The sequence below is a fragment of the Mustela erminea genome, chromosome 16, assembly GCF_009829155.1.
Source record: "Mustela erminea isolate mMusErm1 chromosome 16, mMusErm1.Pri, whole genome shotgun sequence".
Taxonomy (NCBI): domain Eukaryota; kingdom Metazoa; phylum Chordata; class Mammalia; order Carnivora; family Mustelidae; genus Mustela; species Mustela erminea.
Genome location: NC_045629.1, coordinates 22,000,445 through 22,072,533, shown reverse-complemented (window position 1 = coordinate 22,072,533; position 72,089 = coordinate 22,000,445). Strand labels below are relative to the sequence as shown.

Sequence of the window (72,089 nt, the reverse complement as noted above, 5' to 3'; positions counted from 1 at the left end):
ATAGTTGGCTCTGCCTGCCATCCTCAGCTTCTTGCCTGACTTCCTCCACTGTCCCCATAGTAGTTGCCTCACAATCGCATCATTGCTCTCCAAGCTCCAGCCATCAGCCCATGCTTGAGCCAGGAAAAAAGGCAGAGGAGCTGGTGACAGCAAGGTCTTTTTTCATAGTCATTGCCTTTATCAGGAATTTAAAAATCTTTCCAGAGGCATTCACCTATCTCTGAGCCCCATGGACATTTTCAATGGCAAAAAGAATGGAACAGTAAGCATCTGGAAAGTAGAATAGAATCATTTAAGCCCATAACTGGCTAAGAATAGAGTCTAAACTAGGGGGTAGGCAAACATTTTCTGTAGAAGACCAGGTAGGTAGGCTTCCATGGTCGTACAGTCAGACTCTGTTGCAACAAGTCAACTATGCCACTGTAGTATGAAAGAAAATATAGATGTGTAAATAAATGAGCATAGCATGTTTCAGTAAATGTTTCTTTACAAAATTAGGAAGCGGGACAGATCTGGCCTGTGGGCCATAGTTTCATGGACCCCTGCATAGAACTTTATTTTGCTTTGGTTACTAAATGGTGGGCCATGGGGTGATGATAGGAAGCAGTTGCCATTTATGGAATGCCTACTGTGTGTTCAACATCAGAGGCTGGTTGCCATCTCTAAAAATATTAGTATTTTATTATTAAGGAAGAAAAGAAGGAGTTTGTTGGGAAGGCAAGTAACAGAATCTCGCACAATATAAACAAAGTCTTGATTAAAAAACAAGAGATGTAAATGCATACGAGAAATGACTTTTTATTGTGAAGACATTACTTTTCTCTAGATTTACACATAAATTTCATGCAATTTCATTTCATGTTCAATAAAAATTCCTGTAGATTTTTCATGGAATATGAGCAGCTGACCTTAAAAGTCATGTGGAAAAACTAAGGATTAAGAATAACCTAGACAGTTTTGAAAGTGGATAATAGTAGAGGAATAGTAGTTAGAAATAGTAGGGGAATTTGTCCTACTAAATATTGATAATTGTTATAAAGCTGAACTAATTAAGACAGTGATTTCTTTTTCTGGACCAGAAAAATTAACTAATTAACAGGAGAAGATTCAGGAACACTGGACAGAGGAGGTATTTCAAATGAGGTAAGGATGAATGATTCAACACATAATTCCGGGAAAAAAAAATAGTTATTTCATTGGAAAAAATTAGATTCCTATCTCCTCCAAATTACAAAAATAAACCCCAGTGAGTTAAAGGCATGCTTATAAAAAGCAAAATGTTAATACTTCCCATAGAATTTAAACTTGAAATAGGAAAAGATTTTTTAAAAGGCACAAAAAGCATAAGCTATATATATGTGTGTATACACACACCCACACACACCCACACCCACACACACATATATCTTGATGAGTTTGTTTTCATTACAATGAAAAACTTCCATAGACTAAAAGACATCAAAGTCAAAGTGAAAAGACATTCAGGGAGTGGTGGACATTAGCAAAGCATATAATGAAAAAATGGTTAGGTCTGGAATATATAAAAACAATTGCAGAAAAGTGGGTGAATGATGTGAACCAGAAATTCTTAGAAGAACTCAGGCCCACAACCATGTGAAACTGATTCTCAGCCTCACTAGTATCAGGAAATGGAAATTAAACAACAATCATATTTTATGTCATACCCATTAGATAGACATTTTTAAGAAGTGACAATTCAGGAGTGGGCACGTATGTGGAACAATTAAAGTTCTCAACCACAGCTGGTGGGATTACAAACTAGAAGGAAACTTGGTAAAATACAGTAAATTTAAGGATGTACGTGGTAGTCACTGTAAGGAACATTCGCTATGGTAGCAGCTCTTTGCCTATCAGATCCAATGGTCCCTTTTTATAACAAGTATTTTGTGGCATTCCCAACATAGCCTCCCTTTCGATATCAAGCAGAAATCAGTAAAATGTCATTACATAAATATAAAGGAGAAATAAAGCAACATCATGAATCATGTTTTTCAATAGGTACATGTTTGTGTATGATGAATTAGAAGAAATAACGAGCAACGTGCCTGCTTATATCAGGCGAATGGGACTTGACAAACTTCAGGAAGATAATACGAAGGGTATGCAAGATTTCTGTGAAAGTCACCATTTGTGATGAGCACTGGGTGTTATACACAACTAATGGATCATTGAACATGACACCAAAAACTAATGATGTACTATATGTCAGTTAATTGAATTTAAATAAAATTAAAAAAAAAAAGAAGAAAAATGCAGACAATTGTTTTGGCATTTCAAAGGTGAAGTTACTATTGAAGATGGGATTTTTCAAAATGGCAGGCAACTATTAATGAAGTTGTAAATAAAATACAATCTTCAATTTTCATAGAAGGTATATTCCTTGGACATCAGTGTACGTTAATTTACATGAACATCTTACTGTAGGTTAAAGGAAAGTTCTTTGTGTTCCCTCGGCTTCGGTGGAGGAAATGTTAGAAGTGTTATTTAATCATTATGACGGACAAAATCTCCCCCCCACAAAATGCCAGACTGTTTCCTAGGGGGTTATCCTGCCCTCTTGGGAGCCACAGCTGAAGAATAACTCTTAAGTGGGTATAGAGAGAAATGGGAAAGTGTTTTCATTGCTACATTCCTTGAAATAGCAAATAATTGGAAACGATCTAAATATCTATTAGCAGAACAACAGTTTTTTTTCTACATCTGTCTATCCTCTATCTATGATTTTTCATGTGTGTGTGTATGTGTAGTTTTGAAATTTTAGATTCTGAAATAATAAATTAGAGTTACATTATCAAAATGGATATAACTGAAAATTATGTGGTAAGAAAAAAACAAGTTGCAGAGTTCTACAAATAGTATGACACCATTTAAATAGAATTTTAAAACATTCATAACAGTAGGATATTTTAATGCATAATCCATATTTAGCAAAAAACATAAAAAATGTGCATGGGAATGGAAAGCATCCAATTCTGGATAGTGGCGACATCTGGGAAGGGAGAAAAAAATGTGATGGGTTAGGAGAGGGTCAACAGCTGAATTTAGTTGCATTCTGTAATGTTTTACTTCTTGGTTTTTTTTTTTTTTTTTAAGATCTTATTTATTTGAGAGAGAGAGAGAGAGAGATAGCACATGAGAGAACACAAGCAGGGGGACCAGCAGAGTTAGAGAGAGGTAGAAGTAGAAGCAGGCTCCTGGCTGAGCAGGGAATCCGATATGGGGCTCGATCCCAACACCCTGGGATCATGACCTGAGCCACAGGCAGATACTTAACAGGCTGAACCACCCAGGTGCCCCTGTGATGTTTTACTCCTTAAAAACAAAATATGTGAAGCAAATATTGCCAAGTATATCTTAATATATTCAGCAAAACTGATTGACAAGTAAACGGGTGTTATTTTTCCTCCATTCTCTTTTGTTTAAAAATATTTCATAATGCCAATTTTGACCGCCCTCTGACAATAGCCTTTGATGTATTTTATTTACATATTATTTATTTATTTATTTAAAAAATGATTTTATTTATTTATTTGACAAAGAGAGACACAGTGAGAGAGGGAATACAAGCAGGGGGAGTGGGAGAGGGAGAAACAGGCTTCCTGCTGAGCAGGAAGCCCAGTGCGGGGGCTTGATTCTTGGAGTCTAGGATCATGACCTGAACTAAAGGCAGATGCTAAACAACTGGGCCACCTAGGTGCCCCCTTTGATGCGTTTTATAATATGTAGCCTATATCTTGGTTTTTTTTTTTCCTATTTGTTTAAAATGATGTAGATTGTGTCTTTCAGGCATTATTCCTTTTTGAGCCCCCCACTTTCTCAAGGCTCATTTAGCTATGGCACTTAGAGCGCAAAGAATCTCAGCAGCCCGGCCCCCGCCCCGCCTCATAACTAGGTGAGGATTGGGACAACTGAACTGTTTTAGGATGCATGACAGCTCTTTGTGGGACTGTGACATTTAGGTCACATACACTGGTTGGGACTGTACACACTCTGGTGCTCTAATGCTGGGATGACAGCCTTGTTACGAGCTTAGCTTTCTTAACCAGATTCTGATATCCCAATTTCTGATTCCTGTACTCCACACTGTACTGAACCAAACCAGATGGCTCTCCTACATTCCATCTTCAAAATCGCCTCTGCCTAGAAACTCTTGACACACCCCACCATTAAGGTAGACCAGCTCCTAATGCAAAATGGCCAAGGTCAAGGCTGGTGTGTCACACATCTCAGCTCTATGCAACAGATCAGCCTTTTGGAACCTATATATCACCCTGTTAGTTCCTGTGCCTATCCTTATCATATCCTTTAGTCAAACATCCTTTTTTGTGTTCATTTTACAGCATAATTATTATTACTCCCTTTCACACTTAAACATATCTCCATTGGATGATGAATTATTTGATTAGTCTGTTTATAAGCCATTATCTGATTAATGCCTCTTTACAAAGAAATACTCAGTGTTCTCCAAAGTAGTTTCCAGTTCAGACAGTAGCCTAAAATAAGCTTCTAAATGGGAAACATGGAGCGCTCATTTATTCTTTAGGTCTCCAAATAAAGGACGTGTAGAAACATCTAAGCATACACGGGGATTACAACTACCAATTTTGAGGTGTGCTACATGTAATTTATTATTTAACAGTCAAGAAAACCCAAATTTAAAAATGTTATTTTATTTTCTAAATTAGAATAAATTATAGGTTGTCCATTATCATCATATCAAATGCTTGCATTGCAATGTACTCCTCTGAGAAAGGAAGAAAAAGTGTGAAATTACAGTTGGTGATTCTGTTCTGCAGCTCTTTGAGCTAAAAACTTGGATAGTTTTCTTCCACTCATACCTCACATCTAATTCATTAGAAAAGCTATCAGATTCTTCCCAAATCTGAGCACCCCTCCCTGTCACCACTGCTGCTGCTCTGGTGCGAGCGGCAGCCATCTTTCTCCTGCACTATAACTTTTCCCTTCCAGGGGCCTCCTTGCCTCATCCTTTGGCCTCATACATCTCTTTCTCCTGAGTAGACAGAGCACACTGCTCCTTGTTGCAAACATGCCAATGGATTCTCATCTTACAATGAAAAGAAATCTCAAATATCTTCTCCTCCTACTGTCTTCCAGGGACACTAGCTTCCTTGATCAAACAAATGATGAACTTGCCTCAAGGTCTTTGCTCTTGCTCCTTCTGAACTCCTTCCCCCAGATATCTGTGTGGCTGCTCTTTCTGGTCTCTTCTCAAATGTCACCTTGTCAGAAAGGATGTTTATAGTGACTCCACCTAAAATAGCACCCCACCCATGCTGTCTTCCTGTAACCCCCAAAGATGTTTAGTTTTTTTTAAGTAAGTTCTCTGCCCATCGTGGAGCTTGAACTCATGATCCTGATATCAAAAGTTCCATGCTCTACCAACTAAGCCAGCCAGGCACAAAAACCTTTAAAAATTTTTTTTTGAAAGATTTTATTTATTTGACACAGAGAGAGAGAGAGAGAAAGAGAGAGAATACAAGCAGGGAGAGTGGTAGGGAGAGGGAGAAGCAGGCTCCCACTGAGCAAGGAGCCAGACGTGGGGCTTGATCTCAGGACCCTGGGATCATTACCTGAGAGGAAGGCAGGTGCTTAACCAATGGAGCCACCCAGACGCCCCCACCTTGTTTAACTTCCAACTCTTGACATGTTACATTTTTATTCTTTTCTGTCTTGTCCCACAAGAACAGGGATTCTAGGTCCTACAACAGAATTCACTACACAGTAGTGGCGGGTGAGTGAGGGTGGTGAACTGAATATAATCCTGGTTGTATTCTTGAGCAAGTGTCTCCCACATGAGTATCATCTACTGTGTGTGTGTGTGTCTGTGTGTGTGTGTGTGTGTTCCAAACCAATATTATCAGGTGGTATACAGCTTGTGCTTTATTTGATCCCAGAAAACCCAAGGCTCTTTGTTTTTAAGTGACAATATAGCAGGTGGATTTATTGGCTCTGAAGACAAACAGCTGATTGACCCTTCCTGCCGCTCCCATTGAATAATCTTGGAAGCACAGAAAGAGATGCCAGGTTCCAACAACACTAGAAACCAGGAATATCACATAATAGATTGCCAGACCCTGGGAAGAATTTCAGTAACCACAACACAGATGGGGCTGGATCGACGAATCATTAGTGGCTGACACATACTTTAAAATTGCTGAAACGGAACAGCAGGGTCAGACAGGAAAAGGTTAGGGCACCCAGGTGTCCAGTTTAGAAGCTGACAGTCTGTATGCACTTTCTGCTGATGAAATAAAGACGAGATGTGGAAATACCCATTTAAAAAATTAAGAGCACTTTATTATAACATGATGTACGTTCAGCACCATCAGCATATTGTTTTATTTTAGTTAGTATTTATAAGCATATAAGATATTTGTATAATATGTAATATATAATATTTAGTGTTTTATGCAGAAACTCTAATGTGGGCTGCTAGGAACATAGTTTGTAGACTGTGAATTCTTGATCTGTACATTTTATGGCTACATTTCAGTCTACACATTTTTATCAGGTGTGTCTGGCATTTTCGCTGAAACCACATGGCAACCCTAAGAAAGATGAGAAAAGGTTTCTAAGCATACCTTGTCTTGAGCCAATTCAGGGGTGAGGCTAAGCAGAGGAGCCTTCACTGTACCACATGCCCACACTTTCCTTTGGTGTCCACATCTGTTTTCAAGGCCAGCTTCATGGGCATGGAACCTGTGCAATTATTTGGGACTTCATGCTTAGAAGCACTTGGCTTGGCGCTCTGTGGTTGCCATCTTGAAATTCTCCATGATTTGTATTTTTTTTAATTCCTTTTTTAATTTTTATTTTTTATAAACATATAATATATTTTTATCCCAAGAGGTACAGGTCTGTGAATCGCCAGGTTTACATACTTCACAGCACTCACCATAGCACATACCCTCCCAATGTCCACAACCCCAACCCCTCCTCCCAACCCCCCTCCCCCCAGCAACCCTCAGTTTGTTTTGTGAGATCAAGAGTCACTTATGGTTTGTCTCCCTCCCAATCCCATCCTGTTTCATTTATTCTTCCCCTACCCCCTTAAGCCCCCATGTTGCATCACCACTTCCTCATATCAGGGAGATCATATGATAGTTGTCTTTCTCCGCTTGACTTATTTCGCTAAGCATGATATGCTCTAGTTCCATCCACGTTGTTGCAAACGGCAAGATTTCATTTCTTTTGACGGCTGCATAGTATTCCATTGTGTATATATACCACATCTTCTTTATACATTCGTCTGTTGATGGACATCTAGGTTCTTTCCATAGTTTGGCTATTGTGGACATTGCTGCTATAAACATTCAGGTGCACGTGCCCCTTCAGATCACTATGTTTGTATCTTTAGGGCAAATACCCAGTAGTGCAATTGCTGGGTCATAGGGCAGTTCTATTTTCAACATTTTGAGGAACCTCCATGCTGTTTTCCAGAGTGGTTGCACCAGCTTGCATTCCCACCAACAGTGTAGGAGGGTTCCCCTTTCTCCGCATCCTCGCCAGCATCTGTCATTTCCTGCCTTGTTCATTTTAGCCATTCTGACTGGTGTGAGATAATATCTCATTGTGGTTTTGATTTGTATTTCCCTGATGCCGAGTGATATGGAGCACTTTTTCATGTGTCTGTTGGCCATCTGGATGTCTTCTTTGCAGAAATGGCTGTTCATGTCCTCTGCCCATTTCTTGATTGAATTATTTGTTCTTTGGGTGTTGAGTTTAAGAAGCTCTTTATAGATTTTGGACACTAGTCCTTTATCTGATATGTAGTTTGCAAATATCTTCTCCCATTCTGTCAGTTGTCTTTTGGTTTTGTTAACTGTTTCCTTTGCTGTGCAAAAGCTTTTGATCTTGATGAAGTCCCAATAGTTCATTTTTGCCCTTGCTTCCCTTGCCTTTAGCGATGTTCCTAGGAAGATGTTGCTGCGGCTGAGGTCGAAGAGGTTGCTGCCTGTGTTCTCCTCAAGGATTTTGATGGATTCCTTTTTTACACTGAGGTCCTTCATCCATTTTGAGTCTATTTTCGTGTGTGGTGTAAGGAAATGGTCCAGTTTCATTTTTCTGCATGTGGCTGTCCAATTTTCCCAACACCACTTATTGAAGAGGCTGTCTTTTTTCCATTGGATGTTCTTTCCTGCTTTGTCGAAGATTAGTTGACCATAGAGTTGAGGGTCTATTTCTGGGCTTTCTATTCTGTTCCATTGATCTATGTGTCTGTTTTTGTGCCAGTACCATGCTGTCTTGATGATACCAGCTTTGAAATAGAGCTTGAAGTCCGGAATTGTGATGCCACCAACTTTGGCTTTCTTTTTCAATATCCCTTTGGCTATTCGAGGTCTTTTCTGGTTCCATATAAATTTCAGGATTATTTGTTCCATTTCTTTGAAAAAGATGGATGGTACTTTGATAGGAATTGCATTAAATGTGTAGATTACATTTTCACAATGTTTATTCTTCCAATCCAGGAGCATGGAACATTTTTCCATTTCTTTGTGTCTTCCTCAATTTCTTTCATGAGTACTCTATAGTTTTCCGAGTATAGATTCTGTGCCTCTTTGGTTAGGTTTATTCCTAGGTATCTTATGGTTTTGGGTGCAATTGTAAATGGGATTGACTCCTTAATTTCTCTTTCTTCTGTCTTGTTGTTGGCGTAGAGAAATGCAACTGATTTCTGTGCATTGATTTTATATCCTGACACTTTACTGAATTCCTGTACGAGTTCTAGCAGTTTTGGAGTGGAGTCTTTTGGGTTTTCCACATATAGTATCATATCATCTGCGAAGAGTGATAGCTTGACTTCTTTTTTGCCGATTTGGATGCCTTTAATTTCCTTTTGTTGTCTGATTGCTGAGGCTAGGACTTCTAGTATTATGTTCAATAGCAGTGGTGATAATGGACATCCCTGCCGTGTTCCTGAACTTAGCGGAAAAGCTTTCAGTTTTTCTCCATTGAGAATGATATTTGCGGTGGGTTTTTCATAAATGGCTTTGATAATATTGAGGTATGTGCCCTCTATCCCTACACTTTGAAGAGTTTTGATCAGGAAGGGATGCTGTACTTTGTCAAATGCTTTTTCAGCATCTATTGAGAGTATCATATGGTTCTTGTTCTTTCTTTTATTGATGTGTTGTATCACATTGACTGATTTGCGGATGTTGAACCAACCTTGCAGCCCTGGAATAAATCCCACTTGATCGTGGTGAATAATCCTTTTAATGTACTGTTGAATCCTATTGGCTAGTATTTTGGTGAGAATTTTCGCCTCTGTTTTCATCAAGGATATTGGTCTATAGCTCTCTTTTTTGATGGGATCCTTGACTGGTTTTAGGATCAAGGTGATGTTGGCCTCATAAAATGAGTTTGGAAGTTTTCCTTCCATTTCTATTTTTTGGAACAGTTTCAGGAGAATAGGAATTAGTTCTTCTTTAAATGTTTGGTAGAATTCCCCTGGGAAACCTCCATGATTTGTATTTTTAAAAGAAAAACAGAGCATGTATGAATGGAGGAGATGCATGCAATGTGTCTGCTATTCATGGCCACCCCATTCTCTATAGCCTTTTCAGTGCTCCAGAACTCCAGTGTGCCCACAGTGTGCAAGACAGAGACTCAATGCGACTCAGAGAGAAGACAAGTAAGTGTGCCCTGTTGCGTAAGTGGAGAGGATGACAGCTCCAAGAAGCCATGCTTCCTGATAGAACCAGAGCTTGCTTTGATGCAGAAAGAAACCAATGCCATTCTAAGAGGCAAGAACAACCAGAGAACACTATCATATCTTTTCTTAATACTGTGGACTGAGTTGGTATACTGCCACCCCCCACCCACCAAATTCATATGTTGAACTCTTGCCCCCTAGTACTGGAGATTGGCCATTAGTAAATTAAGTAAAATGAGGTTGTTAGTGTGGGCCCTAATTTAATAACCGTGTAAGAAGAGAAAATATGGACACACACACACACACACACATATGAAAGACCATCTGAAGACATATGGAGAAAACAGCCACCAAATAGCCAAGGAGAAAGGAGAAAGGACTGAGAAGACATCATTTTGGATGATGTCTTGGTCTTAGCATTCTGCCACCCCAGCTATCTGTAGCTGAAACCATCCAGACTATGGAACTTTGCAGCCCCAGCAAACTAAGACACCCCTTGTGTATTAGCTAGTCACTTATGCTGAAAATGACATAGAGAAAGGGAAAAGGTAGGGCAGCCCACAGTCTCTTTTCCTCTATGTTCTTTTTCCTCATGAAGAAGCTGAAGGTCGAGGGGATTGGTTGCATGTGGATGAATCAAACAGTGAAAGAGAAACATCTGAGTTAATTTTTTTTTTTTTTTTGGCAGTATTTCCATTGATCTGCTAAGAACAGAATACATATGCCTGTACTGTTCTGTTAATATTAAGCATTCAATGATGCAATATATGTAAAATATATTGTATCCAAATAAAATTGATGATGACTGAAACTACTTTCATTTAGGGTTGGGTCTAAATAATAAAAATGAGTGAAAATAGAAAAATTCTCCCTTAAAGACCAGCACATATATTGTTAAGTGATGCAATATTAGGTTTAAAGTCATATTTCATATTAAAAAAGATTTGGCAGTTAAAGAAAGTGGTAGCATAAGGAAAGGGTTTAACGTTTCTATTCCTGCATTAGGACAATCAAAGATACTTTTGCAGACTTGACTCAGATACAGAGAGAACTTGATTTCTTTTGCTCTGGATCCATACCCTCTTGACTTTCTAAATATGTTCCTTTCTTTCCCTCTCTCCTCTGTCATCTTCTGTGCTCTCTCTATGGAATCATTTCCATCAGCATGTGTGTGCATTCTAATGCCCCATCCTAAAAAACAGACAGAAATCCACAACAAACAAAGCAAGCCCTCTCTTGCCCCAAAATTCTTTTCAATTTCTTTTGATGGCTCCTGCACCTCTATCAACCTTTAAAGTTTGAGATACCTCGATGCCTGGTCCTAAGCCCCTTCTCTCCTTTGCCCCTTTTCTCCTCCTCTTTTCTTTCTTCTCCTTTCTGTGTCCTCTCTGTAGATGACTTCAGGTGGTAAGCACTCTAAATGGCATAAAAAAGTTGATGCTTTCCAAGCTCTGTATCTCACAGTATGGGCTTCTCCCCTGAGTTACAGGCCTGATACCTGACTAATGATGGGTAACTCCACTTGAACGTTCCAAAGGGATCATCAAGATATGTTCAATGCAGAGCTCTGCATTTCATCCCCACTTGTATCTCTTTCTCCCCCAGTGGTTCCTGTAATTATGACACCATCATTCATCCCATTATGCAGGCCACAAACTTATGTTTCATCTCTCTGCCTTTCCTCTCTCATCCATCATGTTAAAAATCCTTCCCACAGGGGGCCTGGGTGGCTCAGTCCATTAAATGGCTGACTCTTGGCTTTGGCTAAGGTCATGATCAGATCAGATCAGGGTGGTCAGATTGAGCCCTTCATGGGGTTCAGGCTGGGCATGGAGTCTGCTTAAGATTCTTTTTCTCCGTCTCCCTCTGCCCCTCCACTTGCCCCATTTGCACACACAGGCAGAGACTCTCCTTCTCTCTCTCTCTCCAAAAAACAAAAACAAAAACAAACAAACAAAAAGAAAATAAAGAAAATCCTTCCCTTTCTTTGCATTTCCACTGTGACCATTTCAATTAAAGCCAATATCATCACTCGACTGATAAAGTCCGTCTCAGATTGAGTTCTCCTTTCACTCTTGCTTCTCCTTATTCCAGACCAGCAAACAATAACCTTTTGAAATGTAAATTATGTCATGTCATTTTTATTTAAAGCACTTCGGTGTCTTTCTATTACACAGGATGGTCCAAACTACACACATGTGAGTAGGCTTACTGTGTATCCCAGTTGTCTAATTTAATCCTGGTTTATGATTGTCATCTCAGTGTCATTATCAATAGCTTCCCCTTTTACTCAAAAGCATTTATTTATTATTTTAGAGAGAGAGAGAGAGATGGAGAGCATGATTGGGAGCATGAGGAGAGGGGCAGAGGGAGACAGAGAGACAGAATTTCAAGCAGACTCCCCACTGAGCATGGAGCCTGAGGGGGGTTCCATCCCACAACTCTGAGATCATGATCTGAGCTGACATCAAGAGTTGGTCTGTTAACTGACTGAGTCACTCTGGAGCCCTCACTGCCTCTTCTTACTCTATCTTATTACTTTTCTTTGTAAAGAGATGATCTTGGATTATCTGGGTGAGCCCAATAAGCAGAAGATGGAGGGAAAAACGGAAACAGAGTCTGGAGAAGTGACAATAGAAGGTCTGACTGGTGCCATATCAGAACTGAACCTGTACTTGCTGGCTTTGAAGATGGAAGAAGGGGCAATAGAGCCTTTAGAATCTGGAAAAGGTAAGCAAAAGGATTCACCAATAGAGCCTTCAGAAAGGATCGCAGCCCAGCTAACACATGGATTTTAGCTCAGTGCAAGCGGTGCTTGACCTTTCACCTACAGAACTGATAAATAATAATTTATGTTGTTTCAAGCTACTAAGGGTGTAGTAATTTGTTACTGTAGTAACAGGAAACAGATACAACCTAGAATGAGACAATGAGAATGCCCTTTTCATTAGGAAACATTTCCAGACTCAATGCTTAACTTTTCGTAATAGAAAGGACTATTTCGTTTTCACAGGCGTTTAATAAATATGCAGTCATTTTCCAAGGGCCGATGGCTACCTTCCTGTAAGGAAACATGATTTTTTGGAATGCTTCCTTTTGCATCTTTTGATTTCTTATGCTCTGATAATATGTACAGCGGAAGTGTTAAGTGGAGGTAGTTATCTATAGGTTTCCATTTTCAGCTGGAGTCTCTTGAAAATTGACAAAAAGATTATTTCCGGGGGGCGGGGGTTCACAGTCAGCACAAACACTATCACTCTAATTCTTTATCTTATTCTTTCTCAGTAGCTAGTCTCCCGAAGGACAGAAAAAAAATGGAGGGAGCAGATATTATGCAAACTGTTTCAACAGAGCATATTATATGCATATTATTTTAGAAGCAGGAAAGGACACTGGAAAACCCACACCCCATGGGACTGCACCTGCCCCGTGGACCAGATGTAACCATATTTGAAGAACTCCACAGAAGCAGGTCGCCTAGATCCTCATGGTAACTGAGGGGATTCTATCCTAATGTGTCTTTCCTGTCTCAAGGTATGTGAATAATTATGTTCAACTTGCTCCTACGTACCATTAAGTGCCCACCAAGGGCCTTTTATTGATTAAAAACTCATGTTTAATTACAGTGGCAGACTTGTTATGAGTCATGGTCCGCTGGGAAAAAAAAAAAAAGAGATAAGATAATTCACCTGCATTTTTTTTTTTTAAAACAAGCAAAATGTTATGTATATAATGACACTGCCTCTAATTTCAGAATTGCAAATTAGCCATTAGAACCTATCTCTCTTTTGGTCATGGTCACACTCCCCAAGTTCACCCAGTACTCAGGTTCCTCTTTCCTCCCGTATACTTGTTCATGCTAGACAGTCAGCAGAGTGGACTGTGTGTAAAACAGCACGTGCCATAGCTCCAGGTCCCCATCACTCTGGTTGGAGCTTTGGCTCCCTCATGCAGGGTCCATGTCTCCCACGCCTGGCCCTACTCTCACTGCTTGGGCCTGCTGACTAATCCCTGTTTCCTGACCATTAGGGATAATGCTGTCTCCTTCCGACCTTCTGGAGAGATCCATGTGCCCTATCTTTTGCAGCCTTGACTGCTGCCTGGGCCTTGTGGTACTGATTCCTGCCTGGTTGCCCCCCTCCACAGCCACATATGTATTGGAACAACAAAGCCCCAACTGAAGAATGCCCTGGTACAGAATGTCTTACGTTCCTCTAGTTTATCATTAGTACCGGGGTGCTCAGAACTTGGCCACATCGTGAAAGATTTTGAAAAGCATCAGCTTCTTAAAACCAATAAAATTTATTTGGGTCCTGGAAATTTGGACTGGCTTTTAGCAAACCACAATTCGAGAGCAGTTATTTTTCACAAGCATGCAGCTTTAGCTACTAAATGCTATAGTGCTACAGTGACTCCCTTCTGTGTTCCCTTTCTAGGTTACATTCATGCAGAAGCATCTATCTGCTTTGACCTTGATATTGCATGAAGCAAATTCTGTAAATATGAGACAACATATGGTCCTCGTGTCCAGCCTGTACCAATGGGGCCATTGCCCTTGATCAGGGTCCCCTCCCAGTATGGTGCCATTGTAGCTTCCTATCAGCCAGCACTGTGAGCAGCCATTGTCGCACAGCTGGCATCGGCACTCCTTGGAACAGAAAGTATAATGGACTTTAAAAAGTAATAATTAACATCTTTTACTGGAATAGTACCTTACAGCTTAGCAACTGTTTTCATGTTTACTTTATGTGGATGTCACGAAAACTGTGAACTAGCAGAATAGTTATTACTATCTCTATTTTACTGGTGGAAAGAGAAGCTCAAAGAGTGACTATTTTCTTTTTTTAAAGATTTTATTTATTTGTCAGAGAGAGAAAGCACAAGCAGGGGGAGTGGCAAACAGAGGGAAAAGCAGGCTCCCCACTGAGCAAGGAACCCAATGTGGGGCTTGATCTTGGGACCCTGGGATCATGACCTGAGGCAAAGGTAGATGCTTTACCAACGGAGCCACCCAGGCCCAGAAAGAGTGACTTTTTCAAGTTGGTTGTTAGCCTACTTCACAATTTGGAGTAGAAACCAGTATTATAAACTCTGACTTGAGTATTCTGTTTAATACATCCCTTTACGTGTACAGATAAGGCAGGGGAGAAAACCCCAAGGGGACAGTGATGTCTACTTGGAAGGATGGGACGCCTGTCTTCCGTGATGTCCTTCATGACCTTTCTGTAAGAAAACCGGCCTCATCAGGCATAATGCCTTGGGCTTTTTATGGACTCCTCAAACTCATAGCACATTACTGCATACAATTGTGCATGTATCTTTCTCTTCTGATTAGACTATGCACTTCATACAAGATATGCCCGTATTTCATTAGGTTTTGGCCCAATAAATAAATCACAGCAGTAGTTAAATTTTACTGACAACTTCATGTGTGCTTATACTGTTTTAAGTTTTTTAAATTAATTCATTTATTCTTCACAAAATCTCCATGTGAATCTATATAATCTATTGAACTCCTCAATTTTACAAATAGGGATACAAAGTCAGAGAATAACAAATAACTGTCCCAGATGATAGAACTAAAGAACACAGAGACTTTGTTACTGCAGAGTCCCTGGAGGCCTCTTTCGGCTGAATGAAGTCCATTTGGTATCAAACAGCTGTGAGTGAGAATCTTCTAGGATTCTATTATAGTCCTTGTTGATGCATGCACCAAAGGACTAAATCTCCTGCCGGTGGATTGACTATAAGCAAATCAGACTGGTTGAGAAAGGTGGGTCTGGAGAACTGATGGACTCATGTTGGCAGAGGGAAGACAAGGGAGCATAAGAGAAATTGGCAAAAATAAAGTATTAGGTAAGGGCCAAATTTGGCTACCAGATGTAGACTAATGTTAAATCCTCCTACTGAATCTCACTGTGGCAGCAGCAGATCCTCCAAATAACCTGGAAGCTAACCATGAACGTGTCAAAATGCTTGTCACTCCACTCAGGGAGCAATGTACTGAGGGGAGCTCAGGGGTGGTTCTCCATTCTTCCCTACCGAGCTGTTATGTACTGACTTCATGCGGTAGCTTCTCAGTATCTGAACACCCAGGCTGGACTCAGTCTCCCCTGTTTGGGTAAGTCGCAGCCAGTATTCTCCCTGCTTACAGACTCAGGAGTGCTCTTCTGAAACCCAGATTTACTCTGCTTTATCTTTTACTTTCCCAAATTTTTTTTTTTTTTGTATTGGTTTCAGATTTCTTATTTGTAAAATAATAATAAAGAACAGTATGTACTTTAACCCACTTTTTTTTTTAAAAGATTTTATTTATTTATTTGACAGAGAGAGATCACAAGTAGATGGAGAGGCAGGCAGAGAGAGAGATAGAGGGAAGCAGGCTCCCTGCTGAGCAGAGAGCCCGATGCGGGACTTCATCTCAGGACCCTGAGATCATGACCTGAGCCGAAGGCAGCAGCTTAACCCACTGAGCCACCCAGGCGCCCAGAACAGTATGTACTTTAATTAGTGAGTCATGGGCTAAGCTGCTAAGACCTAGACATCCTAAAACACAGAGACTTTAAGATGATAATCTTTCCACCTTTCTCATTTAGCAGGTTAGAGGTAGCAAGCAGTCCAGGTTACATAGGAGCTGTGCTCCACAAGATCATTCCAGGGAAGCATGTTTCTGGAGGCTTGCTGCCTTACCATCATCATGAATGTTGTCCTCATTTGATCAACTATAACTATGTCATGAGTCAGCCCACTGGAGACTGGTAGGAGAAGAAATAGTGAGCATCCTTTATGAAGGACGTGACCAGAAATTTGCTCATAGTACTTCCTCATATAGCCCATTGGCCAAAATTTAGCCTCATGGCCAGACGTAGCAACAAGGGAGGCTGGAAAATCTGTTCTGAAGCTGGACATCCATGTGCTTAGATCATACTTGGGGTAGGGAGGTTCTTATTCAGTGAAAGAGGGGAAGAGTGGCTACTAGAAAACAATGAGCAGTATTTCTTATGTTAATTTAGAAGGTTGTTTTAAAGATTAACTGAGCAACTATATTTAAAGTACTTAATGTATTGGTAGTATAAAGTGAATGCTTTTGAATCTTGTGTTAATCTAATAGTTGTTATTATTATTGATGACTACTATGTGCCTAGCATTTATCTAAATGCTCAGAACAACCTTGTTGCTGTTATTATTATCCTGATTTTATAGAGGTTTCTCTCTTTCTCTGTCTCTCTGTCACACACACACACACACACACACACACACACACACATATTCAGATCCAGCTCTGTCAGGCTGTATATATCATATGCACTTTTTAGTAGGACACTTTGTCTTCATTCTGCCATTAATTTCACCCTCTCTGCTAATTCCCACCTAGAAGTCCGTCCTTTCTAATTATTTCTACCTGAGAGAGGTCAACATTAGAGATAAATGAGAGAAGCGATTGGAAAAGCAAGGAAGGAGCAGTTGTTAAGTTAGAAGCTTGAAAGTTTAGCTTTTATCTGATGGGCAAAATGTAGCTCAGGGAAGTTCTTGAATGAAGAAGTGATGAAATGAAAGAGATTTTAAGGATAAGTATCTCACCAGTTAGATATTGGTACAAAGGAGAGTTAGAATAGCTAACTTGTCATGAGCTAGGCATGAAAAGTCAAGGTTAATAACTGTGAGAATGGAAGAAGAAAGTCAACCTTTTGGTTGAACCCGAGAGACATTATGAAAGATATCTGGGAAGACTTTATTATGGAATCATTTTTGTGGGAAGCCATTTTTAATTTTATTGCAACACCATTATCTGTAACATAACTTTTTGAAGACTAAATTCTTGCTCCTCTTTGAAAACTTAACTCATGCTGTAATTCCCAAAAAAGCATCACTTAAAAAACAAAGACTTTATTTATTGAGAGAGAGAGGGGGTATGAGTTGGGGGAGAGGGGTGCAAGAAGACTGAGGGAGAGAATCTCAAGCTGACTCCACGCTGAGCATGGAACTCAGGAGGGAGGGGCAGAGGAAGAGGGACTCAATCTCATGACCCTTAGATAATGACCTGAGCCAAAATCAAGAGTTGAATGCTTAACTGACTGAGTCAACCAGGTTCCCCAAGAGCATCACTTTTTAAGATCTCCATGATATAAATTTAAGAGACTATGGAAATAATAGTAAAATTAGTAGTAAAAAGTAGTAGGAAGGAATGCTGATTTGGGAGAATAAAAGTAATATTTTGTGTTTTCCGCATGCTAGGTTTCATATATTGGTACATAGCACTCAGTTCAAGTGTGGTACTTGACTGGTACTTTTTGACTGGGGTACAAAAAGATATGCAGAGCATAGATTCAGAGTAAACACAGACACCCAAACCTATCTAATCATCTTTGAAGAAATGATTTGGAAACTGAATATCCAGGCCAGCCTCAGTTAGATGATACACAGATGAAGAGAAGCCAGTAATGGAAAAAGAGGCAGAGAAAAGACAGCCTACTGAAAGAAAATTGGATTTTGAGTCCATCCGGATTCTGCAATTTCCGAACTGACTAGCTCTCTTAGGCTATCAGTAGGAAATCTCCTCCCAAGTACCAAGGGCGTAGGACACTGAACTCTTAAGATGTTTCAGAGGGTAAAGATTTGATGTTCCCAGTTAGAAAGTACTGGTAAGTTTCAAGAGTAGAATGTTGGTTAAAACTGTCAAATGTGGTGACATTCTACCCATCCCTTGGCCCCATGTGCGCCTTTGCCACCCCATTTCAAAATTCTAGTACCACAAAAGAAACACTGATGAGCATGTCACTATAAGTAATTGCATAATAAATAATAAATCATAATCGTAATAAATTCTGATGTCTCATCAGAATTTAATGAAAGCATTGTTAAGTTTTATGGTCTGACAACTTTTACTTCTGTCATTTCCTCCCCAAGTTTAAAACACGCAAGTCACAGATTGCAGACACAATATTCCCAATGCAAAAATAAACAGGGAAACCATATGTCTTATGCACAGGAGACTGTCTCTGGGGGTTGTAGCAGAAGGTCATAGGTGTGAAACACTTTGATAAAATAGTACTTTGAGGTCTTAAAATAATATCTTTTGATTATAGAGGATTTTGTTTTCATATGAGCGGATTTGATTTTGCTGGGCTATCTCTATTTGCAGAGTTTGCTAGATCTTGACACCTTGGATCCACCCTGTCAGCCCCTACCTTTTCAAAATGATATTGAAGAGCTCAGTGTGTAAACATGATATTGAATCTACCTACTGCCAAACCCTGGGGCACAAACACATTAATTCAATTCCTTCACCAAAGGAAAGAAACTCAAACCTAGCTAGCATTAGTGTTTGATGGAAAAATACAGTTTTTCTGGGATGCCTGGGTGGCTCAGTTGGTTAAGCCACTGCCTTCGGCTCAGGTCATGATCCCAGGGTCCTGGAATCAAGTCCCGCATTGGGCTCCTTGCTCAGTGGGGAGCCTGCTTCTCTCTCTGCCTCTGCCTGCTGCTCTGCCTGCTTGTGTTTTTTTCTCTCTCTCTCTCTGACAAATAAATAAATAAATAAAATCTTAAAAAAAAACAGTTTTTCTCAGCTGAATGAAAAAAAAAATCTTGTTAACAACCAGTTTAACAATGTATTAATATAGTTTTCACAAGTTATTTTTTCTTAATATTTTATGGAAGGATAACTTTTTCAATTTAATTGCTTTTTAATTGGCAAAGAAAAAGTTTGACTTCGGGTTCTCTGTTTAGTAAAAGGGTCTTGCTGATCAAAACAAACATTTCCGGGGTGCCTAGGTGGCTCAGTGGGTTAAGCCTCTGCCTCCGGCTCGGGTCATGATCTCAGGGTCCTGGGATCGAGCCCCGCATCGGGCTCTCTGCTCAGCGGGGACCCTGCTTCCCCCTCTCTCTCTGCCTGCCTCTCTGCCTACTTGTGATCTCTCTCTCTCTGTCAAATAAATAAATCTTAAAAAAAACAAAATGCAAAACAAAACAAAACAAACATTTCTTTCAAATTTATAGATATTAAATGGTTTTATTTATTTTTTTTTTAAGAGACAAGAATTTTTTTTTTTTTTTAAGAATTTTTTTTTTGAGATAGTTTAAAAATTAAACCCAACAGCTCCTTCTTTAATATGTTATTTTAAAAGTATAAGTATAGGTACTGGACTCTACATGAAAATATTACTTGCTAGGGTGATTATGAATATATGCCTTGGGGTCAGAGAATCAAATCCCCTCGCCTTATAACTTTCAAGTCAGGTAACATTGGGAAAGTCACTTAAATTCTCCTGGCTTCATTTTCCTTGTATATAAAATAAAGACAATAACAGCATCTATCTCATCATGTTGTTTGGAGAATTAAGTGAAAGGGTACAACTATGAAACTGACACATAAAAAGCACCACAAGTCTAATGCTATTCTCATGACTATTGTTATATATATTTTTTAAAGATTTCATTAATTTATTTGACGGAGAGAGATCACAAGTAGACAGAGAGGCAGGCAGAGAGAGAGGGGGAAGCAGACTCCCTGCAGAGCAGAGAGCCTGATGCAGGGCTCGATCCCAGAACCCTGGGATCATGACCTGAGCCGAAGGCAGAGGCTTAACCCACTGAGCCACCCAGGCGCCCCTTGTGACTATTGTTATTATCTTAAGTAAGCAGTAACTTAATTAAGAAAATTACAAAACCCCAAAAATCAAAGCTCAAAATAACCTCTTCCAGCTAAACTGAACACACACTGGACAAACGATTTTTCTTTTCCTGATCAAATATTTGGGATGGCCACAAATGTTTCACATTTAGATTTCTTATTATATTTGTCATTATACTTTTCTGAATTTCTAGAGGAAATTTCAAAAGATGTTATCATATATCTGGGAGAGAGAGCATGGGCAGTTGCATAATTGGTTGGAAAAATGTTTTAATAAGAAAAATATTTAAGAATATTTACCTGTTCTTCCATTTATTTATATATCTATTTATGTCTAGCCCCATTCTAAAAATAGTGTGTGGTAGTAATTAGGAGATTAAAATTTGACTAGTTAAACTTAATAACTGATGGAAATAGAAATAAGATGTTGGACAAAAAAAAAAATGAGATAGGGAAAATATATCCAAAATAAATACGAAGAGTTCTAATTCACTTAGGATAAGATATATTGAATTACTCTATGGAAAAATAAAACTTAGCATGAACTGAAGAGGTATCCATCTTAACAAAGTTCTCTTAGCTTTGTAGCCTCCAAAAACAAGACACAATTTTCCTATGCACCCAGGAAATTCAGCATTGCACCGAAATGTCTCACTATAAAGTATTCATGTCATCTTCAACAGTAGAATGTACTTTTTTTTTAAGGTTTTATTTATTTATTTGTCAGAAAGAGAGAGAGAGTGAGCACAGGCAGACAGAGTAGCAGGTAGAGGCAGAGAGAGAAGCAGGCTCTGAGCCAGGAGCCCGATGTGGGACTCTAACCCAGGACGCTGGGATCATGACCAGAGTTGAAGGCAGCCACTTAACCAAATGAGCCACCCAGATGTCCCGGGTGTACTATTTTTAAAAAGAGAAACAAACAAGAATTAGTGATCTTATTTGCCCTAAAAATGCTTGTTAGATTCTTGGCATAGCCACATAATGTATGTGCTTTGGTGTAACACACTGTTTGTAGGTTTGGGGGAATGCCAAAAGAAAAAAATTATAATCCATTCCAGACTTGTTGGAAACAACAAAATAGCAACAAGCAATTAGAAAAGTGTGGTTACTGCTACAAAACTGAATGTAGAGTGTAGAATGTTGTCACACGCACACGTACACACAAAGGTATATATATGTATAGATGAATTATATTGGTTCTGAACTTGTTTCATTTGTGAATTAGAAAGTAAGGCAGTGGGATTTCACCTCTCCATACTTCTGGCCAATTATTGTCCTACATACAGCAGTTAATGTTAACAGAATAATTTGTGAGGAACATCATTTTAAATACAAAACTAGGCAATTAATTCTTCGTGTGGTGACTGAAGATAGCATCTCCTCCTGGTAAGATTTCTTAAGATTTTCTGCATGGATTTCATACAGATTTCCTGCTTTGGTTGAAAATACTATTCCTCAACTCAATTTGTTGTTATGCCTCATCAGTAAGCTGATGTGTGATTGGGAACTTTAGGTCAGTTAAAATATCAATCACTGTGATATAGCAAGCTCTATTAAAACCATTTTAATACTGTACAAAATCTAAGCCTACACCACTGTTTTCCAAACTGTCATCAGTGATCAAGCCCATCAGTAAACATTCCATATCAACTATCACTCTACCCCCCAGAGATGCAAAATATGCATTAGAATATTAAATGCTTTTATAAATATTTATTTAAAAAACTTGTTTAACTGGGGGTTTCCCAGGCTCAATAATGAAACAGCTTTCAAAGAACAGCTATGAACATGTTACTGGACTCTGGACTTTTGTGGGATACAATCTGGACACTCTTGCCAAATAAAAGCAGAGTGAGAATAACTTTTGCTGGACCCCAAGGTCAAATATAAAGGACCTTTGGAACACATGCCATCCTATAACACAGGCATTCCCTCCTTTCATGGTTATAATTGATCAAAATAAAGCAAGCATATTGAATGGTATCTGTGTTACGGGGAGGTTGTCAAAACCCTGTAAAGGCAAGTTCTTTGAGGGATTTTGTAAAGGAGGAAGATTGCCTTCTCTTATCTTCTGCTTATGCAGAAGGTGGTTTGTTTGGCTTGCTCCTAAGAGAGTAATTTACTATTCAAATTAGGACAGTTTTGAGGGAGGAGGGGCACCATTACTAATTACAGAGACCCAGGGCTGTCCTATGCAAGCGTGGCCACCTTCTTCTCTCTACAGACCACTGTTTCCTGACCCACTTAGTCTATTAAGAGGGTCAAAAGTGAGCCATTTTTTTTAATTCCATAAATTTAGTAATGAAAAAAAAAATCAAAGACTAAACTGAAAAGAGCATTTGCAGCTGCATGCCCTTCTCAGTTGACTAATTTACAGTTTCTCCAGAAAAATCCTTCATCATGGTGACAGCTATTGAAATAGAAGATATCATGAGGCATGAAAGCAGGGAAGTGAAAAGATGAATGACTCATGGAATAATAGAGGTTAAGTGAACTTTTTTTTTTTTTTTTTAAGATTTTATTTTTTGACAGACAGAGATCACAAGTAGGCAGAGCAGCAGGCAGAGAGAGAGTAGGAAGCAGGCTCCCTGCTGAGCAGAGAGCTTGATGTGGGGCTCTATCCCAGGACCCTGAGATCATGACCTGAGCCGAAGGCAGAGGCTTAACCCACTGAGCCACCCAGGCATCCCTTAAGTGATCTTTTTAAATGGAAAAGAAGGGACACCTGGGTGGCTCCAGAGGTTAAGCCTTTTAGATTCTGGATTTTAGCTCAGCTGATAATCTCAGGGCCGTGAGATTGAGCCCCATGCTGCACGTGGAGCCTGCTTAAGACTCTCTCTCTGCCTCCCCCGCCATCTCCTGTGTGAGCACTCTCTCTCTGTCTCTCTCTGTCTCTCTCTCTCTCGAGATAGATAAATAGATAACTAAAATGGAAAAGAAAGCCAGGAAACAAAGATCCCCAAATCTCCCAAGTTACGGGATTACTTGGGTTTTGCTCATGAGTTATCATGAGGACAGACCGATGAACTTAGAAGTTGGGTTTGAATCCTATTTGTTGTGCAGCATTAGACAAATCATTTCTTTAAATCTCTGTCTTCTTTGCAAAATAAAACATTTCATGATACCTCACAGGGTTGAGTGAGGATTGAATGGGACAGTGTGTATGGAAATGCATTGAGAATCCTAACGGCGCTATGCAATCTTGTAATTTTATTTAATGTTTTACTCTAAGTAATTACAACAGCACCTCCGAAAGTTTCCTAACCGCCCTTCTAGATTTTCTGCTTTTACGAGGCAACAAGGAAATCCAGGCTCAGTATCTCACCAAGTTCTACATTTCTGTTCCTAGGCACCCCCAGCGAGAGATTTTTTAGAAGTTTTCTGTATCTGGGGGCATGAAATAATTTCTTTAAACTAGGCTGTAACAGGGAAGCAAAACAAAGAGAATAGTTCCCCGGGCAGACACTAAACTGATAAATGGGCTGCGTGTCCGCAACAGTCACAAGTTAGAGGGCTGAAGCCATGCTTTCATACCAGAGGGTGACTCCATTCAGAGGACTCAGCGTGGTCCCATTTCAAGACACTTACCCTTCAGACAACATTAATAACCTCATTCCTTGCCAAAACTTTGTTGCTTGTTGTTCAGAGTAAACCAAGGACTCTCTTTAATGACTTTACTTTAAACAGCCTGATAACATCTCCAATAACTTAAAAAACAAAGAAGCTAGGACACTTTGAGTTTAAATGAACCGAGCTTAAACATGTTTTCCCTTTTCTGCACCATATGCGTCTAAAGGACATAACTCTCCCACTCCGCCACTTCCTTGCTCTCCACTCCGCCCACCTCTTCCTCACCAAGACAAAGAAACTTTGCACTTACTTCATTTATTCCATCATTTTCCACTTCGCTTTTGCGATTTTCCAGATCCGGGTGAATATTCTATATTTTGTGTTTTTCGCCTTCCTGTTTGATTTTGTAGTTCTATCCAGGATGAGAGTGAGTGATGACTGAAAATGGAGAGTTAGTTCCTTGAACTCTTTTCATGACTCTGGAAGGAGGGAACAGCATATAGTGGTTGCAGTGTGGGAACAAAAATAAAGGGCACAAAAGAATAGTTTTGGTTTGAGATGCTGGTAAATACTGAGACTTCCAAAGTGTAATGTCTGTTTTCTTTTTTATAAGTGTCATTGTTACTACCCGTGAAAGTTCTGAATGATAGACTTTTCAATCATCCTGTTAACTACCTAGAGCTAGTTCTTGCAGAAGGTTAGAAAAACTCTTTTTTACCTCAGCTTTAGTTTCCTACTAGCCTCGGGGTACTGCCCCTATATCTCTACAGACAATGAATTTCTTTTTAAGTTCTCAGGATTATTTGTATATTCAAAGAAGATCGAAAGAAGGAAATCTCAAAATAATTAAATTCTTTCTCTTAAAAGGTTTATTTATTTATTTTAGTGAGGGAGAGAAAGAACACGCATGAGTGCCTGAGTGACAGGGATTGGGGGAGGCAGAGGGAGAGGGAGAGAAGCAGACTCCTTGCTGAGCAGGGAGTCCGATTTGGGGTGGGGGGGCTTGATCTCACAACCCTGAGTTCATGACCTGAGCCAAAATCAAGAACTGAATGCTTAAAAGACTGAGCCACCCAGGTGGGGTGATAGAATATGAGCCGTTGTGGCATGGGGATTTTTAAACAACTGGATTGCTTCAAACCACTTTCCATCACTTAGGTAAATACTTACTCTACCTACGGGTAGGCTGATGTCTCAGGTTCCACAATTCAAACATAACATAACACATTTATGTTTAAGGTGTTGACATTGTCCAACACTGGGAAATGTATCAGGTCCCAAGGTTGGAGTTAGAGATTTAAAAATGAATGAGGCATAGTCTCTGTCTTTCAGGGATTGGGATCTAATTGATAGTAACCAGAGAGAAGAAGATGACATTTAGTGAAGGTCCACCTTGTGCTGGGTTCTGCAACGTGTCCTCTCACAAAACAAAAAATCACAATGTAGGTATGATACATATGTGCTATCCTTAATTCCTGTGTTCAGATAAGGTATTTAAGACTCGGGGAGGTTCAATTATTTGTTTTAAATTTTATAGCACAATGGTGAATGACTTAGGTTTAATTAAGGAAATCCATATTCTTTGAACAAAAAACTTTTTCAGAAGAGTAGAGTTGGGCTTTCAGAAAATCTTTGAACGAAGAGAAAATACTGCTTGCGGTCTTCAAAGTCTTTAATCTATTTCCAGATATCAAAATGTTCTGTACATAAAAGCTTAAATGGCTGTATTTATAGTAAAAAACCATGCTTAATTATTGTGGGGAAAAAGAAAACTTGCTTTAAAAATTCAATTCTGAATTTCAAAAAATATTCCATATTCATAACAATATGAACATATTGCTCATAAAAATATTCCATCCATATTTCCATAATACGTGAGAAATTAAACAAATTATTTTTCCAAAAGGATTAACTTGTGGTCCTTTTGCATAGGAAATATAATATTGAATGTGATAATACTGAAAAACAATTTCCTAAGTAATAGTCAATTAATTAGTAATGTCCAAATATTTAAAGCTATAAATCAGACAATTAAACTGTTAAGTAAAACATATTCTAGCCTTCTATCTTGACAAATAGGACTTAATATAACAAAGAAAACGTATGTGTGAACTTGCATTATTAATATAACTTAAAATTGGCAAATATCAAAGATGACTGTTTTATTCTTGTGCTTGCTTAAATGTTCTGATGATGGGCTAGTAATATTTGGATGAGTGATCACATTAAAACATACACAATTTTAAGTTCTTATAAACTTAATACATAAGATTTATTTTTTTCTTTTAGCAAAATCATTAATTTATATTTTTTTACTGGAATATTTTGGAATTATGTTAGTTTTACTCAAATTCTGAAATTTTCTTATACAAGAATCTATTGGATTCAAGCCATCAGAGAGGAAAGATTTGACAAGCTAATTAATTTGCCCTTTCTCACATCTAAAATTTTGACCTTTTAAATCTTGCCCACACTCCCAGTCAAGATCTCTCTCTAACACATCAGAGTTGTAGTCAGTGGCGTACTGGAACCAGCCTATAGGGGCTTGAGAAAATCCGTTCATGGCAACTTCCCCAATTCTGGTCTGTAACATCACTTTGGGAGTCTGAAACCTGCCATTGGTGGGAGTATTTATACTTTGGGAATCAGCGCATTATACAAAACAGGTCTATACCTTTGAACTGGTTGTTAAACATCTGAATAGTGCTAGTTATGGGTTGCTCTGAGCATTGGTTTGTGAGTGACAGAGGTGAGCATGTGGTGGCTCAGCGGATTAAAGCCTTTGCCTTCAGCTCAGGTCATGATCTCAGGGTCCTGGGTTTGAGCCCCGCATCAGGCTCTCTGTTTGGCAGGGAGCCTGCTTCCTCCTCTCTCTGCCTGCCTCTCTGCCTACTTGTGATCTGTCTCTGCCAAAGAAATAAAAAAAGTCTTTTAAAAAAATTGTTTAAGAACTTTATTTTATGCTTGGGTTTGTGATATTCAGAGACCTCTGAAGCAGTCTTGCCCCTCTTGCCTGGATCTAAGGGCAACTCTGATTTTATTAGGTTGTTCTTCTCTTTAAAGCTGTCATTTCCTGTAATTCTCTAAGCCAAAAAATAATTTCAGAGAGATTATGAGTTTTCCCCTCCAGAGAGATGATACATTTTACCCATATTCATCCAATTACAAAAAAAGTTATGTTGGGCACCACACTATGAAATAAATATCCTTTCTTAGTCTAAATTGATATAATGTTCTTAAATCTGTTTCTTCTTTTTCATGGTTACTCGAGAAATTTCACATTACTGAATATTGAGGCAATTAGAAAACAAAATAAATTGGATAAAAGTACCTAAGGAAGTGTGTGTGTGTGTATGTGTGTGTGTTACAAAAATGGTATTAATTTTTTAGCTCTTAGAAAGATGGATTTTAAACTTGAAAAGATTCTTGATTAGTAGAAAGAAAGATACTGATAAAAAGATAGAACATTATAGGAAAAATAGGACTCGTCAGATTAGCTTTGTTAAATTACACTTACGTAGTATGCTAAAAAATGAAAAAGTTCACCGTATAACTCTTGTTTTAGATAATATAAAAAAGACAAAGTAGATTGGTTGCCAGGAATCCAGCATGGTAATTAAGGACTGATACATAAAGCATAGAAGGAATCTGTGTAACTACCTAACACAAAACAGATCTTCCAATGTAGAATTATTTCCATCTTGTTCTTTATATGATAAGTATATGCTTAGACCAGAGCCCTGTCAACTCTTATAACATTCTCAACTATTCATACATTTCCCTCCAAGGCAAATAGATTAGTAATTCATACTTGGGCTTCATGAAAATACGATCATAAAAAATGTCCTGACATATGTTGACTATCAAAGCTAGGTACTGTATCTTTTCCATCCAGAATGAATTCAGCTCAGTTGATTAAGTGTGCTAAATATACTGTAGAGTTTACATTATAAATTAATTTAGTTCAAAATGCTTTTCTGTGCATATGTTTGTTTTTAAAAATAAGCTTGAATAAAATGATGTTCTGTGTTTAAACGTTGGATATGAAGGGAGTATGTTCTCAGTTTTGAACTGGAGATTTGTTTTCACAGTTGAGCAGGAAGCTATTATCATTCTATAAGAAGCAGGGCAACTTAGAAGGAGTAAAGATGCTAGGAAATAGAACAGAATATGCATTTGTTCCTTGGTTTCCAGTGTAGGAGAATGAAAGAAGCTATGTAATTGTAAGTTTACAAAAGTTTATAATGCCTATTTACCCAATCTTACTTTGCAATGTCTATTTACTCAAATTTCTATCATTTTGGTCATTTTTGTGATAAATTACTTGGTCTAGTGACTAGGGACTTCAGGAAGGACTTTCTCACGGGCTTCTTGACATCCAGTTCCAATCAGAGTTTCCCATATGGCATCCCTTCTAGTCATGAGCACTGTTTCCACTTGTCTACCTGCTTAGTCCTTTGTCCAGTGTCACGTGGCCTTGTGTAAATCTCTACCAGACACTTGGAGATGGTCATTGTGTAGGGCTCGTACCTTCAGCTTTTTCAAAAAGGAGGCACTAGAGTAAAGAGTGACATGGGAAATGAGTGATGATTTATAAAATGTCATTGCAAGCCTATCCTATAGCCCTAAATGTATGATTGGACTGAGATAGAGAAGGGACAAGGTGTAGCTGCCTCAAGTGAAATAAAAAGAAAAGAGGTAGTGGAGAGGGGGCATAGGGCCAGTGAACAGAGAAAATAATCATGAAAATAGAATTTCACACAAAAAATAATGGTTTATAGTCAATTTTTAATGACTGAAGAGTTATCATTTCAGATTACAGAAATTTGGCATGCCTGGGAGGTTTAGTCGGTTGAGCACCCAACTCTTGATTTTGGATCAGGTCATGATCTCAGGGTCTTGAGATCAAGGCATAGTGTTGGGCTCCAGACTCTGTACTTAGTGTGGAGTCTGCTTGTCCCTCTCCCTCTGCTCCTACTTCCACCTGAGTGTGCTCTCATTTTCTCTCTTAAATAAATAAATAAATAAATAAAATCTTTAAAATAAGGAAACAAAATAACAAAAATTCTTTAAACTTTTAGGTATTGTTAGAACTACAGAAAACAAATTGGGGGGTCATCTCATAGAATATTACTTCTTATATATCTGTCATGTTTGTTAATAATAAAAAAGTTTTTTATTTTTGTTTTTGTTTTATTTCATTTTATTTAAATTTATATTTTTATTTTATTTTATATTATTTTAAAAATATTTTATATATATTTTTATTTTATATTATTTATTTTTATTTGATGTTATATTATTTTACATCTATCCTGATTATACCATTTATTGATTTTATTCCCTGACATCTTCCAGATAAGAGAGGACTGGATCATCTGCTCACGATGTCCAGGTTTTTATATCTGTTTGTAATGGCTGTTGTAAGGGTACTGTCCAGATCAGCTCTTCCTGACTGACACTTAATTCTCCAAGCTGTGGGGAACATGGGAGCCTGATGGCTGTCACCTAAGTCATTCTGTGGGAATGGCCCCAGGCCAATAAGATGCACCTCATTGGAGGGCTCATGTCAACTCCTTGCATTCCTCCCACTGAAGGTCCAGTCTCTTTGACTCCATGGGATAACATTGAAGGGCCACAGCTCCAGAGCTCCATGTGGATTTGGTCCAGCCCTTGTTGAGATTCCATCACATTTCACTTCCCCTCTCTCTCTGATTTCATTTCTTTCAATGCTCCAGTACATGGCAATCCTAGGAAACGACCCAAACCTCTGAGTTTGGTCAGAACTTTTTGGTCAGAAGACCAAATCTCTGATTTGGTCTGATTCTCTTGATGTACATCAGGTGAGAATTTGATCTTACACGGTTTGATGTGTTCCTGCTCACTGGGGCTGACCTTACTGGTCTGGTCACCTGTATGGCTCCAGCGGGGCTCAATCTGTGAGCTCCTTACATCACAGCTTTTTGAAAAAAATATACACTCTTATATAATCACTGATCCCAAAGTGTGATTGTTATATTAGAGGGACTTTCACAGGCTGTGGCAAAGGTAGCTCTTCTTCAGTCTTTAGGTATGTATATTGAACTGTATTTACCCAACATTATGGTAAATTTCACTTTGGAGCTTTTGATTTTCTTTCTTACCAGCAAACCTTAGATCACACCATGAAAATCCACTGTGGGGAAGGTCTAGGGTAATATGGAACCACCAAAGAATAGGTGTTCCGGGTCTTAACTTTCTTCTGGAATATTCTTTGGGTGTTATTAAGATTTGTCTAATTCCCTTCCCCAGTTATGAAGTCTGTAAATTCAAAGGTATTAGAAGAGGTGGTCTCCACTAAGTCACAAATGATCCCAATACACTCTATTCAGATCATCATAATCAAGAGGGAACTTAAGATTTGGGGAAGAAATAGAGAAAATCTGCTTGGAGGTGGGTTTTTGTTCATCCACATAAGCAAAGAACAAGCTTGCAGCATCCATCACAAAAAAATAAAAGAAAATAAATGAAAAATAGTATTTAAGCTCTCCTTTCTAATAACATTCATTGCTGTAGAGAGGAAAGGCTAAATAAAAGTAGTACTGATGATAATGTTGATTATCATCAGTATTATACTAATGATAGTACTGATTAAATTATTAATGATGGGTATTGCTCCATTTATCCTCATTTATTCATTCGAGATTTTAAAGATCTGTCCCTAACAGCTTTAGTGGGATGCTTATAAATTTTTCTTTTGCTAACAATACACATAATAAGACATATTCTTTTTTTCCCCCGAGTCTAGTTCTCTATATTAATGTTCAGTAGTTGTCAGATTTGTGATTCTGGAGTGTTTCGTATATCTCTCCCCATACCCCATCTTTCATTCCTTGTATCACTTCTAATCTCCCTGGGCTTTGCCTCTGTTAGCTTGCTTAAACAGCTGCCTCCTAATCCTATATAATCCATTGGACTTAAGTGCAAGTCTTTTTCTTATTTTCTCTTATATATCCTGAAGTTTTAATGTAAAATCTCTACTCCTCGTCAAACTTTAGTTCTCTCTTTTTGGAATTATAACCAGTAGAAGGAACTTGAAATTCTAGCAACTTGCCTATACTGGAACATACCTTCTTGTGAATGTAAAAAAAAAGTAAAGATATAAATGAATAAAATGAATATACACTGGTATTTCACAAAGAAGGAATTTTTAAACACATACATGTTCTTTCTCTGCTTCATGTGCATATTGTTAATTTTGTGTGAAATACTCTTTCCTATTCCATCCACCTGGCAAAATAAAAACCTGCTTATATTTGACTACTTTTTTGGAGCTTTCCTCACAGCCTGTATTTCCTTGGCTTTCTTTATGAACCATCTCAGCATTGTGTAGATGTTATTATGATCGCAGCTACCTCTTACATTACTTGTTTATTTTTACTTGTCTTTGGGATTTTACTTGACTCTGGGATTCTTGAAATAAAAATCTATGTACTAGTCACCTGTGTATTTCCAGTGCGTAGCCCAGGGCAGAGTATAAATAAGAGTTCAGTGAATGGTGTTGAACACTTGAATAAAAGTCTGATTACAACGGTGAGAGTCTATTTCCTATTACTTTGCAATTTTTCAAGATGGGGTACATTCTCATGATAACAAACGGCACATAAATGAGAAGAAGTCATTCTGAGTTAGTTGATGATAAATATTTTTATTTTAAAAACACTAAGAATTATCCAGCTGATTGAAAAATAACAGTTGCACTGTTATTAATAAACCAACATCTTTGTGCTGCGTTTGTTGTTGCAAAACCCTACCCACAAATCCATCTACAGAAAACATTAATTTTGGAAAGCCTATAAAAGAAAAATGGTAAATTACTGAAGGGATAAAATCTAAAAACCCATCCCCCATGTGGGAGATTTTTTTTCTTCCAACTTATCCAGATTTAGTTTTATTATGAATTAATCATCTGGCAAGGTCGAGCATCAAAAGAATAGGAAAGGAAAGGAGCCTATTAAAACAAGCTCCCTGGCAAGTGGGTGGGACACTGAAGGTTGCTAGTTTCAGGATGAAACATTTCTGGAGCTCCTCTAGATATTTCCCAAGAATTTCCACTGCCCTCTCACAAGAGATAGTTGGTGTGTAATATAGGTCCAGAATACTGAAAGCCAGGAAGGCATCACAGCCATGGGCAGGCTGTAAAAGGAGTCTTGACCTATACTGCCAGGTAGTCCCTCTAAGAGAGTGCTGGACCCTCATGCTCATCATAGCCAGCCAGCAGGAGATTTACATGATATGGTGTCTGACTCTGAAGACAGCCAGTCACGTTTCAGCATGTGAAATTAAGTGCTGCTATGGGAGACCATTCTTAATGATTTTGCATCTTATAAAGTGGCTCATTTTGCTGAATATATTCTGCAAACTGTACTGTGTCCCCAGCCTCTCTAACACATGGGAGTAAGATTTCATCACTCCTCTTAAGCATCTTGTCTTGATCGTCCTTCATCTGGACAACACTGCTAGTGGCCACTTAGTTGGAGGTGAGAAGGCCTTAGTCAGGGTCCTGGATGAGGTATGCCCTAGTGGTGAGAGGCCAAGGGGACATTGTGTGGGACTGGCCAGCTTCTCAGCCTCACCAGTGAGACACAACAAGGGACACCTTCATGCTCAGGAATTGCCTAAGAGGAATAGTATTTATATTTTTACAGATGCTAATGCATTCCTGTACCTAGAAAATAGTGAATTTGTGCATATCATCGCTTTTGAATCCTCAGGCTTAACTATGTACCATGGTTTTCCTGCTCTTTCAAAGGGAGGATGGGTTGCAGCAGGGGAATTAGAAGCTAAGAAACTGAAAACACATGCTTGTCTTCCAATGAGATTCCAATCCCTTAAAAAATAAACCCGGGTTTCATCCTTATGATAATTCTCTACATGAGCCATGGGCCACAAGGTGCAATCCTACATCCCTCTTTAGCTGTGATGAGACAGTGTCATGTGTTTCATGGCAAGATTCAGGAGCTCTTGCTTAGCTGTTAAATTTATTCTAACTGAATGATAGAATTTTATAACTGGAAAGAATGTTTATATCATTAAACTGACTTTCTTATTTGATAAGTGAATAACCAGAAATCTAAAATCGTTTAACGACTTACACAGGATTATAGAAATGGAAGCAAGGTCAGTGCTCTTTCCACTATACCAAGTTGACTTTATCAGGTAAGTTTTATTTTCCTTTAAACATCAAGGAAGTCTATATTCTTCAAAAGGTAGTGTCTGAATTTATTAATTATTCCTATAATGATCAACATTTTACTTTCCCCCTATGTAGGCAGGACAATGCCACCTGAAGTTGTCTATACTCTAATCCTTAGAATCTGCAGTTGTCACCTTAGAAGGCCTAGGGGTCTTTGCAGATGGAATTAAAGTTATAGACTTTAAGATACAGAGCTTGTTGGGTGGATCCAATGTTATCATATGGGCCTTTAAAAATGTAGGAGGAGGGTAGAATAGTAAGAGAGATGAGATAGAAGAAAAGAGACATTTGAAACCCCAGAAGGGTACCATTGCTGGCTTTGAAGATGAAGGGAGAAAGCCATGAACTAAGGTATACAGATAGTCTCTAGAAGTTTGTAAAGGCAAGAAAACAGATTCTCCTGTAAGCCTCCAGAAAGAACACAGCCCTGCTAACATCTTCCAACCTTGTGAAACATGAAACAAAGGAATCAACCACACCCACAAACTTCTGGCCACCAACTTTGTGGCAATTTATTACAATAGTAATAGAAAAAGAATACGTTCTTCCCCATTCCATTCATCTCCATTTCCACAATCTCCTTATAATCATCATTACCATTATCAATTGTCATCATTATCACTGTTGCCCCCTTTTGTTGATTGCCCCTTAAATAGGAGGTTCTGAGCTTAGTGCTTCAAATTCATTGTCTCTGATCTTTACAACAATTCTAGCAGGTAGACATTATGAAATGAGGTGACTGAATCAAGCAATTTGTCCTAGACCACAAAGATAAGAAGTATAGGGTCCTAGAGAACCCGTTCTGGATGAGACATTATTTCAACTTCATAGGTGGGCAAAAGTGAAAATACTGTATTATATACTTCTGCTATAATTTCCTTATCAGGGAAAAAGACTAAAAAAACCCCTTTTAAATTGATAAAGTCATGCTGAGGCAAGTGATTGTCAGCAGGGTTTAACAGTAGAGTAAAATAAAGTATGTGTTTATAGACAAGAAACTTAAAACATATTTTAGCCATAGATATCTAAATGAACATAGTATTTTGAACAATTTTATGGCATTAGAGGATACAATGTAGTAAACATTCCATCTACAAGCCTAGAGATTATTAAGATTAACTTTTGTGATTTTGCAAGAATCTTTTGCTGCTTAGATGCAGAGATTTTCTAATCTCTTCATTAACTGATCTAGTATTAAGTTCAAATTAGCTAAGCACTGTTGTGTTTACATCATCTGAATTAATTGGCTGAAAATATGCATTCTGGTCTTAGAGTGTTGAAACAGTTAAGAATATGCAGGGACTAGATGCTTACCAAACACCATTTGCTGACGTTCTAAATCTTTAGATTGCAGGAAGTCCTGGAGGCTGCGTGAGTCTGGGTTACCACATTAGGGCACCCAGTGCGAGGGCCAGTTGGAACCCAAGATGTAGGCAGTTTTAGTGGAGTTTTGAAATGGGACCTGGTGAACATCCTAGAAATCAGGGTGAGTGTTAGAAGGGAAAAAAAAGATAGAAAAAAGACTCATAGAAACACACACACACACACACACACACACACACACACACAGACTGGTAGAACAGATCTAGAAAAAAGACTTTTTAAAACAGAGATGTCAGGAAAGATACCTGTTACTTAAAAAAAAAAAATTTAAAAGAAGTTTAGTGTTTTAGGGTATAGAGGTTAAGATGAGTTAAGTTAAAACCAAAGAGATTTTAGGGTAGTTCTTTGGTGCCCCACCCCATTTTTAAAGCATTCAGTCCTTCATGCAAAATTATCAAGCCAACAGCTAACTTTTATTGAGCATTCACTACCAGAAAGTTTAATTGTCTGACCATTAGTTGATACTGTTAGTAAACAAAAGAGCTGGGATCTGGTTTTAATTCTTCCTGCTATCCATTTGTTTTTAACTGCTACACCACAATTTTGAACACATGTAGAATGTATAGTTGTGTCTGGTCAGGATGATTAAAGACTTTCATTTATGTCCTGAAATCCTGAGTCTAGGCCCATGAAGTACTGAAGAAGAAAGAGAGCTTAGGGTCATGTTCCTACTACCCTGGACAAAGATAAATAAGGCTCATAGTAAGATTCCTTCTCTCAGATTTCTCTTGGAAATCCAGACATCATGTTTTTCAATGTCTGCATAAAATGGAGAGAAAAGAAGGATAGAGGAGACAGAGAGTTGCCACAAATATCCATTCTTTCATTTGTCTTTAGCAATAGAACATCCAATGTTAATCTGGATGTCAATGTTCATAGCATTTTAGCTTTTGTAGCTCTTTCTGCTGCTAGGTTTATGTGATTTATGTGATTATACTTGAGACAATGAAGTAAAGAGGGCAGTTGTGTGGAACTTCTAAGAAGGCTCTTAGTAGGTGCTAGAACTTTGGAAGGAATACCATGTTGGTCCTTTTGCCATTACTTTTTCCTGCTGCCTGGAACAGGCCTGATAACTGGAGCTCCAGCAGCCATTTTGTACCATGAGGTGACCTTGAGGATGAGAGTCAGAATTCAGATTCTGGAGCAAAAGTCTAGGGGACTCCTAGGTTACATCAGTACTGGGCTTTCTACCCTGGACTTGAGAGAAATTGATTTGATGATCATTGGGAGTGTTATTTTGGGTTTTCTAAAAAAGTCAAGATAATATCACAACTGAAGACAATAGCTGCATGAATGAGAGTCTTCATAAAAGCAGACAGAATTGGGCATGTAAGAGGTTTATGGTGGCAAAAGTCAAGGTCTGTGGAGAGAAAAAAAAAAGGGGTGGGAAAGGAAGCCCTGGAAGGAGAGTCCCCTCTGCAGGGTAGTTCTACAAATGTTTTGACCAGACCAAAACTGTCCATCTAGGAAGCCCTGTTTCCCTCAAGTAGGGGCCTTCCCAAGTATCCCTCCCAGGCACGGGCCTGCGGTGGATCCCAGTATTTGGCTTGGAGCTGTGAGTGCAGTGGTGGGTTCAGAACACAGAAATTAGTCATTTGCGTCACACTTTCTAAAGAAGAACTGGTTGTGGTGCATTTTCATAGCCCCCAGAATGGTTCAGTTCTGATGATGTCTGTTTATGTGTAGACTCCTCTTACTCAAAAAATATTCTTAGAGATGGGAGTGGTGACAAACTGCCCCAGAATATTTTAATTGGGACAACCCAGAAACTGTGTCTTGGTGCTTCTTGTTACAAGTGTTCGTCAACGGTTGGGGTACCTGTTGTAGGCTGAATCCATTTTGGAGTAAGAAAGCATTCTTCTGTGGTTTGTCCCAGTTTGGAAAGTAAATGGGAACTCTTAACACAGATTCAGCCACAGCCAGTCCAAGGCTGGATGGTGGAGAATGCTGGTCTCACTCCTGCTACATCGAAGTCTGCCCAAGGCTACAATTCAGAGCTACCATTAAAAGCAGCACATTGCCAAAAACGTCAGATCCATGAATGCACTACAAAGACTATACATGGAAAATGTGCTTTTCCTATTGACTTGCTTGTATAAATAGCTTAGAGATGTTTTCCAAGTGCAAATCCCTAACACTTTAAAATTTTTACTTCACCCAGTGGAAAGAAAATACTCATTAATAGAACCACAAACCTCAACTTTTTGGCAGGAATTTTCAGCTCATTACATGGTAATTAATACTAATCTATATGCTAAAAGAGTAAAAAAAAAAATAACCTTTTTCCTTTGTTCCAATTTTTATACTGCTGTTCTGCCAGACAGCCAATAAACCTAAAACAGAATCCTTTGTGTTTTTTATGAGGCTATAACGCAAATGAAAAATTTCATGCTTGTGTTAAAGAGATCTATACATTTTTAAGGTCTTGATAAAAATTTGTTATTTTTTAAAAAGATTTTATTTATTCATTTGAGAGAGAGAAAAAGTACGAGTCGGGGAAGGGGTGTAGAGAGAGGGACAAGCTGACTCCCTGCCGAGCATGAAGATCTTGACCTGAGCTGAAGTCGCTTAACCAACTGAGCCACCCAGGTGCCCGTTATTATGTTTTAAATTACTAATGTCTCTACAATACATTGCAACAACTCTAGACCCAGCAACTAATAAAAATAATGCAAATAGTAGCAGGAATCCAAAGTCTCTTTAAATGCTTTTTTTAGATATGGCTTTATCTGGATTAGATTAATTAATCATGTGATTGCACTAATGGATTATATTTCATATGCTATCTTGTATCAGATATATCAGGCCTATTATGGAATTTAAAAGTATGGTCTCTGATGATTATTCTAAACTAAGCCACACAGAATGAATAGGAGAAAAAAATAGGAGAACATTTCAAAAATGTGAAATACAGTATGTTTTTGTTTGCATTTCCACATTCATATATATATATATCTATTTAAACTATAATAGCTTGGAAGAGAGGAGAGAAAAGATTTATCTTTCATTTTTCTTGAGATCTCAGGAAATAATGCTGATGATGACTATGGTGATGAATAAGAAAATGATTAAGGAAGTAAACAAAATATAATGATAGGAGGAGGACTGGTTGGGGGGGAAATAAGCTTTAAACATTACTATAAATGAGGTACTACACACTGCATTTATTGTGAAGTTAAATTATGTAGATTTGAAATGATATGACATGCATATTAAATTTTCATTTTATGCAAATTGAAATGGTATAAATCTTCCCAAATTAAAAATTACTCAAAATATTGTATATCTACAAAGGTTAAGGGGTTGATAAAATGTGTTTTTGCTACTGACATGCTGTCTGGAAACAAAAACATATGCCATCCTTTGTTAAGATTAAGTTTGTTCCTACGACAAATTTGAGTTATGCCAAGTCTTCAGGAATATGTCTCTTTCAGGCGTTGTGACTGCTATCCATTGTGTTTGGAGGATGCCTATTTGAAACACAGTTATGCCCAGTGAGGGTTTCTCAGTCCAGTGAGGGAGATGGAGAAGTACATAAATGATCTGATAAGGTAAAATATGAAATGACTGAGGCACACGCAGACTGTTTCCAAAGTACAGAGAAAGGATACCTGACCTAGCCTTAAAGGCAGGTAATCATCCTAAAGCAACTGGAACCTGAGTTGACTCATATACAGGAGTGGAATTTAGCTTGAAAAATTGTTGACTAGGGGGCACCTGGGTGGCTCAGTGGGTTAAAGCCTCTGTTTTCGGCTCAGGTCATGATTCCAGGGTCCTGGGATGGAGCCCAGCATCGGGCTCTCTGCTCAGCAGGGAGCCTGCTTCCTCCTCTCTCTCTTCCTGCCTCTCTGTCTACTTGTGATCTCTGTCTGTCAAATAAATAAATAAAATCTTAAAAAAAATATTGTTGACTAGATCTTGAGTCTTGTGGAAGGAATAACAGATTTGGACAGAGGAAACAGGATATGCAAAGTCATAGAGACACAGAAGCATTTTGGTTGGTTTGGAATGCAATGAGTAACAAGGCTAAAGAGATAATTGGCAGCCATATTATTCAGGGTTATGCTAAGGAATGTGAATAAAGTAGAGATATTAATACTTACTTCACAGACTTCAAGTAGCAGAATGACAGAGCCAATTTTTTTTTATAAAAATTATTTCAAAGGCAATATGGAAGATGATTGCTAAGATGTAGAGAAGAGGTAATATAAAATATGATGACGTGAAAAACTGAGGCAGTAGAAGTGGGGAAGAAAAAAGGATTATACTGGGGGAATCTTTACACAAAAAAATGAGTAAGTTTTGGTAATAGATTAACTTGGAGTGGGGGAAGGGAGTACTGGGAACGATGATGAATGTATGGATACACAGAGGTAGAATAAGAACTTAGATACCAATTGTATATGTGTGCTGAAGACAGAGAGGAATTTACTATAATCAGTAAGTTTTTGCCTAGAGTAGTGTGCAGTAAAGGATTAATTCAGCAGATCTGACTTGCCCAAATCCAGCATATTTCAAAGAAAAGTTCAGCTCTTGTCCATCTTCTGAAAGATAACCTCTAAGGCTCTTTCCCATTAAGAGTGTCTTTGTTTAGCTGAGGCCTTGGGTTATGCTAGACTGTTTATGCTAACAATGTGATTTATAGTGGGGGTCTATGGACACGCAGTATCAGCACCAAGAATAAGACAAGAATGCCCACTCTCATCACTACTATTCAACACAGAACTAGAAGTCCTAACTAGAGCAATCAGGCAAGAAAAAGAAACAAAACCCATCAGAATTGAAGAGTAAGAGGTAAAACTGTCTGAAATTTGCAGATGACATCATTTCATATATAGAAAACCCTACACTCAAAAAACTGTAAGATTTAATGAATGAATTCACTAAAGTTGCAGGATTCAAAATTAATGTACAATAATCAGTAGCATTGCTATACCCTAAAAATGGATTTTCTGAAAAAGAAATAAATTGACTCAATTTACAATAGCATCAAAACCAAGAAAATACTTAGGAATAAATTAAATAAGAAAGTGAAAGATCTCTACTCTGAAAACTATGAGACATTGATGAAAGAAATTGAAGAAATTTTCCATTTCTAAATGATTGGAACGGTATCTTTTGTTCATGGATTAGAATAATTAATATTGTTAAAGTGTCATTAATACCAAAGCCATTATAGATTTGATGCAATTCCTATCAAGGTTCCAATGACATCTTTTATAGTGGTAGAACAAACACTCCTAAAATTTATATAAAACTGTATGATTCCAATTAGAAATGCTAAGATAGAAGAACGTAAGAAGAAGACCTCATGCTTTCTGATTTAAGCTATATTCTAAAGTTATAGTCATCAGGGGCACATGGGTGGCTCAGTGGGTTAAAGCCTCTGCCTTTGGCTCAGGTCATGATCCCAGGGTTCTGGGATCGAGCCCCGTGCTGGGCTCTCTTCTCAGCAGGGAGCATGCTTCCCCCCACCCCACCGGCCTGCCTCTCTTCCTACTTGTGATCTCTGTCTGTCAAATAAATAAAATCTAAAATATATATATATATATAGTTATAGTCATCAAAATAGTATGTTATTGACATTAACAACAACAACATAGAGACCAATGAAACAGAATTAAAAGACCAGAAATAAAACCAAGTATGTACAGTCAACTAATATTTGATAAGGGATCCAAGAATACTCAGTAGACAAAAGACAATTTCTTCCATAAATGTTGCTGGGATAATTGGATATTAACATGTAAATGAAGGAAAGTAGTTCCATATCTTATAGCATTCAGAAAAGCTAACTCAAAATGTATTAAATAGTTAAATTAAGACCTGAAACCATGAAACTCCAAAAAGAAAACAGAAACAGAAAGTGATGATTATTTTGGATATGACATCTAAAGAACAAATAACAAAAGAAAAAATAAACAAGTGGGACACATCAAACTAAAAAGGTTCTGCACAGCAAAGAAAAAAAAAACAAAAATAAATAAAAAAATTAACAAAGTGAAAAGAAAATCTGTGGAAAAAATATTTACAAACAATAATTTAATAAGAGCTTGTTAACATCTAAAATGTATAAAGAACTCCTATACCTCAAAAATAAACACTCCCCAAAACCCAAATAACTCAATTAAAAAATGGGAAAAGGACCTGAATAGACATTTCTCCAAAGAAGACAGATGAAAGGCCAACAAGTACATGAAAAGATGCACAACATTACTAGTTATTAGGGAAATGCAAATCGAAACCACAATAAGATATCACATTATAGCTGTTATACTGACCAACAAAAAATACAGCTGTAGATGTGGAGATGAGGGAACCCTTGCGCGCTGTTGGTGGGATTGTATAGTAAACTTGAACAGCCAATGTGGAAAGCAGTATTGAGGGTTCCCAAGTCAACTTAGAAATAGAACTATCAGGGGCTCCTGGGTGGCTCAGTGGGTTAAAGCCTCTGCCTTTGGCTCAGGTCATGATCCCAGGGTCCTGGAATACAGCCCCGCATCATGCTCTTTGCTCAGCAGGAGGCCTGCTTCCCCTACCCCCTGCCTGCCTCTCTGCTTACTTGTGATCTTAGTCTGTCAAATGAATAAATAAAATCATAAAAAAAAAAAGAAATAGAACTATCATACGATCCAGCAATTTCACTTCTGAGAATATAACCAAAGGAAACAAAAACACTACCTCAAAAATTTATCTGCACCATGTTCATAGCAGCATTATTTACAAGAGCCAGGACATGGAACAACCTAAGTGTCCGTCGATGAACACGTAGGTAAAAAGATGAGGTGTAAAAATACAATGAAATGGTACCCAGCAATAAAATGAGGAAATCGTACCATTTGTGACAACATGGATGGACCTTGAAAACATTACGCTAAGTGAAATAAGTCAGACAGAGAAAAACAAATACTGTATAATTTCACTTACATAAGATATGTGGAATCTGAAAAAAACAAAACGGAGTCAGAAAAAGAGGTCAGACGCGTGGTTACCAGAGGCAGAGGGTGGGGGAGAGGGAGGTGGGAGGAAGGTGGTCAAAAGGTGCAAACTTCCAGTTAGGAGATAAATATGCACTAGGGATACAATGTAGGACACAACAACTATAGCTAATACTGCTGTAGGATTTATAGAAAAGTTGTTTAGAGAGTAAATCCTAGGGGCATCTCCATGGAATCAATCAGTTACGGGTCCAACTCTTGGTTTCGGTTCAGGTCATGATCTCAGGGTTGTGATCTGGGGTGGGGGTGGTTATGAAATCGAGCCGTGCACCAAGCTCTGCACTCAGGGGGATATCTGCAGAAGGTTCTCCCTCTCCCTCTCCCTCACACACTCCTCCTACTCTCTCTCTCTCTCTCTCAAATAATAAATTTAAAAAAAAAAAAGACTAAATCCTAAGAGTTCTCATCACAAGGAAATGTGTTCCTTTTTTCCTTTTTATTGTATCTATATGAGGAGGTGGATGTTAGCTGAATCTATTGTGGTAATCACTTAAAACATATGCAAATTAAACCATCAGGTTGTATGCCTTAAGCCTAATAGTGATATATGTCAATTATTTCTCAATAAAATTGGAAAACAAAAACATGGGATGGAGGAGACAGGATTAAGTCAGAGCTCAGAATTTGGGAACCATGATTATAGAGATGTTATTTAAATCCATGGGTAGGAATAAATTACTCTGGGAATGAGAAAAGAGCTAAAGAGAGAATTTTGGGAAACCCTGATCTTTAAAGATTTTATTTATTTAACAGAGAGAGATCAGAAGTAGGCAGAGAGAGAGGGAAGCAGGCTCCCCGCCAAACAGAGAGCCCAATGCAGGGCTTGATCCCAGGACCCTGGGATCATGACCTGAGCTGAAGGCAAAGGCCTTAATACACTGAGCCACCCAGGTGCCCCGGAAACCGTGATCTTTAATGGAAAGAGAAGACACTGTCTTAGGGGCGCCTGGGTGGCTCAGTGGGTTAAGCCTCTGCCCTTGGCTCAGGCGATGATCTCAGGGTCTTGGGATCGAGGCTCAGCAGGGAGTCTGCTACCCCCCTCTCTCCCAGTCTGCCTCTCTGCCTACTTGTGATCTCTCTCTCTCCCTCTGTCAAATAAATAAATAAAATCTTAAAAGAAAAAAACAACAAAAGGAGACACCATCTTAGAATTGAGAAGAAATTAAGAACTTAGTGGTGTCTCAAAAACCAAGAAGAAGGAATCCTCCAAACAGGACCTATTGTCTAACAATATAAAAAATCACAAAAGGAACGAATAATACCGGGAGTGAAGAGCATTACCTGGGTTTTAGAATGATGGCGTTGATACAACAATGCCCACTTGATAAATGAACAGAGGCTCCAAATTTTATGATAACTTGGCAAGTGCAGAGAGTGGAAGAGGGTAGATTTAAATTTAGGATGGGTGACTGCCCATGCTGTTCCCAATAACTTCTGCTACTGTCCAGTCCCATGACAAGACCCAGACCTCTCTGCAGGCCAGATCTGAGTCCCACTTACTCTTCCTGGTGTCACTCCAGTCCTCCTTCCTGGATGAAGCCTTCTCTACCCCCTTTCTGTAGCACACACACTACTGCACATCGACTTTGTAAAGAGGGTTGCTAGCTCTGTGAGTGGGATTTTTAAGTTCTCAAAGGCAGACAATTATATTTCAAAGTGTAGCTGTACCAGGCTGTGAGTTGTGACAAAATTTCAAACTCCCTATTCTCACGATATTGCTTTAGATAGAAAAAAAAGGAAATCCATCCCAGGGGATTTATGTTTTAAGGACTATAGAGAAGCAAAGTATATATATAGTAAATAGAGTAAAGGAAAAAGGGATTTTTGTTACAGATCCAATCCATGGATTATAACTTTTTTTTTTTTACATTTTTTTACATTTTTACATTTTCAAAAAACATTTTCATGAGTGGGAATGATAGAGTTGGACAGCACAAGGGGTAAGAAGTGAACAAAGAGTTAAAAGCTCACCTCTTGGGGTGCCTCCGCCTTTGGCTCAGGTCATGATCTAAGGGTCCTGGGATTGAGCCCCGCATCGGGCTCTCTGCTCAGTAGGGAGCCTGCTTCCTCCTCTCTCTCTGCCTGCCTTTCTGCCTACGTGTGCTCTCTCTCTCTGTCAAAAAAAAAAAAAAAAAAAAGCTCACCTCTTTCCTCTGGAGGAGGTGGTCAGTGGTGGGGGAGGGGAAGGGGTTTACAGGAAGTTAATGTGAGGAAGGTTCGCTGAATGGTCAAGGTGGGACATTGGAAAAACAAGGAGATTAAAATAATAAAAGATGGTGGTGAAGTTATAAATGTTGCCTACGAGATAAGTAGGGCCATTGATTCCTGGGAAATAAAAAGTTATTTTTTCCAGTTAATTTTGTTTATTGCTAGGACTCTTGAGTGTTTGCAGACTGAGTTGCTTGAAGCTCCTCACACTAGTAATGAAGTCACTTGCTCAGAAGAGGTTCCTAGGATTCGAGATAATCCCTGTTGTTGCTGATCTGTTCTTTCTCATTTCTCGTAGGCTGAGTTTTGAGGTTCTGAATGCACCCAGAGAAAATGAGGAAGGAGGACTTTTAGTCTTGGTATGTTACCTGCAGATTAAATGTGTTTTGTAGATTAATGACCATCTTTACTGAGTCCCTATATTACCAGTGCCTACAATGGGGTGTTGTTTGTAGATTGAAACATGATCATTCCCTTAAACATTTCTTTCCAAAATGTGCTGGGAAGACTAGGAATCAATTCCTAAAGCCAGTGACCCGGTTTCAGAAAAATTACTATTTATATAGATGCAAATATGAGAAATTGATACTCACACATACCGATCCATTCAAGGTGTATTCTCTCCTCAAGATAGTTATAATGACTTGGGTAAAAATTAAGAAATTTGAATGCACTAAAGTTTCAGAAATCCTCTGCAATTTCTTATGCAAATACTTCAGCAACTTTTAACTGAGTCTCCAGTGATTTCCTGGAAGTGGGAGTTCTTATCTCTGAAACCATTTATTGGTAAGAAATGTTACCATCACTAATTATTCTGTGATTTTAGGAGATGGATTAGGTTGAAGTTTCTCAGAAGATATTAAAATCATTAACTTACAAGAAAATTCTTTGGTAAACTTTCAATGAGGAGTAAAACTGATGTAATCAATATCAGTTTCAAAGTGTGCAAAGAATTTCTAGAGAAAATTTCTCTTGAAGTTTGTTCCTAAAGATGAAGCGGAATATGATATAATTGTATGGACAAGTGAAAATTCAAATGTAACGGTTTTTCTCCAAGATGTTATTGCTTAGTGAAATTGGCAGGCGATAAAAACCCTTCTGAGTAAAAATGTTTGAACATATTATAAACTCTTAGAATTATTTATTCTAACCATCTTACCTTACAGATTAGGAACCTGAGGCCCCCAAAGCCAAGAACTTTATCCTGGGTCATGCAGCCAAGTGCCTAGAAAACTAGGGACCTCGACTCCCAAACTAGAGGTCTTGTAGTTAATTAATTTAAACCTCTATGTTCCTCAGGAGACTGGGAATTTTTCCCAGCTTGAAAGTCACCATTTTTCCATCATCTTAGAGAAGCTCTTTTACTGAAATTGGCAAAATCATTTAGCTACTTGGACTGCCTGGGAAACGCAGTGTGAATTTTGATCTTTAAACATTTACTTGGTTTCCCTGGGAAAGGGGAAAAAAATGATTTAGCCTTATGTGTTAGTCCTCTGAAATTGTGGGTATGAATTTAACTCCATAAAATGGAGTAAAAGATATGTCAAGCATAAAATGGAGTAAAAGATATATCTTTCAATAAAATGAAATTTTATTTGTTTCAAGCCCCCTTCTCTTGGCCTGGCAAGAAATTGTATTTCAGTCATTATTGGAATATTCTTCCCCATTGGTGAGAGTTGAGTGAAGGTTTGAAGCATCTAAAGAAAGGCAGAACATTCACGAAAGTTCCCTTGATTCCAACATTTCACCCCTTTCTTGGTCCTTGAGAAGCGGTATACCAGAGTTGTTTAGAGAACAAATATTCTAGAGCCAGGATGCTAGACTTTGAATTTCAGCTCACATCTGTTTTTTTCTTTAAGGTTTATTTATTTATTTATTTGAGAGAGAGCATGCACATGCATGGGGTGGGGGTGCAGGGGCAGAGGGAGGGGGAGAGAGAAACTCTAAGCAGACTTCATGCTGACCTCGAAGCCCAATGTGGGGCTTGGTCTCATGACCCTGAGGTCACGACCTGTGCTGAAACAAAGAGTCAGATGCCTAACCGTAGCACCACCCAGGCACTCCTCAGCTTACATCTTAATAGCAGTTTTCATGGGTTGAATGATGGCTTCCAAAATGGTATGTCAATATCCTAATACCCCAACCCTGTGAATGTCACGTTATTTAGAAAAAAGTCTTTGAAGATGTCATTAAGTTAAAGATCTTGAGATGAGATCCCCATGGAACTCCTGGAGCCACCGGAAACTGCAAGGGGCAAGGCAGAATTCTTCCACAGAGACTTTGGAGGGAGCATAGCCCTCTGACACCTTGATTTCATACTTCCAGAAGCTGTGCTGTGACAGAATTAATTTATGTTGTTTTAAGCTTCCAAATCTGTGGTAATTCGTTACAGCAGCCACAGAAAACTAACACAAGGAGGTAACCATGGGCAAGTCAAGCACCTTCCCTGTCAATTTCTTTATGTTTATTATGAGATATAATATTAGTACTTACCCTGTATTTTGTTATGAGAATAAATAAGTCAGTCCACTGCTTAGAATAATTCCCCAGAATAATAAGAGCCCTTTAACCATTCAGTCTCGTGTTAGTCTGTGCTGATAATGATAAACTCATTTTCCAAGGCCATATGGACTGTTGAGGACCTGTTTGTCTGCTTTTCCTGTGCAAAACTTGAGGAAGAGGTGGTTTATGGGCTGCAGGGCTCTATCACCCTGAACCCCACCCCCCCCCCCCCCACACACACCAGGTGCTCCCTACAGCCTTCCCCATTTGAATAGGTAGGATCCTCCCTGGTGATCTGAGAGAACAAGTAGTAGATTGAGAGCTACAAAACTGACATCATGTTCCCTTATATGCTGTAAAAGCAAAATGCTTATCTTTCTTTCCTGGGGCAAAAACGTTAACATCCATCAGTGTTTTCTTACCAGCTGATCATAGTATACATTTTTAAATAACAAAGTACCAGGGGCACCTGGGGTGCTCAGTCCCTTGAGCATCTGACTTTTTTTTTTTTTTTTTTTTTTTTTTTTTTATTTTGGCTTAGGTTATGGTCTCAGGGTCATGGGATTGAACCTTTGTCCAGCTTTGTGCTGAGAGCAGAATCTGCTGGAGATTCTTTCTCTGCCTCTGCTTCTCTCTCCTCCCCCTGCATCAATCAATCAATCAATCTTAAAACAAAACAAAACAAAACAAAGTAGCCAGTTTCCTTTAAAACTTGGTAATATTTTTGCTTCTGATGAAAAAGGATGGTTTCTTTCTAATTTGTTTTGCTGTTGCGGATGCCTTATTTAAATTCTGACTTGACTGAGGTCAGTGGCTGTATCATGCATCTTTGTGCACCTTGTTCTGTGCCTTGTACATGGTGGGTACAATCAATATGCAATATATGATTGGTTATGGAGCTATTAAATTGTAAGAGCTGAAAGGCATAAAAATTTCCAGAACTCCCCAAAAGAGACGGACTTCATTCCCTGGAACCCAAAACAGAAAGTACCCTTACCACTAAACACACACACACACACACACACACACACACACACACACACACACACGAAGTTTTAAAAACCTTCTCTTTTGACCACTTAAGTCGTCACCAATCCTGAAAGACATTGATTTTACTTATTTAAATCTTCCCTCTGTTTGCAGTATTCCTTTCCTCCTTGGCCAGGTAGAAAACCCTCTTTCATAGGACTTTCATGTCCCAAATCCAAGGTCACTTCCTCAATAAGTCTTCTTGGATGTTTCTACTATTGATTCTTGTCCCCGCCATTATTAAGGTGCTTGTCATATGGCACTTTAATCCCTTGCACTTCCATCTCCCAGGTTGCATTCTTCTAGAGGGTGCTAGGCCGTTTTCATGTCTGTCCTACTAGGATAGACCATAGTGCTTGGGTGTAGACTTGCTCGGTGTTTATTGATTGACAATTTGACTACATCAATGAATGCATAGACATGCAGTGTTCAAATGGGGTTTGCCAGGCCTGCTAGTTGATCAACAGCCCTATGGCACATTGGATCAGAGTTAGGGAGAGGTCTTCATTTCTGTGATTGTCTTAGTTTGGTCAACTTCTCTTACTTCAGGGACATTGTTCTGCTTTGTTAGCACAGTTTGAATTACCAATAGCTCATCTTCTCCTTGAACCTTTTCAATTGTGTAATGTGGTGGGATCATCTGATTCTGCTTATTCACTTTACCGACTATTAAATTTCTATACTCCTGTTCAAGCACCTTCAACTGATTCCTTATTCTTCTAGAATACTGTCCAAATTCTTCTCATTGTACTGAATACAAGAATAGAAGCAGGAGAAATTTTAAGGAGCCAAGGAAAGATAATAGTACTTTGGAATAGGCAGTGCCAGTGGAAAGGAAGACAAGTAAAACTCTTTGTTAAATATTGTAGAGGTAGGTCTGGGAGATCTTACCGAAGGATTAGGTATGAAAGAAAGAAAATAATTATGGGAAATTCCTAGGTTTTGGTCTGGGCAGCTGGGAGGAGGGTGATACTATTTAATGAGCTGGAGAAACAAAGAGAGTTTTTAACAATTATTTTAATGTGTGCATGTGTGTGTGTGTGTGTGTGTGCGCATGCTTGTGTGCATGTGTGTGTTATGAGGTTGGAAATCAAAAGTTCTGTTCTGGACAAGTTAACTTTGAAATGAATAATAAATTAGACATGAGAGATGTCAGGTTGGCAAGGGAAGACACCAGAGGTGAAATACTGAGTTTGGGATTCACTAGCACATACATGATCTTCAGTCTGGGTGTGTATCAGATCACCTGGGGAAGAAACGGGACAGTGAGGAGGCAATCCGTGGGCCAAGCTCTGGGTAAGTTCCAACGCCAGTGACACTTATTGTCAGTTGTTTCTAATACATTTCTTTTGTATTAGTAATCACTTCCAAAAACCTGAAACTTCCATTTTATAAGATTCCCAGGCTCAGAGAGTTCAAAAGAATTATACATTCCATATAATTTAGTACTGCTTATTTTGCCAAAAAAAATTTCCGTTAAGATGTGCGGTTATTCCTTGCCATTGCTTTATGAGAGGCCTTAACTTCTTAAGAGACCTGTAATTTTCCTTTTAATTTCTGATGTGAAGAGTCTGTCAATAGATCTTAATCTGTTAATTACTGAAGCTTTATACTGGTTTCAACTTGCTAGGAAAAAAACATTTAAATTTGATGCCATTACTGGAAATGTGTTATATGTCTTTTTACACTTCCCTGTTCTCGAAGTGTTTATAAACACAGTAACCAAAGTTTCTTACTCAGAGACTAGAACAAATTTAATAAAATAAGGCACGATTTGGATTTTCAACCCACTTTCAACATCCCCTTAAGAGCTGGCATTATAGGGCATGGTAAACCCCAACCTTCTCAACCCCATGCTGACTTCTTGTTGAAACATGAGAGATGGAGTTTATAAACAATTGGCCAAATACTATAATGCTCTTATACACATTTATTTGACAGAGACCCTCCAGGGAACAAACACACACACACACACACACACAAAACACAACACTTGCACAAATGGTTAAGTGCTCTCTGTTTCCCATGCTAGTTTTCTCCCACTACCATGTAATAAGTCCATTTACAGGACATCTATATAAAAGAACATAAACTGACTCAGTCAATATCCTTGACAGCTAAGCCTACTTCAGAAATTCATCATACTCTCACTGACACCAGCAGTGTGTAGTAGGAGAAAAAAGGACTGCATCTATGTCTAACTTCTACTCCCAGCTAACAGGGAAAGTTCTGAATGCTTAGCCATGCCTTCTTCTTCCCAGGAATAAAGACCTTGCTGGGGTTTTGCCAGTACTGTTCGCTCCCACTATAAATCTTCTAATGCCACCATAATGCTTTATTTTTCTGGTTTCCTCCTGCTCTTCTTCTCACTGTGATTTAGCAGAAAAATCCACACGCTGCCAAATGATCCCATACAATTACAGGATTTATGGGGTGCTAAAACAGCCCTTGGGCAAGGCCATCAAAGGAAAGGAGCTATTCATTTATTCTGTAGTTTGTGGGTCTACAAAAGGAAATGGTCAAAATGGCAACTGTTTATGACTAAATCTAAAGAACTTAAGCAGTTACCCAGGACAGTCTGCCGAGTAGGAGGAAACCCAGGACTACACACTACTGTGAGGTGTGGTTTACGGTTTTTCTCTCAGTGGATGGACTTTCTAAGACATTTGGCCCATTCAAGCCAGGGCACCCTTGTTCTGTAGATGAAGAGCTATTCTTTCATCCTGTCTCAAATTCTCTACTGGGGAGAAGATGTGAATGAAATGCAGATGTTTAGAAATATAAAAATCTCCTTGCCATGAGTACTCAGACTGGGAAGAAGGCCAATGCCATCACTAATTCTGTTTTCTATTTGTTTTGTTTACTGAGAGGTTTTCGAGATAAGAATGCAAACAATTATTAAAGACTTTTGATAAATGTTAGTTTTTTTTGAGCTAAAGTTCCTTTTTAAATAGAATGGAAAATTCTACTATCCTTAACCAAATCTAGAGTCATCTAATTATGTAGATCAGAATCCACGGTGATTAGAAATTGTCCCATTTAAAAACCATTTTCCCATTGAAATGTGAATACTCTGAATAATTTGGCCTGGCTTCCATAGTGGTGAGGAAGTGAAGGTTGTCATTTTCCCATTTTCCCTGATTCATCACAATCATGAAGAATTGCATCATGAAAACCAAACATTTTACCAATTACATCCAAGAGTATGCTCTAGTCTTTTTTTTTTTTTTTTAAGATTTATTCATTTATTTATTTGACAGACAGAGATTACAAGTAGGCAGAGAGACAGGCAGAGAGAGAGAGGAGGAAACAGGCTCCCCGCTGAGCAGAGAACCCAATGTGAGGCTTGATCCCAGGACCCTGGGATCATGACCTGAGCCGAAGGCAGAGGCTTTAACCCACTGAGCCACCCAGGCACCCTGAGTATGCTCTAGTCTTGTGTAGATTGGCATGGTTCACTGATCTGTGAGTGCATGAACCAGGTCTGCTGGCTAGTTTTTTCCTCACCGTCATGACCCTATAACTGACTATAATGCCTTGGTTATGTAGAATTTTAAAGGCAAATGATGGTTTCTGCAAGATTGGTGAGAACATGTCACATGCCAATATTTATAATGGCTGCAGAGTAGGTGGCATTATTCTAGCCTACTCTGCTCCACTCTGCCTTACTGTTGTTTTAAGTTGAAAGTCACCATAAAAGAGTTGACACCCACATACACCCAGCCTTCCACCATTAAGGCCTGGGATGAGGACACTGTGAATGGGGTCTCGGGCAACACCATAAGCCCAAGAAACATATGCGTAACATTGATGGAGTAATATTGGAAGAGCAAACCAGGAGTAACCCAGTCCTGACTGTCTTTTTCAGGGGACATTCTTCAAACCAGTTCAAAAAGAGCTCTGCCTAGCTTTCTCATCAAAAATCTGTACAGAAGGTTGTTTAAAGTCTTCAACTGTGGAAGTCTTCCAATGTCTCCAATGAGTAGAATGCTAAACTCTTAACTTTTTAATGTCCCATCAGAAGGAAATACCATGTCTGAGAGGCATTCATGTATGTCTGACTGTGACCTTGTGCATTTCTTCCCAGCCTTTGTGGCTCATGATGGAAGGTGGTTGGATTGAAATGCAGAAAAGTGCAGGTGCTAGCTTTGTTCATTCCCAGGATCATTAGTGTCTGCAAAGCCTGTGAGACTGCACGAAGGGGATTGCTTTTCATGCAATTTCTATTATTTAAAAAAAAATGTCCGTTTCCTTGCCAGTTCTCAAGCCTAAAATTGAGAGGCCTTTCCAAGGACTTTAGGTGCTTGTTATTAAAGTAGCTGAAACATGTGCTTTTGTTTCTTAGTTAGGCAGAGCAGACAAAAAGAAAAAAAAATGACATTAATTCCAACTCTTCGTGAGCAGTACTTAAATCAAGAAGTTGAAAAAGCTACTTGAGCATGCAGTGATAACAATAGCTCTTAATTATTAAACACTACAGTGTGCTTTTCCCTTCAGCCACGGTCAAGAATTAAGTGTTGTTTACTCCATTTTATGGACAAGAACATTGAGGCTCAGAGAGGTCAAGTAAACCAACCAGAGTTCCATGGTTAGTAAACAGCTGAGCCTGCATTGGACACCAGAGCTTGAGCTCTCTTAGGACCTCATGCCTCTAAGGCCTCCCATTTGACCCTAAAGCAAATTGAAATTGAAAATTGAGCTACCAAAAAAATCAATGTATCTAGATAAATACAAGTAGACAAAATGGGATTTTCAAATTACAAAACTCTTTGGCCAGGTTTTTATTTGTTTAATTATCTCTATGATTGTCTTAATTTATGCTCAGTTCTGCTTGTGTAAAATTTAGGCACTGAGAAAGCATTATCTGCTCTTCTTAGGGAAGTGTGGTTAGCTCTGATTTCACAATTTAAGCAACTCATTGGTATTGGTTAGGGTCTTCTGTGTCTCCATTTGTATTGTCTGTTGGACATTATCAGATAACTAATGTTGCAATCCAAAAGCTTTTTATCAATATACCAGTATATTAGAGTGTATATATTTATGTACTTTATCCCTTTATCTCTTTCTTTTCTCCCTTCCTCCTTCCTTTCCTCCTTCCTTCCTTCCACTCTTTTTTTCTCTTTCTTTCTTCCTTTGCCTCTTTCTTCCTTCCTTCCCTCCTTCCCGCATTCCCTCCCTTCCTTCTTTCTTATAATGGCTCTTGAAACTTCCTGCTAACATCAGTATTTTTCCAGCTTCCTTTTGGGTTCCTTGGAGAATGCACAAGTTGGCCATGATCTCAGCTGCTCCCCTCCAAAGATGGTGAAGAGTTTCAGATGAAAGCAGTTCAGACTGTACCTCTCTGCCAAAGAAAATAAATCCAGTATCTCTCTTATGGGGTTGTTTTGCCAAGCTCCATAAAGAAGACTGCATTAAGATGGTGTCTTTTACATTAAGTTTTCAAATATCACCAGAATTAGAGCAATGATAAACTTTCCCATTGTTTTTGGATCTCATAACTCCTTCAAGTGATATGTGAAGCTATGTCAGAGACTCTTCCGTGACTGTCTCAGTTTCACAGGCACCTGCAGACATGTCCCTCTCTTTCGTCACTCTTGCCCCACCGTGTGTTACTCTCAGGAGCTCCATCTTTTAAGGGCCACATTTTGCTTTGGGGCTCTAAAGTAAAATGCTCTCAATAGGATTTGGACAAATGTTTTAGATTTACCGTGGACAAATTTTCATCTACTTTGGGATTATCAGTGTTTTAGTTTTCTATTGTGGTTCTTGCAAGCTAGTGGTACTATTATGAAAACATACAAGTTAAAAGAGAAATTTAGATTTTTAAATTCTGTGTTCTCCAAGAGTTCCATTAAACATTCACAATAAAGCTTTTATTGATTGTCCCAAGAGGGATTGATGGCTCATATATTTGTTCCCATTATGTTTTGTTCTTTTATGTATTGTTTGTCACTTCCATTCCTCTATTTTTTTTCCTCTACAGTGATCTGTACAAAATAATTCAATAAATGCTTTCTGAAGAATATATGTTGAATGAATTTAAGGGGCAAGAATGAGTGGATGATAGTAAAGTTAGCGTATAAATTGTTGATATTACATGGAAGAAGAAGTTACTTGCTGAAATTTATCAAAAGGTACTTAACTTTTTAAGAGATCATAGAGATCTCAATAAATATTAATGTGAGGCTAAAAACAGGTTAACATTCATGCAAATTAAGAACTCTATCAATTTTAAAATATCTGCATCAAATAACAGGAACTTGAAAGTTCAAAACACAAATTCCTGGGTTTCTCCGGACTTTGAATATCATTTGGAGGTTGTGGTGGGGCTGAGAAGTTATCTAGATAATTGAAGTTTTCTTTGTCCAGTGGTCAAATAAGCTGAAATTTCATGTGCCTATACTGAAGAACTAGGTAGTCAGGTGTGGACTCCCAGTCTTCACAGATAAGTTCAGGATTCAAAATTTGTACACAAAACAAACAAACAAAAAAATCCCCCAAACCTCAAAAGACCTATGTGAGACAAAAGACAAAAGACAAAAGATTTATCTGAAATAGTAAGAATTTTCCCATTATTTTATAAAGGATGCAGTATCTTAAAATTGATCATGATTAGTAATTTTAACTGTAGAAAGGGAACAACTGTTCATTGAAAACTGTTTATGGGTCAAATACTATGATCCTTTGTATATTCATAAAAATAAAAGTTTATATAAACCTTTCTAAGAAACTAACATATTCTAACTGCTTTACATATATTCACTCCTTTAATCTTTACCACAATCCTATTAAAGCTCATTATTATCATCCCTATTTCACATTAGAAAAGACCGAGGCATTGAGAAGCAAAAGAACTTCCCAGAGTCATAGAGCTTGTAAATGACAGAGCTGAGGTTGTATTTTTAATATTGTATTCTGCTATGTATCTTTCCATGATGAAAACTTTTCCATTTCAGGTATTCTTTTTTTTTTTTTTTAAGATTTTATTTATTTGACAGACAGAGATCACAAGTAGGCAGAGAGGCAGGCAGAGAGAGAGAGAGAGAGAGAGAGAAGGAAGCAGGCTCCCTGCTGAGCAGAGAGCCTGATTCCCAGGAGCCTGGGATTATGACCTGAGCTGAAGGCAGAGGCTTTAACTCACTGAGCCACCCAGGTGCCCCCATTTCAGTTATTCTTTACAAAGATTTGTCATGTATGTTGCGTTCTGAAAACAGTTTAGGTGGCTAAGAATTTTAAAAATATATTTTATCCTTACATGAAATACAAATTAAGAAGACCGACTCTATTCTTACTTTGTTATTCTTATGAAAAATTTAAATCCAATTTTTCCTAGTGCTTCTCTGTACCTTTAAAAATAGGTACTAAAGTAGGCTTTGTTATTTTTTCAATGTTTAGGGGCAGTGGTTTTCAACCTTAGCCCACATGATGGTGTGGCGTACTCCAAAATGAGTCGTGGCTACCCACTACAATGACAGACAATGGGACCAGGGAGATGGGAAGTGTTCGAGTTTCTGTGAAGGAAGCATGTTGAGGAAAAGTTACTCTCTGAGTGATTTTGAATGGCCTACCTAAGGAGAGGCCCTCCCTGTCACACCCATCTTTCCTCTAACCCTGAGAAAAATTATTGCCTTAAGCTTGGTGTAGTATACAGCAAAAAAATAGAGGAAAAATGGAGGAAATAAATAGAGGAAAGTATCCATTTTTCTACTCACAACAGTTTCCTCTTTCCTTATATTTAAGTATGTGAATTATTTCTAAGCCTAGAAAAATTTAAGGCAATGGGTGTTAAAAATGAAATTGTTTTTTCACAAAATTCAAAGCGTCAGCTATGTATAAATGAAAAGCCACCTTGAATAAGGAACAAAATAACAATACCATGCAATGAGCACACACAAAAAATACTTTTAATCTAGAAAAATGTTCCGAACTCTCTGGTGCTCTATGTGCCTTCTCCAGTCTTCTCATGAATTTTAACCAAATTCCACTCTCCTAAGTTACTCTCTATCCTTTGATGGCATTTCTGTTTCTGCCCAATACATTATCACAGCAGGCTTGGTCCTGGAATCCCTCCTCTTCCCAGTTTGTATGCTCTCTTTCTGCACGCCTGTCACCCAACACCCTTGGAATCAGATATTTTATAGGTGCCAATTTCTCCAAACTCCATCTCTTCAGCCTTGAGCTCTCTCTGGTCACCAGACTGGTATATGACGTTCTTTTCTTGCTATTTCTGCTTGTTTGTTTAATAGACATTTCAACTTAAATCAGATCGGGATTGTTGGTTTTCATCTTCTCCTACATGGTTTCTTCTTCCAGCTTTCCCAACCCAGAAATGACACACCTGTTTTTGCCCAGGTGGCAGCAGAAACCTCTTCACTGGTCTCCTGCTTCTAGTAACAGTCCTCTTTAGTCCATTTCTCCCTCAACAGCTAGTGGGATCTCTGAAAAAGTTAAATCAGTGATGCTCTTTCCGTAAGTAAAACCCTCCAATGAATGGCTCTCTATAGCACTTACAATAGAATTCAGATTTCCTACCTTTGCCTATAAAATCCTACTCAATCTGGACTCTCTCAGCCTACAACTTTGACCTCATTTTCACTCTATTTCTCTTGTCCACTATTCTGACATTCCTATATTTTTATTCATTGAATACTCAGTTTCTTTCTGCTTCTGAGCATTTATACTGGGTCTTCTGGACCTTCATCTGGGTGGCTGGCATTTAGTTCTTTGCATATAATCTTGTTGAATTCAATGTGGCCTTACAGTGACTCTCTGCCATGTCACTAGGCTTGGATTCTCTGCCCAGCACTTCTTAATACATGGTAACTTCTTATTTATTTACTTAACAAGATGTCACACACATTTTATTTTATTTTTTTATTTTTTATTTTTTTAAGATTTTATTTATTCATTTGACACAGAGAGATCACAAGTAGGCAGAGAGGCAGGCAGAGAGAGAGAGAGGAGGAAGCAGGCTCCCCGCGGAGCAGAGAACCCGATGCGGGACTCGATCCCAGGACCCTGAGATCATGACCTGAGCCGAAGGCAGCGGCTTAACCCACTGAGCCACCCAGGCGCCCGTCACACACATTTTAAAATATTAAGTGTTAAGTCTACTACATGCTTTTATAAAATTCCAGAGGGCTATTTGGTAAGGCATGGCAACCTATAATGTCATAGATTTTTTTGTTTACATTTTCTATTTCTTATAACGTTATAAAATAAATTTTGTTTTTGTAGGACCAAACTTTAAAAATTCACTTTGTGTGTGTGTTTGTTTTAGAAAGGGAAGAGGTGTGAGGCAAAGGGAGAGGGAGAGTCTTAAGCAGGCTTCACACCCAGCATGGAGTGTGAAGAAGGGCTCGATTTCATGACCCTGAGATCATGACCTGAGCCAAAATGAAGAGTCCACTGCTTAACCAACTGAGCCACCCAGGTGCCCCTCACTTTGTGTTTTAACTCTTAAGATAAAATTAACATATTCTTTAATACCTACTCTGTGTCTTTGTATTCCTACTATTATCAAGCCCAACAATGAGTTCTCAACTCTGAAATCCATAGAAACATTTTCCTGTCTTTCTTATTTATTTAATTTCATTTTAAAAACTGTAACTGTATATATATTTAAGGTGTACATATGATTTGATGTACATATGCTCTCTGAAATGATGACTACAGTCAAGCTAATTCTCATATCCTCTGCATTGTGTGTGTGTGTGCGTGTGTGTGTGTGTGTGTGTGTGTGATGAGAGCACCTTCCGTCTATTCTTAGCAAATTTCGAGTATTCATTACAGCCTCTGTTCTTCCTTAAAGTTCAACAGGGGATATTTTTTAAATGATTGGCTCAAGGAACACTTAGCTGACTGGCTCAGTTGGGAGAGCCTTTGACTCTTGATCTCAGGGTCATGAGTTTGAATCCCACGTTGGAAGTAGATATTACTTAAAAAGTTTTTTTAAATGGTTGGCTTAAAAGAGATTAAGGTGTTCTTTAATGATTCATTCTCAAAAGGAATAATTGCTTAAGCAAATCTTTCCTTTTCTTCAAGGCACATCCCATGTGGTAGGTCTGTATATTTATATATGCCAATTACAATGTAGTCACTGAGGTACAATCAAAAGACATTTCCAGGCTCTTACAAATATCCTAGTTAGAGTGGCTTCTCTAATTACAGATGAGACTCAGGGAAAGGACATCTAGCAATGGATGGCCGTCATTTCTGAAACATGAAGAATTTCAGACTCTATAAATTTTAATTCTGCATTTGAAAGCAAAGGGGGTATTTATATTTAAAAAAAAAAAAGAAAGAAAAGAAAACACCTGAAAGAATAGTTCAAACCCATAGACATTAGAAAAGGATATTAAATATTCCAGGCAAAATGATCAATAATGAGCCAGTTAAATACACTGAAAAAAAAAAAAAAAAAAAAGAATGCTGCCTCTGAAGCCTTAGGGAAGAAATTGAAACCACATCCAAAATCCACAGCAAAAAAAAGAAAGAAAGAAAAAAAAAAAAGCTAGCCAGGGAAAAGCACCTGGCCCCAACAATGCTATGAGTGAGCTCATAAAAGCAGCGGGCAATTATGTAGCTAGTACCCTGTAAAATTTGTCAGTGCACATGGAAAAACAGAGGAATAGCCAGAAGCCTGGTACAAATCAAACAGTAAAGCCTGCTAAATAAGGGAGAACCAAGAGCAAGAAAAGATCACAGATCAGGCCCGGGAAAGCTTCCTTACTTCCCATCAATCTAGCCACATGCCTCAGATGCTTCAATAAACTATTTTAAGCACAAAATGTACAAGACAGTCCCAGGAGGAGAAAGGCAAAGTAGGGGGACTTTTTTCAGAAAGAAAGCAAAGCTAGCGAATTAACTGTAGCAATGAGGATGGAGTTCTCTGAAAGTCTTTTGTTATGTTTTGGTGACTATGGTTCAAGCCCTCCATCAGGAGGACAACTTGATAATTAAGAAATGGTTCAGAAATTCAACCATCTAGCCCACTGCTCCTTCTGTCATCATAGAGTCAGTACAGAAGCTGTGGATTATAAAATGCAGAGTGGGAATTAAGGTGGACTTCATGCAGGTTAGGCCAAGCATACTGTCCTATGGGGACACTGGAAGGAGTGGCAAAGAGAGTGACTAAAAAATCGTGCCTGGAACAATTTATTAATTGATTGGATGAAACTAATCAATTTCCTTTTATTAGGTACTCAACTTATCTCCAAGTTTACATTACTATAATTAATGCTACCATCATTTTCCCCTAATGTCTGTTTCCTTACACTTAACAACCTGTCTTAAGGGATAAATTCCAAGGAGTGGAATTTATAGGGTGGAAGATATTAAATTTTTGAAATCTTGTCCTCACTTCTCCCTAGTTGGTCTGTATTTATTCCTAACCCTGCCCTCTACAAATGTCAGAGGTTTTCCTTTCTCCTGCATCCTTAAAAAAACACTGCCTGCAATCGTTTGAAAAATGTACCCTCCTTATTACATTTTTTATGGAATTTGCATTCCTTTCATTACTTGTGAAGCTGGACATTTATTTTCTATGTCAGTTGGCCCTTTTAAAAAAATATATATAGGGGACGTTCTTTTTCTTATTGATTTGTAAGTACTCTTTATATGTACTTGAAGTGACTGGAAACTTAATAGACTCTGTGAGGACTTGGGTGGGTCTTTGAAAAAACCACAATCATATAATGCTTGTGATTTAGAAGCGTTCTTCTCGGGAGCTCATTTATGGGGTTATTGCTGCACTATGGCACCATAATGATGGTGGCTGTTACAACAAAACCCATTGGTTCAAAATACAGTATTGAAAATTCCCAAAATCATTGATTGCAATGTTAAAATATTAAATAAGTGAATACAGCCAGCATTTTATTTCCTCTGAGAAAATATAGGTGTTAGAGTTGCAAAAAATTAAAATTATCATAGAATTAACAAGGAGACTCTGCTTTTTCAGAAATCATCTTCATGGATATATAGATATGAATTTAGCTTAGCATAGCAAGTCTGAAGTGGGATGAATTTCATCTGCTGATTTCTCAGGAAACTGTCTTCATAGGTACATCAAAGATAAGAGTCAGCATTTAGACAGAATCCTGGATTACGAAAGGGGAGTTTAGACAAAATTGTTTGTTTTGCCTTCCCAATGGAGTGGTCATTTGAAATTTAAATTGTTACAACAGAAAAGTTAAGAGAACGCTAATGTCTTAAAGATGATTAAAGGGTTAATTGCAGTTTCTTGAGTGTCACGTGAGGTTTTATTTGAATCTTATTACTATAGTAAATGTAGAGATAAGCGACACTTCTTTGTAAGCATTCTGTCTCATTCTAGAATAACTAGTATGTGGATCAGCATGTTCTGTGAAGTGAGGTTTACTTACAGTGTCACTGAAGTGGGACCCATGAAGCCAAAAGTGGAAATGGTAGGATGGGCCACTGACAGGTAGGCTGTGATTTTAAAATGTACCTCTAAGAGAAATGAAGTTATTTTTCTTATCGTAGAGTAGGGTCATTTTCTGAATTCCTTTTGTATGATAAAACTGCTTTCTATTTCAACTTTTCTCATTATAGGTATCCAATAACATATGCTGAATGAATGAGCGTGTGCATTCTGGTAGTGTCGTTTGGTCCTGCCAGACAGCAGTGAGATAGATGTGAATACTGTGGAGACAGAGACCAAGGCTTAATCATGTCCTATTCATCTTGGTATCCCCAGGTTATTCAGTAGTCCATGACATATACTTGGTGTTCAATAAATGACTGACTCAATGAATAAATAAATAGCTGTGGAAATTTCCTGACAGGTGGTGTTCATCTGAGGTAAATATTCTGGGGCAGGTAACACTGTGCTGTGGCTCCAATCACAACGCCTAATGTGGGAGAATGGCGGACACCAAAGAATTCCTGTCTGCTTTTGAGAAGTCTGAAACCTACTTAGGAAGTCTGAAATCTATTTAGGAAGTTCTATCTACTAGAACACATCGATGAGTTTAAATTTGAGGGCAAAGACTCTGCATGCTCACAGGGCATTAAGAAAATAGAAAAGAAAATTAAATGGCAAATCATCTTATTTTCACTTGGAACCACATTTTGAAATAACTTCTATTTCTGAACTGTTATTAAGCCAGTCCCAAGGTGTTTTATTTTCAGAAATAATTTATTGAAATCTACATATGCATGGAACTGTAATTTTTGCAAGGCAAGAATTCAATCAACCCAATAGTCAGTAAACTCACATTAAGGAAGATGGAAGAAGTCTGGTTTTTACCTTCCACTTAATGAGTTTCTGAAAATAACCAGCAAGTCAAGTTGGCCCTAGATAATTCCCTACTCTCCCGAAATGCGGAGATCTCTTGTTTGGTGGGAGAGCTGGTCAGACTGCGAACGGCAGTTGGTATCTGGTGCTGGCCCTGGTAGTGTTGACATGACCCCTCTGCCCATACCATGGACTCCTTGGGTCCTAGTCATTAGATGAGATGTTCTGTTGGAGAATCTACCATGTGGACGTGTTTAACAATCTAGTTATGTTGGCCTGTTTGGGGAATTCTCAGTGGTTGAATTTTATGAGTGCTAAGTGGTTCTGTCTTTCAGTTTTATATCAGGTATGAATTATGTGGCAAAGGAAGCCAAAAATGGTTATTCTCAAGGCATTATTTAACTAATCATGATGTAATTGGTTATTTTCATTCTCACTCCTTAATTAGGGTGATACCTTGAGTAAAATCTCTCACAATATCTGTGGTTTAAGAATGCCTTTTGTTTTTATTAGAGCTTACAATGAATCAAATTACTCTCATAGGAAAAAAAAAAAACTTGTTAATTGCAGAAAAGTATAAGAAAGAAAATTAAAATCTTTAATTCTAACTCTCAGGGAACCCCACCTCACTGCACCTCCTTTTTGAGACACTTTGTGCATATCTGTACACTGTAGAACCCAAAACACTTAAGAAATATTTGGCTCTGATTTATGTATATGGCTTTTCTTATACCTTGCTTCTTTTACTATACTTTATATCCTGGTGTTTTTGCAAAACATTCTCCCCCCCACCCCTCCCAAAACTTGATTTTTATTAACTGGTATCTTAGCTTGGGCTGCTCTAACAAAATACCATAAACTAGGTGGCTTATTGACAACAGAAATGTATTTCTTATAGTTCTGGAGGTTGGAAGTCTGAGATTGTGGTGCTGGCATAGTCAGGTTCTGGTGAGAATCCTCTTCTGGGCTAGAGACTGCTGAATTCTGGTTGTGCCCTTGCAGAGTGGAAAGAGAGCATGTTAGCTCTTGGTCCACTTCTAAGACCATTCCTGAGGGCTCCTTTGTCATGACCTACTCACCTCCAAGACATCCCTCTTCCTGATACCATCAGATTCGGGGTTAGAACTCCGCAGAGGAAATTGGAGGTGTGGGGACACAGACATTCAGTCCATAACAACTGGATGATTTCATTCTTTGGTTGCACATTTTTAAGCCACTCTTCAATTTCTCGGGGTTGTAATTTATTACTGCTACAAATAATAATGTGGTTTTCATCATGGTACATAAACATTGGTCTCCCTTCCTTCTTGTCTTCCAATTGCTAAATTGTTTTCTAGGTAAATTAGCAGGCTGAAGAAGAAGTAATCTCAGAGACCCTGATCACCACTGAATATTATGATTCATAAAAACATTGGTAGAATTGGAGGATCATCTTGGACCTTTAATTTATATTTCTTAGATTACTATGAGGTTGTACCTTTTATCTTTGCTTATGATTTTCTTGAATTTCCTCCTCTTCTGTAAATTATTTGTCCTTATCTGTTACCTCCTTTTCTACTATGATAGTAATTAATGTTTTTACGGTTGGCATACTTTATACGTTAACTTTTTGTTGTATTTTTGGCAACTATTTCCCCTAACTTTTTTTCTTTAGATTTTGTTTATTGAGTTTTTCATATGTAAAAGTTTAAAATGTACTACTGTTTTTCTTTCTGAAATTTATTATTATTTTTATGCCTCAAGAGTCTTTTCCCCTCTAGAAGTAAGATAAATACTCATCTGTGTTTCTTTTAAACATTTGTAATTTTATTTTTCCTATTTAGTTTTTTCATTTGCATGGTACAAGGCAAGGGTCTAAACTGACTTAAAAATTAATTAACTTTTCCAATCAGTCATTAAATAATTCTATTCTTTCCCTCTCAGGTTATTATGCTTTAAATTCTAATTCAAATCTGTGTCTAGACTCCTTGTTTTGTTTTTGCCAATGTATATCTTTTCTTTATATCTATACATTACTATCTTAATGAAAAATTCATAATATGTTTAATTTCTCAGGCTTAATCCTTTCTCAATGGTTTCTTTTTGAGGATTTTCTTTAAAATACTCACCTGTAGGTTTTCTTTTTTTCCAGAAACAGTTTTTTCATGTTCTAAAAATATCAAAATAGAATTTTTTTAGAAGATTTTATTTATTTATTTGATAGAGAGAGATCACAGGTAAGCAGAGAGGCAGGCAGAGAGAGAGGAAGGGAAGCAGGCTCCCTGCTAAGCAGAGAGCCCGATGTGGGACTCGATCCCAGGACCCAGAGATCACGACCTGAGCTGAAGGCAGCGGCTTAACCCACCGAGCCACCCAGGTGCCCTCAAAATAGAATTTTGATTAGAATTGCATGAGACTTAAAAATTCCTGTAAGAACCTTTCATACCTTCTCATTATTTATTCTTTTTACTTACTTATTCTTTTCACTCCTTACTTTTATCCTTACCTTTTAGCAAAAATTTATAATTTCCTTTGTACAGATCCTACACATTAAAAAGTTTCTCTTCCTAAGTATTCTTGGTTAGTATTGGAATGCAATAGCTCTTCTGTGACTGCTAATTTTTATGCTATTACTCAGTAAAATGATTGATATTGAGAATATTTTGTTCTACTACCATAATGTATCTTAAGAGTAAATATTTCAAAACCAAACCATGGCTAGAAATAGTATAGCTTATTTCTTTTTAAAGAAAATAAAGTTAATTTGATTTATTGTTTTCAGCCGTTAGTGATTTGACTGCGCGATTTTGAATTTCCATCATATGGAAAGTTTTATGATAGTTACGTAAAAGCTCCAGAGCTTTTCCATTCCTAGCATTGTCCCATGGTAGCTACATGCCACTCTTGAATAATTAACTTTTAAGTTAGGAACACTTAGCCACCCAACAAAATCCCTCTGGCCCTATCTGCCCTATGATAAACAAATATTTTGGCAGGAAAGAAACAAGTGCATGACATGATGAATCTTGTATACAAAGCATTTTCTGATAACCTCATGTCTTATCAAAACAGCTCTGGGACATATGGTGTATGTTGCCCTAGATTGGCCTAGAAATTGCTTTAATATTATGGGGATGATGAAACTGGTGGTGGGTCCATTGTCCCCAGGTCCCGTAGCAGACTGATGTCTAATGGCCCTATAGGTTTGCTAGGGATCTGCCCTCATTTTAGAATACTGATGGAGGTTTTGTGGGAAATCCCTGGGGGCAAAGCTGGGGCTTTGCGGTGACATAAACCTACATTTTATTCCCAGCTTCCTTATTAGTTTGATGAATTGGTTTAACCCAGTGTGTCTCCAGTCTAAGCTGCAATTTGGAGTCACCTTGGGAGGTATTAAAAATATTGTTTCCTAGGTTCCACTCCCAGAATGATTTAGTTCTGAGTTGAGACTCAAATATTGGTATGTTAAAAGCTCCCCAGATGATTCCAATGTTCAGCAAAGGTAGAGATTCTTTAGAAGCTCTGAACCTGTTCTCTCATCAGCTACTGCTACATCTAACAACTTCTCAATAACTTACAGATATTGTTACCATTAAAAGAAATGAAGAGCTGGATTATAGCCCAAAGTCTATAGTAAGGTAGAGAAGGTATCCCCCAAAGTGTTAAAGACTTGCACCCTATGTCTATAGAGGCGTGAGATGCTATTACTTTTGAAAGGGAAAAGGCATCAAATGGGATTTCTGAAAGTACACACTCCTGCTCTCTAGATCTGCTTTCTGGAATTGTCCTCTGTGTATCATTTTCCTGATTCTCTCAGAGTATGGTTGAATTTCAGGGTCTCCAATTTTCATTCTTTATTTACAGCATTACTAAGAGAAAACAAGGAGAAAATACAACCAGTTCTCAAAATATTTTGTATTTGGTGAGAAAGTACTAAGCTCCTTTCACTCTAGTTTCAGCTGATGATGGTTTCAATAAAGGCTCAAATTCCTCACATTCTCTCTAGGTAACCGGACACAAGTCAACCATAAGATATTTGACTAAGAGATGTAATAAGTCCCTTAAAACTCACCAAGTTCACTAAGTTTCAGGTGAAGGCAGTCTGCTCAAACATTCAACACAAGCATGAGGTCTGCGGCTGTCCCTTTATTTGTAATAGTTCTTATGGTCTCACAGTATTTCAACCCTCCTGCCCTTGTGCTTATGTTAAAAAAAAAAAAAAAGTTCTGAAATAATTCAAGTGCAAAGGCTTTCTGCATATATATATTATAATGATAAAAGACATATTGCCGAATTTTTTTTCCATATGGTGCTAGCAATTTGGCTTTTAGTAGCGGTTTTTATAACTTGCAGCTCACCACTAAAAATGTCAGAACCTGTGAGAATAAAACAACTTCTATTTTGGGTTTTAGATTCATTTTCTCTGATCTCTCAACCAGAAAAACTGACTCTAAAGGCCTCTTTATCCTGAATGAATTTAGCTTTTGGTTCCCTACTACCTCCTCAGTCTATTAAGGCTAAGTGTTCTAGTATCTCTTCTCTTTGTTCGCTCACTGACATTTACTGAGCACATGGGGCCAAGGGCAGGCTGTCACCGGTTAGCAAACTGACCTTCACGGCAATGGAAACCAATGTAAAAAAACCGTATTTTAAAAGGAAAAAATCACATTTCTAGAAGCCCGTGTACCAAGCCAAGCAAGACTCTTCTAATTTTTAAACCAATTCAAGCGCTCGGAGAGAAGGCAGTTGTAGATGAACATGTTTTGAGAAAATTAACAAATTTGCCTTGGTTTGGGCTCTCAAATTAGAGACACATTTTATAATCATTGCGTGGTTTTGAAACGCCTGAAAAGCTCACTGGGGAGGTGTAACTTTGAAGCATTTTCTCACAGCATCACTTACTTCAGAGATGGTGAGGTCTCTATGCCCAATTTTATTCTGTTTATTCAAAAGACAGATACCTATGGATTTTTCAAGGAAATGAGGGCTTTGATTCTTTCAGTTTTGTTCATGACATGTATGGGACAAATTCCCAACAGTCTCCAACCTTATTTTTCAGAGTTCTGAAAAACCCGTATTTACTGTGAATTATTCACAGCCTCAATAACGTAACTGTGATCCAGGAAACTTTGTTATTTTTGATTTTCTAATTTTTGTAAGTAGAACAGGCATAGGCACTGGTGTCTCCATATCTTTTTGATAAAGACATGAAGGTCTCTCTCTTCCTGGTAATTACAAATCAGTTCATCAAGGTGATGAGATCTTCAAGTACAGTTGACTCTTGAACAAGGTGGAGGTTAGGGATTCCAGTTCGCACCCCATGCAGTTGAAAATCCAAATATAACTTTTGCCTCCTCCCAAACTTAACTAATGATAACCTACTGCTGGCCAGAAACCCCACTGATAACATAAACAGTTGACTAACATATTTTATACACATATTATATACTGTATTCTCACAATGAAGTAAGCTAGAGAAAAGAAAATATTATTAAGAAAATCAAAAAGAATAGAAAACACATTTAAAGTAGTGTACTGTACAAGGGCTCTTGGGTGGCTCAGTCGGTTGGGCGTCTGCCTTCGGGTAAGGTTGGGGTCCTGGGAAGTCTGCTTCTCCCTCCACCACTCCCCCTGCTCATGATCTCTTTCAAAAATATATAAAAATCTTTTAAAAAATAATAAAATAAAATACCGTACTGTACAAATTTCATTAAGTACTAAAAAGAGCTTGGCCATATTGATTTTTTTTTTAATACAAGGGCATTTTGCAAACAATAAAGTCTTGCAAAAACATTATTTTATTTTTTAATTTGGTAGTATGCTTTTCATAACATTATTTTGGTAGTATGCTTTTCTGTATTTTTCAGGCATTACACTAGACATAGAGGTATAGTCTAGTATGGATGGGATATGTGGACAGATGTTGGAAGTAGTAAGACAGCACTACTACCTAGTACAGTGGGGCAGGAGGGGTGCGGAGAAGTGGGGGAGATCTCTGAAATAGCAGGGGGAAGCTTCTCGGAGGAGAAGGTTCCAAATGAGCAGGAGTAAGGTAGATGACCTAAGCAACAGCAATTCAACAGCAATTCAAAAAGCAATTCAAAATACAACCATGAGCACTGCATGCTAAGATTAAAAAAAAAGTCATAGTATGGTGCCATTAGGCTCTGCAAAAAGCTTGCTGGGCCCAGCACCCTGCGAGATGCCTGACACAAGACATGGTTAGGGAAAAAGACTGAGATAAAACAGCAGCCAGAATGTGGAAGGTTTTGTGTATATGCTTTACAAACATTTCTGACATAATCTTTTAGGTGATGAGATGTCAATGGAGGAATCCAAGCAGGGGAGTTCCGTAATCAAATTGCATTTCTGAGATTGCTCAGAAGGGAGTGTGGAGAGTCCCGTGCCCAGCAACACAGCAGCAGGCCTCTACACCCAGAGGAAAGGAAAGGACCGTGGGAAAGCAACATGCCCAGGGAAGAGCTCGGACCCAGGGGGATGATGAGACTCCTCTTAGGGATGTCTAGAAATACATTCTTATGAACGTGCAATAACTGGTAAATTCATTCACAAGCTAGTGCAATATGAAATATCTTTGGGTATGGAGAAAAAGATACACAAGGCAAGTATTCAACTGATGAATCAAAAGAAAATCTGAATGGAAAAAGGTATTTTTGTTCCTGGATAGGAAAACACAATATTTAAGTATTTCAATGTTTGTCACAACAATCTATAAATTCAAAGCAGAACAACTGAAAATTCTACAGCATTTCCTACAGGAACATGATAAGGAAACTTCAAAATTTATTTGAAGGAAAAAAATGAGAAAAATTGCTAGGAAATTTTTGAAACATAGTATTTTTTTTAAAAGATTTTATTTATTTATTTGACAGAGAGAAATTACAAGTACACTGAGAGGCAGGCAGAGAGAGAGAGAGAAGGAAGCAGGCTCCCTGCTGAGCAGAGAGCCCTATGCGGGACTCGATCCCAGGACCCTGAGGTCATGACCTGAGCCGAAGGCAGCGGCTTAACCCACTGAGCCCCCCAGGCGCCCCTGAAACATAGTATTATAAAAAATGCAATGAAGGTATCATATTAAAACTTTATGGTGGTTGTATAAAATAAATAAATCAGTGGAATAGCGCAGAGTGTTTAGCAATAAACTCTTGTATAAATAGAACTTAGAATGTGGTCAGTCACTGTGGAATGGATGGATTCTGCAAGAAATAGTATTGTGACAATTTAATAAAAATAACAAAGTCTGATATCTGCCATATATTATTAACTAAATAAGTTTCAACTGGGATAAAGACCAAAATATGTGTATGTATGTGTGCATGTGTGCATTTATAGACAATTAGAAGAAAATGTTTAGGTTTCTTTTTCTTAACTTAAGCTAAAAAAATTTGTCTTTCAACAGGAAAAGAGTCCTAAAAGAGAAGATTGGTATAGTTTTCTAAATCAAAATAAAAATTTTAAATTTCATACAACCATCAACATAATAAATGAAGTTAAAGATTTGTCATTGGACAGAGTGGAAGAAAATTTAAAAACTAGAAGAAAGAGTTTATAATATTTAAAATACTCACAGGATATGTATCTATTATATAACAAATCAATAATAAAAAAGAACATTCTAAAAAATGGGCAAAGGATATAAATTTTTTATAGGAGAGAAAATGTAAATATCCATTTAACAATTGAAGTTAGTGTGCTATTTCTCAAGAAAATGCAAATTAAAGTGCTGAAATTTTTTTTTTTTTGCCCATCAGACTAGTCAAAAGTACAAAATACCAAGTGTTGTTGAAGGTGTGGGAAAAGTTACTTTCATTCATTTATTATAGGAGTGAAAGTGTCTTGTAGAGGACAACTTGGCACTAGCAAATAAATTTTTTTAAAGATCACATAACCTGTATCTAGCATTTTCACTTCTAGATACTTAGCAGAGAGAAACAATTTCATATGTGCATAGAGAGCTATGTAAAATAACATTCTAGTATTATAACATTGCTCACAAAGGTAAGAAATTGGAAACAACTTATAAGTCCACAGATAGCATGATAGCTAAATTACCTGTGATAGATTTCTATGGTAAAATATAAGGCAGAAGCTATAAAACACCGAAGTAGCAAAATCTTCATGCTGTATTGGTGAGAAGAAAAAAGGAAATATCACAGTAACAGCTATAGAACATGTCTATGGTCAGAATGTTTGTGCCTGTCCCCCAACCCCTTGAAACCTAAATGGTAGTAGATGGTGTTGGAAAGGAGGGTCTTTGAGAGGTAATTAGGTCATGAATGCTCCAGAAAGATCTCTCCCCCCTTTTGCCATGTGAGAATACAAGGAGAAATTCACAATGTGGAAAAGGAATCCCACTCTTACATGAACGTGCTGGCCTTCTGACCTTGGATTTTCAGGCTCTGGGACTGTGAGAAATAAATTTCTTTTGGTTGTAAGCCACCAGTCTGTGGTATTTTGTTATAGCGGTCCAAGTGGACTAAGACAAATACTAATTATGTAGAAACATAAACACATAAAATATATTTCAAATACATGTATTTGAAATGCACAAAAATGGTCTCAAGACACAAGCCAAAACAACAACAAAAAGGTGGTTTTCTTCAAGGCAGGAAATATGAATGTGTGGGATTCTTCAAGAAAAACTGCTTTACATTTTTGAATGGATATGAAACACTGATTTATGATAAGGAAATAAAAGGCATTCCCTTCTGATAATTACACTTTCTCCCCCTATGAAACAATATGAAATATAATCTGTTGAGTACAGATTAATACTAGTAAGGTGATAAAAGCTTAGAATGGCTTCTGTGGGGCCCAGGGCCCCAAATGAGGTTAAAAGCCTTAAATTTGTAGGGCACCAAACCATAAAGTATTATAATGATACTATCAGCAAGGAGTGATATACTGGGAAAAATGATAGGTGGGTTAATAAAAGATGTGGTGGTTGATAGAGCAGGTGGTAAGGGGAGGGTTTTGAGGGCACAAATAACAGAATGGGAAGGATCTAAATTACAGGGTGATGATGAACTGGAAGAAGAGAATCCAGTAACTAGAGGTCTTTTGAGGTCCTCTTCTCTAAATTGCCTGTTCTGATTGCCCATTTTCTCTTGGTGATTTGCCTTTTTCTTATTGATTTTTGGGGTAATAACTCTTAGTTATTTGTCTTGGGAATATTCCTGTCTTGGGAACAGAATGAGAAGGTGGAAGAGATGAGAGTTCAAGTCAGAGAATCTGAATCTCAGCCTCAAGGAAATGGTTTGCCGAAGTGGAATGAAGATGAAATTCACTGACTTCTTGAAGAGCAACAAGTTTTGTGACCAGGGAGTTGGGTGAGTTGTACATATGAATCAGAGGTCATTTATGGGGAAACTTGGATTTTGTTGGAACAGAGTTTGTAAGATGAGTGCCAAAGTCTTGGTCAGATTCAAAAGTGGTAAGTTAGGGGGGCATGAGAGACAGAGAATTTGGCATGTTCCTCACAGCCAGATGAAATGCATCTCAATGGGGAGAGGTTTGCATCAAGATGGAAGCATCATGGTCTGGATAGGAAATGGAGCCCTACAAGAAGGTACAAAGAAGCTGGCTTCATAGCTCTATGGGCTTGAGATGGAAAAATAAATCACTTTTATTTGAAAGATATGCTGTGGAAGTGGTGTCTTTAAAGCAGGGGTAGATCTCAGTGACTTCTTCCTAGAGTCTCTATAGACTCATAATTGCACAGGTGATACTAGGGGTTGAGAAAGGAAAGATGGGTGCTTCACATTCCATTGGTAATCTGTGAATTGTTTGAGGACCTATTGAAACTCCATCCCAGGTTCTTTATCTCATATCTTATTGATGTATAATTTTACTTTATTGAAACAGAATCATCTTTTTATGTCTATGCAAATACCATCTCTTCTTTCCTTCTGGTTATCAACCTCTACAATGTGATAGAGTCTTTTCCAGAATTTGCAGTTGTACAATTTCTTCAAGGTCCTTGCTTCCATGGATTTTAATATCTAATGGGGAAAAGGAGAACAGAACTTTTAACAATAGACCAATAAATGGAAAGTTGATTTTGAAAATTACTAAATTGAAGAAAATGAAACAGCGCTGTGACAAAGATTGACAAGACGGAACTAAAGGAAGTTTTACTGTGAAGCTAATAAAGCTAAAGCTGAAGGATCCCTCCATTACAAAGACCCTTTCTCAAAGCTTGGAGAGCTCTACAAGTGTGTTCACATGGTCATATTTACCAAAGTAAGACATTTTATCTTATCTCATTCTACTCTGATTCTAAAGAGGATCCCCAAAACTATTTATGTTTTGGATTCAACCCCACATAAGGGACTAATTAGATGTGTTCATCAGAAGGAGCTATGCTGAGGGAGAACGCCATGACAAGATGGAGTAGGTATTTCACAAAATGGGGCTAGAGTTTTCAGGCCGAAGAAATATCAAGGCAAAAGCCCTATGCAGAACTGAGCTGGAACTAGTGTATCTGAAGCTGAGTAAATGAGGAGCAGAATTGTGAGAAATTAGATAGGGAGGTAGCCAATGGCACAACCCCATTGGGCTTTGCAGACATTCGAAGGAAGTTGGACTGTATTCCAAATGCAATGTGAAGCTGATGAAAGGTTTTAATGGGTGTCACACAATATAATTTAACTTTTAAAAAGCTTATTCTGGCTTCTACAAGGGAGATTTCTGAGAGGAGGAATGGAAGCAGGGCGACCAGTTGGCAGGCCAATGCAGTACTGCAGACAAAAGAGTAGGGCTGCTTGGATCAGGCTGCTAGCATTGGAGACAAATGCTCAGGATATGTTTTCAAGGAAAAGTGGGCAGGAATTTTCAGTTTATTTTCAATGAAGATGAGGGAAAGAAAGGAATCATAGGGAACTCCTGGGTTCTTTGATCTGGTTAATAGATGGCCAATTGTGCCATTTACTCAGAAGGAGAATATCCAGAGCATAGGTTTGGGGGATGGGTGGAACCAAATCCCTTTTTCACCATGTTAGAGCTGTGATTACCATTAGCTGTTCAAGTCATCATCAAGGAAGCAGATACTGAATTTGGACATCAATGGAGAGGCCAGATAAAGCTATAATTTGGGATCATTGGCATAGGTATCTATCTCTAAATACTATTAGTCAATGAAATTAAGTGAAAGCCCTTGTCTAGCCTGAGATTTCTAGGTATTTGCATTGTGTGGCTAGGTAAATATAGAATTTTATCTAAGATTCTAAAATTCTTTTACAGTGAATATTTATTAAATACTCAATCAGGAGAAAGATTTCTAGTCTTAAATATGTTATCAGCATCCAGATATACTATATCACATAGAAACATAAGCTGCTTATCTTTTTGTTAATTTAGATATTTAGAAATAGATGTGCAATTACTGAGTCCATAAAGTTTTCAAAGTTACATTTGTTGTGGTGTGGTTTATGGGTAGTTTGATGAGGTTTGATCTGCTTTCTGTTACTATAGTTAGGATTTGTTTACTTTGAATAATGTCATGTAAATAGAATTATGCAGTTTGTAGTCCTTAGTTTCTTGCTCCTTTGCTCAGCACGCTATTTTGAAGATTC

At 38.1% G+C, this 72,089-nt stretch overlaps 1 pseudogene; it reads right to left on the bottom strand.

The window, feature by feature from the left end:
- Positions 1–31,844: 31,844 nt before the first annotated feature.
- LOC116575524 lies at positions 31,845–32,484 on the bottom strand (annotated as a pseudogene).
- Between the last annotated feature and the right edge of the window lie 39,605 nt (positions 32,485–72,089).